We start from the raw sequence: 72,089 nt of genomic DNA on the forward strand, positions 1-72,089 counted from the left end.
TGGTTGTGAGTTACTACTTTCTTAATTTCTTTCACTGGGCAGCAAAAATTAAGATATTGTAAAATAATATCATAAAATTTGGCCCATTTGTATTCAGACCCTTTTTGCTAAAGAACTAGTTGCCATTCCATAGATGCTAGTTTACTTTTAAAAGTATTAATGTTTTTCTCTTTAAGCATTCTTTTGTGTTCTATGGAATGAGTCCTTTCTTGGAAGATTGTGTGTTCACAGTCTATAAATAGACATTTGTGGTCTGAGAAGTGGAAGTCCACATTCCAGCATCTAATACTATCTTTTACCTCTCTACTTAGTATTATGTAGTCTATTCTACTATATGTAGACTGAGTTACTCTTGTATCTGAATTTAATGCATTCATAAGTTATAGGAGTTAAGGGCATCTACTAGCCAGCTGTTATGGTTATTGCAAGATGTTGTCTCTATATTCAAGTCACCAAGTATTGTTACCTCGTTTGGGTCACAGTGTCCCACTATTCTACTAAAAATATCTATCAAACACCCTATCTCTGATTTTGGTTGATGATAAATCCCAATAATTTCCTGTTTCACCATGCCCTTTCTGCAACCATTGATATGGAGTTCAACGCCTGTCACTTCAGTCAAGATCTAGATAGTTTAAGTTACTTACTTTGAGCTGCTCTCTAACAAATACTGCTGCATGTCCACCTTTAAGATGCTGTCTACAGTAGCTATTTCCTAGTAAATAGCCATCTAGTTTGAAGTAAATAATTTCCTCAGATTTCAGGCCATGCTTCGTTAACACAACTACATGAGGTGAACAAACATTTGCAAAAGTTTGCAAAACATAGAGCTTATTTCTAACATATTGTATATTTAAGTGCATGAGCCCTAATGGTACTTTTAGTTTGTCACTTTGAAATTCCTCCTGTTCTGGATTGATTATATTGGGCCAAATCTGGTTGGAGTTGGCCATTTCCACTAGTTTCCCTGTGTGTTGGGATTTAGGGTGACAGCCCATCTGTTTTCACAGCTGTTTTCACAAAGTATTACATCAACAGCTTTGTTTATGTCTGATGCCAGTCCTTTTTTACCAAATAGATTTAAATGTTGACCATGAATTATGAAACTAGTGTTTACTTAGCTGTTGACATCAAGAAGTCTTACATTTTTAAACTTGGAGCAGAAATGTTGTCATTTATGATTTGTTCATCGAATTCCACTATTTACAGATGACCATTCCACCAGATCAAATCTCAGAGGTAAATTTGCTACTATCACATTTGTAGTTGATAGCAACTGCAAGATAACAATCAGATTTTTTATAAATGCACTGGCCTCATTGCAGTGAACACTGTTTGATCCCACTATGAGAAAAAGCAGTCACTTTTAGTGGAACTGCCACATTATTTTTGTATATTGCTGGTTACAGTTCCAAATTTCACTCCAGGCTTAACAATAGCTGACACAATCACATACTCCTTAGCAGAGTTTGATACAAAGTTTGAAACATTGCGTGCATGGCTGTCTTCGAAAATTTTTAATTTGAATCCAGATGTATTTGTTTTTGCATTGCTGAAGAGTTATTCTTTCGAGAGTTTGTATTTGTTTGTGTGGTTTTTAACACTACAGAGCTGTCTTCAACACTGTCAGACACAACCATTTTTTTGTTTAAGTTTTCAATATTTATGGAATGTTCGTGCTCATCTGCTATTCTTACACTATTTTTACATGAATTGTTGTGTTCTGTTTTTTCACCTGCAGCACATTTCTTAGGTTCACGTGATTTAACAGTTATAGTACATTTGTTTTCATTCACTTTTCAATTATTGCTACTTCCCGGGATTTTGCATTTGTGTTCTGAAGCAGCACACTTTGTGAAGCACTTCAGTATCCCTTTGCAACATTTCAATTATTGAATCCTTGTGTCGGATAATGTTGATATACTTCTTTTCACATGTTTCTGTTATGGTACACATGCATCACATGACTACGAGTAGTCCAAAGATATAAATTTTATGTTTATTTTGCAAATGTTTTCGTGAAACCAAACAATATTTGTCCAGGATACCTTTACTGACTTCTTTGTTGCATAACATGCAAATGGTGACATTTTGTTTATATAAGAGTATAGAAGTACAGATTAATGGTTGGAAACTGAATAACAGTACAAGAAAGCTACAGTACTTACATGTCACATAAAATATAAGATTCAAGAGACAAAGTTTTAGTCACAAAAGTTTTGTAATACAGTGCATAGAAGACAAACAACTTTGGGCAGGTCACAATTGTCGAGCTACAGATAGCATCTGACAGATGCCCCCGCTAAACGAAGTGTGGGCAGGTCTTCATGTCTCCAAGAGGGCCATCTAGTACCTGAAAATTAAAGCAGGCAATTTAACATTATAAATATAGACAGGTTGTAACCTCCCCACAAAAAATTTAAAAGACAATATTTGTTAGAAATGGAGCAAAAATATTAATGACAAAGACAATTAAACAAAATTTAGCTATCTGACCCAAGTATAAGTTCCCATAAAATAATGAAACATGATCCCATGACAATGAAACTACAGTGATAATCAAAACTCAATTTAACCGAAATGTCGATCTTTGGCCCTGCGCAAAAATCAGAATTAATTTCTTATCTTAGTAAAACTGCATGTCAAAATTCTGCTCTTATTCTGCGCCACAGCTTGCAGCAGATGCATCGCAATAACTAAATTTTTTTGAAGTTAATTGAATTTTTTTTTGTTTAAAGGAAATGGAAGGAAATCGAATGATTCTTTGTTAAAAATTGCTTTTAAATCAAAATTATTATTGGGGGCGATTTTTACACAACAGTTAATTTACATTACTAGCTAAGCGCGATGCTGATTAACAATATACCTTATCCTGAATCTCGACCATTGCGGTGCCGACGCCCGCCAACTGCTCACACACAACTGAACTCTCTCGCATCTAGACCGCGACAGCTCGCTACTGCGAGTGGAGCGCAACTAGGCTCTCTGGTCAAAGACCCTACCATGCCTCACCATCGCTGCCACACAACATACGTGTTTCATAACCCTCCACTGGGGGGGGGCAAAAATTTGGCAGCGATGGTGAGTCATTTGGACTTGCCATCGTAACAAATTTTTCTTTTAATTAATTAACATTTACAAAATATTTGGATGTAATACATGAATTAAATGTTGTGCGCATGCACTGATTACAAAACATTACAGACAAGACAAAATATAAGTACAATGAGTGTATCAGCAAATCAGAAAAATGTATATACAAATTATTTGACAGATAACAAAGTGCACACGCACTGTAAGATTCTGTAGCATTTTCTGAACAAAATCATGTTGACAAGGGACATCAGTGCACATGCACTGCAGTGGAGAACATATCAGCAAAAGACGAAATGTATATACAATGAGTAACAAATGACATAAAACATATCACGAAATCATAAAAGATATACAGAATAAGCACAAAGCATATTGAAAAATGAGAAAAGTGCACAGGCACTGAAATTCAGTAGAAAACACATAAGTGTACATGTACTGAAAACTTTTGAACATTTTCATAACAAATAAACGCAAGGGTAGAAAAATCATCAAATCACAAAAAGTATATACAATATAGATGACAAGAGTGCACACATACTGCACTTCAGAACAAATCGAAAATGTCTTTAGTATTTTCACAACAAATAAACAATGGCAGAAAATCATGTCGACAAGTGACACAAGTGTACTCGCACTGGAGTTCAACAAATCGAAAAAATGTATAGGCCATGAACATAAATGATGTTAGCTAAAATGATTTTCACTATTAGGATAGGAAAGGAAAAGATTGCATCATGGTTGTAGCACTTTAGTTTGCACATAGCTGCACTGAAAGTCCATATCTTTCCACAGAATCACAACACTAAGCGATACAATCTGCAGTTCCGTTCCCAGAAGTATTTATCAGCGTATCAAGACACTGAAACGTCGTAGTAATATTCCATGCTATCATTTGGCAGTATGCCAGGTACACCAAACAGTGGGACCATAATAACGTCTTCGTCGCTTACGGTGGTGGACAGCATGTCGTGTCAACACCACGCTCGTAAGAGGCACACCAACGTAGAATTAGTGCAAAAACCAAATATAGTGCTCCATGATAATGAGGATGGACAAGACAAATGGATGTTACAATAATTCCAGGTAGTTAGGTCAGAAGGTGAAGGACATTATATCACAGACTAGTTTTGATTACATTAGTAGTTTGCGGTATCCATAGCCTAGTTATTGAACATTTCTGTACCATTTATGTAGTATTACAGAAAAATGTTCATTAATTGTTTTACAGACAACATTGTCATTGCTCATTTCAATACCGTAATCAGTAGCATTCATTTCCTAATTACAAAGCATTATTAATTAATCATTGGTCATTTCAATACAGTAATCGGTAGCATTCTTTTCCAAATTACAAAGCATAATCAATAGCATTCAATTCCTTGTTACAAAGCGTAATTAGTAGCATTAATTTCCTAGTTACAAAGCATTAGTAATTAATCATTAGTCATTTAAATACAGTAATCATCTCAATACAGTAATCACTAGCATTCTTTTCCCAGTTACAAAGCATAATTAGTAGCATTCGTTTCCTTATTACAAAGCATAATCAGTAGCATTACAAAACATAATCAGTATCATTCATTTCCTATTTACAAAACAATGAATAGCATTCATTTTCTAAATACAAAGCATTATTAATCATTGGTCATTTAAATACAGTAATCGGTAGCATTCTTTTCCCAATTACAAAGCATAATCAGTAGCATTCAATTCCTAGTTACAAAGCATAATTAATTAATTAATGTTCATTTCAATACAGTAATCAGTAGCAATCATTTTTCAGGTGACATTATTCATAGCTGATCAGCATTACACAGAATTCTCTTAAACTGCTATCATTATTTGGGACTGGTAATACATTTTTGTTAGCAATGCATTGCGTTGGGATCGATAATTAATTGCTCAGGCATAACAATATTTGCTTTTGACCTATTGCTGCAAATGAGGATAGGTAACGTCATTCGTCATGAGTCAGCTGTAGCAAGGTTATGAAACAAGGCAGTATATGTGATCACATTTAGAAATTATAGACACAAATGGGTAAAAAATAAAAATGCAAGTATTAGAACGGTATAATAAGTAACAGGTTTAGTAAGTATCATGAAAAGCTTCTGCTGGAAAATACAAAATGGATTATTAAGCTGAAAGAAGAAACGTAGACTATGCTGAAAAGTAGTGAACTTCGAATTAACAAGTAGTGAAATGTCTATAAAAAATGTGTTCCATAGCTGTCCTTTCCAAAATCTTCAGTCATCCTACTATGCAATATAACACCTGCTGTCAAAGCAAACTGCAACAAATACTTAAATAACTACATAGCATAAATACATAAACTTCAACATTATCCTCATCTGTAAAGAAAAAACTTCATTATCCATATTAGTATATTCTTCATCATTATTCATCATCAGCATTCATTATCATCTGCAAAAATCACTTCATTATTCATCACACAACTATTCTTTATCTCTAGCATATTATATCACTTAAAACTAAGATGTGTAGTTCTGTCTGACAGCTTGCATCAATCGCCTTGTATTCTGAAAGAAAAAATTAGTTAAGACTGCTATTCTGCGATGTGTATAATATATTCTGGTTAATGCTTGTTAATTCTGATCCATTTACTCGTCCTCATTAGCTTATTGCATCTTCTTTCGTTTATTCCGTAGGTGAAATTCCCACTTCTGTTTAATTCATTTCCTTTACGCATCATTTATTTCTGAAATTGATGAACAAGGATTAATGTCTTGCATTTAAATCATATACCCATTAAATAATGACTGGTTAATGGTGACACAATTAAGCATACAGCATAACATGACAGAAAAACGTAATATGTCAAAAGCATAGACAGTGTTCAAAGGCAAAAAATGTACAGAGAATATCACAATGCAGCAGCAAAAAAAAAAAAAAAAAAAGAAAATGTAAAACAGTCACGATGTTGAGATATCATAGGGCAAAATGTCAAAGTCAAATGGTGTGTGTTATACCTTAACTAGTTCACAGTGCATATAAACAAAACATGAAAACAATCGTACATACATAAGAAAGACAAAATGTGACATTCGTTGTGTTCAGCTTGTATGTAGTGTAGTTAATAGAGGCGATAATTAAAGACTTCAATGGAGAGAGAATTTGATAAAATTAATGCGTCACTACAGAGAATTGCATAATTATTCATAAAATGCGTAAGTTCATCTGGAAAAATATGCACGGTCTAGTGTGTAACGACAAGAAGAGCGACCTGCTAACCTTACCTTGCCGGGCACTTGCCAAGAAAAAATACGATAATCATCAATAAGTAGTCACATAAATATAAGTGCATAAGTGGTCATAAAAATGTGTAAGTTCATCTGGAAAATATGCACGGTCTGATGTGTAACGACAAGAAGAGCGACCTGCTAACCTTACCTTGCCGGGCACTTGCCAAGAAAAAATACGATAATCATCAATAATTAGTGATGTGAATATAATTGCATAAATGGTCATAAAATGTGTAAGTTCATCTGGAAAATATGCACGGTCTGATGTGTAACGACAAGAAGAGCGACCTGCTAACCTTACCTTGCCGGGCACTTGCCAAGAAAAAATGCGATAATCATCAATAATTGTTCACATAAATATCTGGAAAATGTATTACAGTGTGATACATCATAAAGTATGTTCATTCAATAAACGGTTTAACATTGGAGATATGGTGATTGCCTTTCGATTTTCTGGTTCTCAAAGTTTCGACGTGTACAACATTCGGGTGAGGAATGCTGCGAATCCGATATGGACCTGCGTATAGAAGTTCAAATTTACTGCACTTACCTTTTAATTTGCTGGATAAATAGTGTGTACGTACTAATATCTTCTGTCCAACGTGAAAGTCTCGGCGTCTACAAACCTGTTTTTGCTGTCTTCTCCGGCGCTCTGCGGCACGTTTGATGTTGTTCAGCGCAATGTCAATTATTTCGTGGTGTCTTAGTCGACGTGATCTAGGAAAATTTACTAACTCTTTGATTTTGTTTGGTGGTTCAACGTTTTTCAGTATAACAGACGGAGATAGCATAGTAGATTCATTTGGAATGGAATTAATTACATCTTGGAATGAGTGTATGTGTGTGTCCCAATTAACATGTCTTTTGTGGCAGTATATTCTACACAGTTTACCAATTTCTTTCATTAATCGTTCACAAGGGTTCGAAGAAGCGTGGTACTTGGATATATAAATCGGAGAAATGTTTCTAGCTCGTAACATGCGTGTCCATATAGCAGAACGAAATTGTGATCCATTGTCAGAAATTACTCTCTTCACATGCCCTACATGAAATAGAAAATGCTTTACAAATGCTTTCGAAACAGTTTTAGCAGTAGCTTTGCGTAACGGAGTGAAAGTAACAAATTTTGAAGTGAGTTCAACAGCGACAAAGATGTAGCAAAAACCTCTATTAGTTCTCGGAATTGGACCAAAAATGTCTACTGCGGCCATATGTCTTAATTTAACAGGTATAATGGGATATAATGGAGGAATGTGTGAAGTGGTGTCTGACTTAGCTTTCTGGCAAATTTTACATGACGCTAAAACTCGTCGTATACGTTTTTCCATGTTTGTAAAATAACAGTTCTGCCTCAGTATAAGAAAACATTTTCTGGCTCCGTAATGTGCGTAGCTTAAATGACTGTACCAGATTAATTTGTTAACCAGTTCGTCAGGAATGCATAATAACCAATTGTTGCTGTCAGGATGAGAGCGGCGAAACAGAATGTCATTGCGTACAGTGTAGTGGTTCCTAATCGTAACATTATTCTTATCTTGCCAAAGGTGTTTAATTTCTTTCCACACATTGTCTTTATTCTGCTCTCGTGCTATGTCTTGTAATGACGATGAAATAAAATTTTCAAATGCAACTTGTTGAATGTACATGACGCTGAAATTTGCTTTGCAGAGGTTGGTTGCTACGTCTTGCTGATTGTTGCTGAGAGAACGCGAAAGTGCATCTGCTATAACATTTTGTGTGCCGGGAATATGAACAATCGTAAAATTAAATTCCTGCAAATAAAGTTTCCATCTACTTAACCTGTCGTGAGTGAATTTAGCCGAAAGTAAGAATTGGATAGCTCTATGGTCTGTGTAAACGGTGGTGTGTCTTCCATAAAGAAAATGCCGAAATCTCGTAAAAGCCCATACAACACATAATGTTTCTAGTTCAGTAACGGAATAATTTCGTTCAGCAGGTGACAAAATGCGACTTGCAAATGCGATGTTTTTAATTACTGTAGAACCATCTTCTTCAATTTCCTGAAAAATATGTACGCCTAAAGCTGTGTTGGAACTGTCGGTGGCAATGGAAAAATTTCTGGTAAGATCTGGGTGCGATAAAAGTGGAGCATTTAACAAAGCATGTTTCAAGTTCACAAATTCAGAGTGTGCTTGCTTATCCCATGACCAAATAGTGTTTTTACCTGTTAATTGGCATAATCTAGGCGTGTCTAAAGCAGAGTGATGAATAAATTTACGAAAAAAGTTAATTAAGCCCAAAAAACTGCGTAATTGTTTCTTTGTCGTAGGAACAGTAATGTCACGTAGAGCTTGAAGTTTTTCCGGATCAGGCGCAATGCCTTCTGCTGAAATTACGTGTCCAAGAAATTTTATAGAAGTTTTACCAAAATGCGATTTACTGAGGTTAACTGTGAGTCCTTGTGCATGGAAAGTTTGCAATAGTCGTTCTAAAATCAGATTATGTTCAGACCAGTTAGCTTCTGCAATAAGAATGTCGTCGTCTACACCTTTACTCGATACTGCTCCTTTCACTTTTGTTTTGCCTAATGGTAATGTGGGATACGTATTCTCTTTGTTACACTCGTTAAAAGTTTCCTCATTAATGACTGACATAGGTGATCCGGAATCAATTACTGCCGAAAATTTCGATGAACCAATTTTAATTTCGATGACAGGATGTGAAATGGTTTTCTGAACAACTGCTCTTTCCTGCAAAAGAGTGTCTCTGATGTCGTCAAATGTAATTACATTTTCGTGAACAACATTTTGCGTGTCAAAACTAGTGCTTGTGTTATTGGAAGATGCGTCCTGTACAGTATCTAGTCAGATTCTATCTGACGTGTTATTATTATCAGGAGGATGTTGTGGCATTTCTACAATCTGAACAGTTCTATTACTTCTTCCAGACGTGTTACGCTCTGGATGATACCTACTGTCGGGTTCATTCATGAGAATAGGTTCTTGTCGATAATTCTGCTGTTGGTATGACCGACTGTTGTTAGATGTACGCTGAAAATTGTCGCCATTATTTTTACGTCTGTCGTAATAGTCATTCCTATACGGTGCATTGCGATAGGAATTGAAATACTGTGTTTTCTGTACGTAGCTGTTCCTTTGCTGCCGTGCGTTACTATTTGTTGTATCATGAACTACACGTGCACGCGGCGAAACATTAAAGCCTGGTTGACCTTGTGCATTCCATTGTTGGTTAGGTATGTTAACCGGCTGGTTTTGTTGCTGTTGTGAAAAACCTCTGTTGTTACTAAAATATGGCTCCTGTTGCTGAAAATTCTGACGATATTGATAATTGGAATCTTGTCTGTTATTAAAGTTTTGATGGTTGTCGGTCCTAAACCGCCTGTTACCTCTCCTATTGAAATTACGTGTCTGATCATGATTACTGTAAGCCTGCTGACCCTGGTTGTTATACGAAAAATTTTTGTTTACAAAGGAATAGTCAGATTGCTGCACTTCTAAAAGCTGTAACAGATCCCTGAATGCCGAAATATTTTCTTTTTGCTGACCTGTTAGAAGTGACACTCTTAATGATCGTGGTAATTTAGAGATACATAATTGAATGAGTGCAGATTCACTATACGGTTCACTTAAATACTGATTTTGTTGGACCATATGCTCAAAAAATTGCGTCACACTGGGAAAATTTGTGTTTTCATAATTTGGTAAGCTAATTAACTGATCTTTAATTCCGCGCTGTGTCGTTTTCGACCAGTACGCTGACAGAAAAGCATTCTGAAATTCCTCTACTGAATAACATTGTCTCGCGATCGGCCTCATACGAGTTGCCGGTTCGCCTTCCAAAAAGCTGCAAATAAATTCCAGTTTGTGTGTAACAGGCCAAGACGGTGGAAAAGCAAAGCTAAACTGTTGAATCCAATCTAGCGGGTGAATCTGTGTTCTGTCGTTTTTAAACACTTTAAACTTTCTTACTGACAGAAAATGTTTGTAATCGAAATTATCATCTCTGTGTGATGGAACAGGTTCGGGATTGTATGAGAATCTATTGAACTGTGGTTGTTCGGAATCTAAGTCCCGTACTCTCTGTAGATTACCCAAATTATACGCGTTGCGCGAGTCTGACAAATGTTCGCAAAGTGGCGTCTGCTGTGATGTGTTATTAACTGAAATACTTTTCATCTCTGTTACTTCTTGTTGTAAACTTGACAGTTTTCGACGCAATGTATTATTAGATGAATCTATCTCATTAATTGTATGCTGTAAATTTTGAAATTCAGGTGTTTGGTTAAATGAAACCGGTGAAGTATCGTCTGATTTATTGTCATTAATACTTTCGATGACGTCAATACGACTGGCCAGTTCATCACATTTTTCAGTCAGTATTTTTACCTGATCATCGGTTTTAGAATCAGAGGCGTTAATCTGTTTTTGCAACTTACGTGTAGTTTCGTTCAGTTTTTTAACATCAGCTTTCACGACATCAGAATCCTGTGTTAGTTCTAATTGTTCGAGTCTGTCTGTCACTGTTTGAAAATCGGTTGTGTAAGTGTCTGTTTTCGATTTAAGATCCGAAATTTCGTCACGTAATTCTGTGTTCGACTGTTTGATGGAATTAATTTCGTCGGACACTGTGGCAATATTGCTGTCTACATATGTTTTCGCCTTCGCAAACATTTTACGTTTGTCTTCCTGTCTCTGAGCAGTGATTGTTTCCATTACTTGACGTTTTACCTTATTTTGATCCTCAATAAATTTGCGGAAACGCGTATCACTGTTTTGTATGTGAAGACTAAGACGTTCGTTAATCTGAGTGTTCTGTTGTTCGAATTTCGCGTCTATCTTTTCATCCATTGTGCGCGAAAGTTCTGCCGTCATTGCTTTAAACTCGTCGCGTAATTGTGTAGCCTTTTCAGAGCATTGTTTAGCGACTGTGCCAATTTCCGCTCTAAGTGTTTCTGTTGCAGCTGTTTGCATTTCCCTTAATTCCAGAGCAACAGACCTAATTTCTTCGCTACTTTTTCTTGAACAAGCCTCAATTTCCTCGCGTAACTGTTCCTTAGTGTCATGACACTGCGCGGCAACGGCTCTAATTTGTTCACTAAGCTGCCTGGAATTGTTGTCTAATTTTTCATTTAACTGTTTGTTCTGTTTATTAAGTTGTCTGAAATCTTCGCTCTGTTGTCTGAAACTGTCTTTAAATTGTTTGTTATCTTCACTCTGTTGTTTGTTTGATTCAAGAATTTGTAGTAATAATGCCCTAATTGGATCCGACACAAAGTTAGCATTTCTATTCTCTGTGCTGTTTGACGGTGTATTTGCAATTGTCTCGCTTTCCTTAACCATTTGGTTATTCTGAGATTCACAAAAAGGTTTGTCAGTCGGATGTACGCTGTCAGACATTATTTCGGAATTAAATAAATCCGGCGTACTTTGTGTATCCTGCTCATTTTCATTAGAGAAATTTGTCTGTACGTTATTTGAATTTTCCAAACCGGGTGTGTTAAGCTGGGCAGCGCTCATTCCAACAGAACGCCCCGCGTCATCAATTGTCGTCAAATTAACAGAGGACATAACCGAGTTCGTTTGTTCATCATTAAGACAGAAGTCATCATTAGTGGTTGGAACGCATTGATTATCAGTGAACGCAGGATTGTCATCATTACACTGCGTGTCACTAGTACTATTGATGAAGTTATTTAATTCGGTTGTTTCGTTCATAATACCTCGCGATACACTATTCACAGTCTTTCGCGGCATTTTTCACAATAGTCACAATTATTCACAAAAGAAATAAGCACAATGCAAAAGCAACACACAAATACAACAGAGCAACGAATTGCCGATGATCTAAGGAAAGAAAGTCACAAGATTAGTAAAAGCGTTGCGCCAAATTCTAATTATATTTAAGCAATAAGAGCAGATATCTGACTGTTTTTCAAAAGATTCTCAACGAAATACGATCCTGGACTGGGTGTCGCCAAGTGTAACCTCCCCACAAAAAATTTAAAAGACAATATTTGTTAGAAATGGAGCAAAAATATTAATGACAAAGACAATTAAACAAAATTTAGCTATCTGACCCAAGTATAAGTTCCCATAAAATAATGAAACATGATCCCATGACAATGAAACTACAGTGATAATCAAAACTCAATTTAACCGAAATGTCGATCTTTGGCCCTGCGCAAAAATCAGAATTAATTTCTTATCTTAGTAAAACTGCATGTCAAAATTCTGCTCTTATTCTGCGCCACAGCTTGCAGCAGATGCATCGCAATAACTAAATTTTTTTGAAGTTAATTGAATTTTTTTTTGTTTAAAGGAAATGGAAGGAAATCGAATGATTCTTTGTTAAAAATTGCTTTTAAATCAAAATTATTATTGGGGGCGATTTTTACACAACAGTTAATTTACATTACTAGCTAAGCGCGATGCTGATTAACAATATACCTTATCCTGAATCTCGACCATTGCGGTGCCGACGCCCGCCAACTGCTCACACACAACTGAACTCTCTCGCATCTAGACCGCGACAGCTCGCTACTGCGAGTGGAGCGCAACTAGGCTCTCTGGTCAAAGACCCTACCATGCCTCACCATCGCTGCCACACAACATACGTGTTTCAAGGTGAATTTAATGATAAACACTATTTACTATATGAAGTAAAAGGCATTATTTCATCTGTTAGAAGCAAACGGATAAATTTTGTCCACATAAGAGTATAGAAGAACATTTTAATGGTTGGAAACTGACTAAAGGACAGTAAAGCAACAGTACTTACATGTCACATAAAATATAAGAATGAAGGGATAAAGATTTAGTCACAAAGTTTTGTAATGGAATGCATGGATGGAAAACAACTTGGCCTGGTCATAATTGTTGAGCTACAGGTAGCATCAGACAGTGGCCCCAGCTAAAGGAAGTGTGGGCAGGTGAATATGTGAACAAGAGGGCCATCTAGTACCCACAAATAAGAAATGGCTACTTAACATTATAAATATAGGCAGGTGAATACTATGATGAACGCTATTTAGAATATGAAGTAAAAGGCACCATTTTTTCTGTTAGCACCAAGCATGACGACATTTTGTCTACATAAGAGCTTAGAGTGCACTTTAATGGCTGGAAACTCACTAACAGTACAAGAAGGCAACAAAATTTACATGTCACATGAAATAAAAGAATCAAGCGATAAAGATTCAGTCAGAAAAGTTTTGAAATAGAATGCAAGGAAGAAAAACATTTTTGGGCTGGTCACAGTTCTTGAGCTAGAGGTAGCTTCAGACAGAGGCCACCATGAAAGTAAGTGTTGGCTGGTAAACATATAACCGAGATGGCCATCTAGTACACACAAATAAAGGAAGGCTACTTCACGTTATGTACATAGACCAGTGAATTTTATGATGAGCACTATTTAGCATATGAAGTAAAATCATTATTTTATCTGTTAGCAAAACATGGTGACATTTTGTCTACATATGAGCATAGAAGACACGTTTAATGGCTGGGAACTGACTAACAATACAAGAAAGCAACAGTACTTACAGGTCGCATAAAATAAAAGAATCAAGGCATAAAGCTTTAGGCACAAAACTTTTGTAATGCTATGCATGGAAGGAAAACATCACTGCACCGCTAACAATTGTTGAGCTACTGGTAGTATCTGACAGAGGCTCCCATGAAAGAAAGTGTGGGCAGGTGAACATGTCAGGTAGAGGGCCATCTAGTAACTGTATAATAAAAACAGGGTACTTAAAATTATAATTTTTTACAGGTGAATATTATGATGAACTCTATTTAGTATAGGAAGTAAAAGGCAATATTTCATTTGTTAGCAGCATACATGTTAACAATATGTCTACTTCAGAGCACAGAAATACAGTTTAATGGCTGGAAAATGACTAACAGTACATGAAAATAGCAGTACTTATATGTCACATAATGTATAAGTGTCAAAGTATAAAGTTTTAGTCACAAAAGATTTGTAATGGAATGCGTGGAAAGAAAACAACTGTGGGCTGGTCACAATTTATAGCTACAGGTAGCATCTGACAGGGGAACCCTCCTAAACAACGTGTGGGCCAGTGAACATGTCACCAAGAGGGCCATCTAGTACCCGCAGATAAAAAAAAGCTACTTAAAATTATAAAAATAGACAGGTGAATATTATGATGAACACTATTTAGTATATGAAGTAAAAGAATTTATTTTATACAGTAATAACAAACATGGTAACATATTGACATCTTGGGTTATCGGGTGTTCTGCCGGATATCAGCGTCGTACTTGCACGATATTTCAGTCACGTAGCTCATAACCTTCATCAGGTGTGACCTGAGACTGCTCCTCGAGTGGAACTGGTCCAGTATTTATGCCTATGGCCTTCCCCCTCCACCACCGGCTGCAGGCGCAGGGAATGGGCGCAGACCACAGAGAAAGCGCCTGCAGCCGTTGGTGGAGGGGGAAGGCTATAGGCATAAATACTGGACCAGGTCCACTCGAGGAGCAGTCTCAGGTCGCACCTGACGAAGGTTACGATCTACGTGACTGAAATATTGTGCAAGTACGACGCTGATATCCGGCAGAATACCCGACAACCCAAGATGTCATTGGATCGCCGGGAAAGCCTGAAGAGTTACATGGTAACATATTGTCTACATAAGGGTATAGAAGTACAGCTAAAATGTAGGGAACTGTCAAACAGTGATGAAAGCAACAGTACTTTTGTGTCACATAAAAATAAGAATTGAGGGATAAAATTCTTGACACAAAGTTTTATAATGGAATGAATTGGAAAGAAAGCGACTGTTGGTTGGTCACAATTGCTGAGCTATAGATAGTAGCAGACAGAGAACCCTGTGAAAGCAAGTGTGGGCAGGTGAACATGTTACCAAGAAGTGTATGTGAAGTAAAAAGCAGTATTATATACGTTAGTGACAAAAATGGTTACACTTTGTCTTCATAAGGGCATACAAGTACAGATTAAAGGCAGGAATCTAACAAACAGAAGGAAAGAAACAGTACTTATGAGTCACATAAAATATAAGTATCATGGGATAAATCTGTAGACACACAGTTCAATAGTGGAATGCATATAAGGAGAGCAACTGTTGGCTCATCACAATTGCTGAGCTATAGGTATCATCTGACAGAGGACCCCCAGAAAGGAAGTGTGGGTGGGTGTACTTGTCACCAAAAAAGCCATTCAGTAACCACAAATAAAAACAGGCTACTTAATTTTATAAAAGTATACAGGTGAATACTGTGATGAGTACTATGAATTATATGAAGTAAAAGGAATTATTTTATTCATCAGCAGCAAACACGGTAATGTTTTGTCTACATAATGGCATAGAGGTACAGCTTATAGACAGGAAACTGACAAACAGTAAGGAAAGCAACAGGACAATTGTGCCACATAAAATATAAGAATCTAGGAATAAAGCTTTAGAAACTAAGTTTTATAATGGAGTGCATGGAAGGAAAGCAACTATTAGATTGTCCAATTACTGAGATACATATAGCATTGGACTAAGGACCCTGTGAAAGGACATGTGGGCAAATGAACATGTCACTAATAAGGCCATCCAACACACGCAATTTATAACAGTCTACTTAACATTATAAATGTGGCCCGGAGTACATTGTCATGAGCACATTTAGAATGTTATGTAAAAGGAATTTCTTTATCTGTTAGCAGCAAACAATGTGATATTTTGTCCTCATAATGGCATAGAAGTAGAGCTTATAGACCGGAAACTGACAAAAAATATGTAAGCAACAGATAGCATCAGACAGAGGACACTTTGAAAGGAAGGGTAGGCAGGTGAATATGTCACAAAGAAGGCCATCTAGCTCCCACAATTAAAAACCAGCTAGTTAATATTATAAGTGTAGACAGGAGAATATTGTCATGAGCACTATATAGTATATGAAGTAAAAGGCACTATTTTATCTGTTTCAGCAAACATGGTGAGATTTAGTCTACTTAAGAGTGTAGGAGTACAGCTTAATTCTGGTAACTCACAATGTGGAAAGCTAATGTGAATATGTTTCACATAAAATATAAGAAACAAGGGTAAAGCTTTATATACAAAGCTTTATACTTGAATGCATCAAAAGAAAGCATTTGTTGGCTGGTCACAATTTATGACCTAAAGATAGCAGCAGAGAGAAGACACCATCAAAGGAAGTGTGGGCATAGGTACATGCCATCAGGAAGACAATCCAGCACCCACAATTAAAAGTGGGCTGCTTAACATTATAAATGTAGAGAGGAGAATATTGTGATGAACACTATTTTGTATTTGATGTGAAATGCATTATTTCATCCATTAGCATCAGTCATGGCAACATATTGTCTACATAAGCAATTAGAAGCACAGCTTAAAAGCACTAAACTGGCAAACAGTAAGGAAAGCAACAGTCATCCATGTCACATAAATCATAAGTATCAAGAGATTAAGCTTTAGACACAAAATTTTATAGTGAATTGCATGGAAGGACAGCAACTGTTAGCTGGTCACAATTGCTGAGCTAAAAATAGTACAAATAGATAACCCCGTGAAGGGAAGTTTGGGCAGGTGAACATGTCACCAAGAAGGCCTTCCTGCACATGCAATAAAAAACATTCTACTTCACATTATGAATGTAGACAGGAGAATATTGTATTGAACACTATTTAGTATAGGAAGTAAAAGGCATTATTTTATCCATTTGCAGCAAACATGGTGGCAATCTGTTTACATAAGGTCATTTGAAGAACAGCATAAAGGCAGGAAACTAACAAAAGGTAAGGAAAGCAACAGTACTTTTGATTCTCATAAATCGTAAGAATCAAGGGATAAAGCTTTAGACACAAAGTTTCATAAAGGAATGCATGGAAGGAGAGCAACTGTTGGCTGGTCACAATTGCTGAGCTACAGATATCATCAGAATTAGGGTCCTGTGAAAGGAAGTGTGGGCAGGTGATCATGTCACCAAAAAGGCTATTTAGTACCCACAAAAACATTCTGCTTAACATTATATTTGTAGACAGGAGCAGGAGTAGGAGTAGGAGCTGAGAGAGAATGGTTCAACCAATGTCATGGTGACACAAGTTATAGTCTTAGTGCTGATTTGTCAGGGAAACTTTTATTTGAGAAATTTTTTAAAACTTTTCTGACACAATTTGATGACAACATCCCCATAAAGAAATGTAAATTAACTGACAAAGGCCTTACAAACAGGGCTCCAAACAGACTAAATCTACGGTACACTAAACGGTTATCAAATATGAAAAACCAAGTCATGGTGTTGCACAATATATGTAGCAATCAGAAAACAGAACATTCCAGATTAGCCTATATAAAATGCAGAAATGAGTATAAAAAAGCTATTGTGGAAGCTATAAAAGTACATAATTTCAATACCATTGATAATTCCACAAATAAGTGCAAAGCTGCATGGAAATTAATAAATGGTGTTACTATAGATGTAAGAAGCAAAAAATTTAATATAAGTCCCCAAAAATTGAATGATTTCCTTAATAAATCTATTGAATATGTAGGAAATACTATTATCAAATCTGATATCAGTTCATCAGAGCTACTTTCTAAAAATGTTTGCAGAACACCAACAGACACTGGCACGTTTATTTTCTCTGAGGTCTCGCCTAGTCTTGTCCTAAGCATTGTAAAATGGTTGAAATCTTCGGACAGTGTAGATATATATGATATATTCTGTAATATACTAAAGAAAGTAATAGGCTAAATTGTGTACCCCTTAACATTCTGTACAAATAAATGTATATCTGATGGATATATTCCCGAAGAACTTAGAGTGTCTAGGGTAGTTCCATTATATAAAATGGGAGATGTAGATTCACCTTCCAGTTACAGACCAATCTCCACATACCCAGCTTTTTATAAAATACTGGAATGTGTAATTTACCAACAGCTGTCTGTTTATTTTGAAAAATTAGGAATAATTGGTGAATCCCAATACTGTTTTAGGAAAAAGTTGTCTATTGTGGATGCTATAGACTTTGTAGTCAAATACTTACATCAAGTGTTTGAGGATAAGGGCTATGCTCAACTCACATTTTGTGATCCAAGCAAAGCTTTCAACTGTGTAAAGCCTAAGCCACTCCTAGGAAAACTGGAATTCTATGACATTAGACATAACAGCCTTAAATTAATAAAATCATATCTTCAGAATTGTAAGCATGTTGATGGGTAGGGAAAGAAATGTCGGGTAATAAACAAATCAAGGTAGGTGTAACACAGGAATCTGTACTGGGCCCCTTTTGTGTACCTAATACTGATAAATGATCTGCCATCATTTATCAAGTCCACCACTGTGTTGTACGCAGATTATACAACATTTCTTCATGCTAGTGATGATTTCAATAGCCTTAAAACTTGTGCAGCAAAGACAGTTGACCAAGCATCCTATTGGTTCAAGGCAAATGGTTCCTGCTGAATGAAAACAAAACACAGCAGATGGTTTGTAGTTTTAGAGATAAGCTTCTGTCAGATGATCCAAGTTATGTCAAATTTTTCGGGGTATACATAGATGATAAATTATCTTGCGGTCAACATGTACAATGTACAATGTACGTTGTCAAGAGTTATTTACCTCTTAAGGTGACTTATGGATTGTGTTCCTGAAAAATATATTAGAACATCCTTTTTTCATTCTTTCAAATTATAATAACATATGGAATTATTTTGTGGGGGAACTCTAGATGTGTACATGACATGTTAATACTGCAAAAAAAAAGCTATTAGGATAATTACTGGTTCTGCATACACACCACACCTTAAACCATTGTTCTGAGAACAAAAAATCATGACCGTTAAAAACTTGTACATATACTATGTCCTAATTTATAAAAAGAAGAAATTACCAGAAACAAAAACTAGAGAAAATGAACATAGCCACAATACAAGAAAGAATAGGTGCCTCTATATTCCTTACCACAGATTGTCAAAGTCACTCAACAGCTATGGAATCATGGGGTACAAATTATTTAATAATCTTCCTCAATCTGTTCAAAAATTACCTGAACATTTATTCAAACAAACAATTCATGACTGGCTAGTCCTCCACCCATTCTATGATATAAGGGAATTTATCAACAGTAAAAACAACAAACCTGTTGTTTCTTTCCAACTATTAATTGTATTTTAGTATGTATATGACATTGTATATTGCTGTAATGTCCGAATGATAATAAAATTATTATTATTATTATTATTATTATTATGATAAACACTATTTATTATAAGAAGAAAAGGTATTATTTTATCAGTTAGCAGAAAACATGGTGACATTTTGTCTGCATAAGTGCATAGAAGTGCAGCTTAAATTCACGAAACGGACACACAGTAGGGAAAGCAACAGTACTTATGTGTCACATAAAATATAAAAATCAAGGAATAAAGCTTTAAACACAAAGATTTATAATGGAATGCATGGAAAGAAAGCAACTGTTGGCTTTTCCCAATTGCTGAGGTACAAATAGCATCAGACAAAGGACCCCGTGAAAGGAAGTGTGGGCAGGTGAACATGTCACCAAAAAGGCTATATGGTACCAACAAGTAAAACCAGGCTACTACACATTGTAAAAGTAGAGAGGAAAACATATTGATGAACACTACTTAGTATAACAAGTAAAAGCCATTATTTTATCCATTAGCAGCAATCATGGTGACATTTTGTCTAAATAAGGAATAGATGTATAGCTTAAAGACAGAAAAATGAAAAAGAGTAAGGAAAGCAAGAGTAATTTTGTGTAACGTAAAATATAGGAGTCAAGGGATAAATCTTTAGACACAGAGGTTTATAATGGAATTCATGGAAAGAAAGCAACTGTTGGCTGGTAACAGTTGCTGAGCTACAGATAGCATGAGACAGACGTGTATGCAGGTGAACATGACACCAAAAAGCCATCAAATACGCACAAGTAAAAACAGACTACTTAACATTATAAATGTGGACAAGAGAATATTTTGATGAAAACTGTTTAGTATATGAAGTAAAAAGCATTATTTTATCTGTTATTTGCAAACATGGTGACATTTTACTACATAAGGTGATAGAGGTACAGCTTAAAGGCAGTCAACTGATAAACAGTATTGAAAGCAACTGTGCTCACGTGTCACATAAAATATAAGAATCAAGTGATAAGGCTTTAGACACAAAGTTTTATAATGGAATGCATGGAAGGACAGCAACTTATTCCTGCTCACAATTGCTCGGCTAGAGATAGTATCAGACTGGGGATGCTGTGAAAGGAAGTTTTGGCAGGTGAACGTGTCACCAAGATGGCCATTCATGACACACAATTAAAAACAGGCTACTTAACATTATAAATGCAGAAAGCAGAATATTGTGATGATAACTGTATAGTATATTAGATAAAAGGCAATTTTTTGTCAATTAGCAGCAAACATTGAGACATTTTGTCTACATAATGGCATAGAAGTTCAGCTTAAGTCAAGAAACTAACAAACAGTAAGGAAAATAATAGTACTTATGTGTCACATAAAATATAAAAATGAACTCATAAATCTTTAGACACAAAGTTTTATAATGGAATCCGTGGTAGGAAAGCAACTAATTGCAGAACACAATTGCTCGGCTAGAGATAGCATTAGATGGGAACCCTGTGCAAAAATGTGTGGGCTGGTGAACATGTCACCAAAAAGGCCATCCAGCTCCCACAATTATAAAAAGGCTACTTCACATTATAAATGTAGGCAGGAGAATATTGTGATTAACACTATATACTATATGAAGTAAAATGCATTATTTTATTGATTATAAGCAAACATGTTGACATTTTTGCACATAATGGCATAGGAGTTCTGCTTAAAGGCAGGAAACTGAAGAACAGTAATGAAAGCAACAGTACTTATGTGTTATATAAAGTATAAGAATCAATGTATATAGCTTTAGACACAATGTTATATAATGGAATGCGTGGAAGTAAAGCAAATGTAGGCTGGTCACAATGGCTGAGCTATGGTTGGCATCAGACACAGGACATCATGAAAGGAAGTGTGGGCTGGTGAACATGCCACCAAGAATGCCATTAAGCACCTGCAATTAAAAAATTCTACTTAACATTATAAATGTAGACAGGAGAATATTATGATGAACACTAATTGGTATAGGAAGAAAACTGCACTTTTGTCAGTTAGCAGCAAACATGGTGACATTTTGTCTACATAAGTGTTTAGAAGTACAACGTAAAGGCAGGAAACTGACACACAGAAAGGAAAGAAACAGTACTTATGTGTTACATAAAACATAAGAATCAAGTTACAAAGCTTTAGACACACAGTTTTATATTGGAATGTATGGAAGGAATGCAACTGTTGGCTGGTCACAATTGCTGGGCTACAGATGGCATCAGACAGAGGACCCTATGGAAGGAAGTGTGGGCTGGTGAATATGTCACCAAAAAGTCTTTTCAGCACCTGCAATAAAATACAGTTTCCTTCAAATTATAAAAGTAGACAGGACAATATTGTGATGAACACTGTGTAGTATATGAAGTAAAAGGCTTGTTTAAACCATTAGCAGCAAACATAGTGACATTTTGCTACATAATGTGATAGAGGTACACCTTAAAAGCAGGAAACTGACAAAAAGTGAGGAAAGCAACAGTACTTATATGTCACATAAAATATCATTCTCAAGGGATAAAGCTTTAGACACAAAGTTTTATAATGATATGCGTGTAAGGAAACAACCGTAGTCTGGTCAGAATTCTGAGCTACAGATAGCATCAGACCGATGACCCCATGAAATGAAGATCGGGCAGGTGAACATGTCACCAAAGAGGCCATCCAGCACCTGCAATTAGAAATAGGCTAGTTAACATTATATATGTAGACAGGAGAATATTATGATGAACACTATTTGGCATAGCAACAGTACTTATGTGTCACATAAAATATAAGGATCAAGGGATGGAACTTTAGACACAAAGTCTTATAGTGGAATTCATGGAAGGAAAGCAACTGTTGGCTGGACACAATAGCTGAGTTACAGATTGCATCAGACAGATGACTGTGAAAGGAATTGTGGGAAGGTGAACATGACACTGAGAAGGCCATCCAACACCCACAACTAAAAACAGTTTAGTTGACATTATAAACGTAGACAGGATAATATTGTGATGAACACTATTTAGTACAAGAAGTAAAAGACATTATTTTATCCATTAGCAGCAAACATGGTAACATTTTGCTACATAAGGTAAAATGTAACCTTCTATCCTTCCCATTACTATGTGCAGATCTTAGTTTCGACTTTCGTTTTTATGCAAATTATGTGCAGATCTTAATTATGCATTTTACTATGTGAAGATCTTAGAGTCTAAGTTTTATGCCAATTCTTAATCAAATATCATTATGCATTTTCTACTGTGGCAGATTTATCAATATTAATTTTAGTGGTTAAATCATTAATCTTCCATTTCCAACGATTTTAATGTTTTTGTCCATTGTTTTTTCTTTGGAGGTGATGCAGTAACTTTCTCTTCAAGTCCTTTTTGTAGTGTTTGCGAGTGACTATATTGCAGGCAGACTAAGAAGTGAAATGTGTGTGATGAAGTTCGAGATTAGGATTTGCTTTTGTGTATACTGTGCCTCGCTATAACAGTCACCATGTGTAGTTGCGAGAGTATAGACGTTACAGTAGAAACATCTACTCCACCACAACAAATCCACATGTTGACACCAAACCAGGAGCAATCATCAGTAAGCCCACCATTTTTGGGATATGGACCAAGTGAGCAAGCATGTGGTTTACTAACAAACTTAGCAGAACTGTTAAAACAAAATAAGAAGGACCTGCAACAAGGTTTACAAAAGGACATTAAAGACCTGAAAGAGGATATTGATAGCAAATTTGAACACTTAAATCATACTACTGATAACCTGAATGAATCTGTTATAACAATTAAGCAAGATATTAAAGACACTAATGAACGAGTTGCAGGCACTCTGTTAGAAATCAGTCAGCTATGCGAATCTACTGCGGTAGATTTTCAAGCAGTTCATGACGGACTGAAAAATGTAGAATCCCGTGTTCAGAATACAGATGATACCATTTGCAAAGAACTCAATAGACAAAATGTAGAGTTTAAGGTCATGAAACAATACACCAAGCAAGAAGGTGCCTTTGTTGAGAAGAAACTAAAACAGAATGATAATCAGAGGCAGGAACATTTTTCAAATGATAACTATAAAATAAATGTTGTTTCGGACAATGTTCAAACTTTCAAATCTTGTCATAACAATCAGCACTGGAGCACCACGTTAATGGTAGATTTGTACCATCCTGCAACTTATTGCTTAAGTATTTTCCCAGGGGTTTTAAGATACACCCAGTATATTTTATTTGCCAATGTAGGGATAGCTTTCCTGCTGGCATGTCTGACTCGGCTAAGATAAAATTAGCAAAATGGTTTCTTGATGGCGAATCCTTGTCTTGCGCCAATCAACATATTATAGCTGAAATTACATTTAAAGAGTTTGAGCAGTTATTCTTAACAGGCCGGCATTAAAAGTGCATTTTTAAATGGTAGCCATTACAGGCCTGGTAATATATCAGTGAGGGAATTCTGTGAAACACAGCTGTGTCAGCTTGCTCATCTCAACAAACCACTAGATGATTTAATACTTATAGATGCTTTAAGGAGACGTTTGCTCAGAAGTGCTCAATGGGGTCTAGCACGTGGTCCCAATGACTCAATTGACAATTTCTTAAGGCATGTTGATAAATTAGGAAAAGCTTTAGATGAGGAAGACAGATACATAAATTCACATAACACAAACAGTAACCAGAATGGTGGTTCTGATAATCATAACCAGCAGAACTTTCACAACAGACACAGAAGGAACCACCACAATAATTGAAATGGTAATAGGATCAATAACCGCAACTCCCACAACCAGGAAAACCAATAATTCCTTCACTTGAGGCCTGTCAAGTGGAGGAAACTAACAGATTTTATGACCAGGCAACTCTGAATACATGTGCGGAGGTATCAGATAATTGTAAGTATGAGTAACCAGTAAATTTTACTGTTATTGGAAGTAAGTTTGGGAACATGTACCTAAAGGAAATGTATGGTGGAAGGAAAGGTATTGTACCTGAATATGAATTGGAGGAGGGTGTCTTAACAAATTTATTTTCTGATTGTTCTGTTTGTAGTGATAACAAAGACTGTGATTTCTATGGGATTGTTAATCTTACGTGTTATAAACATGCAAATTCTGAAACTTTTGGTCATGAAGGTAGGAGGGCTTGTCTTGACTCTGTTTTGTTGGAAGTGGATGACACTCAAGAAAGGGGTGACAACACAAATGATTCTGTTGAGAATGCAGTGATTGAAACAATAGATTTGAGTGAGTTGGACGGAATGGTGTACTTAGAAATATTCAATAATAACCATACCAGTAATCCAATGCAGGAAAGCCAACTAATCCCCATTGATGTAAGTGACATTGTAGCAAACCAGGACATAAGTAGTCAACATACTGAAACTGACAGTAGAATTAAGGAACACTTCAGAAACTGTAGGGAGATTGCAACAGATAATATGAATGATCCTCAACTTGACGTGAACAGTCAGTTAAATGCTCACACCAGTCCTCTCTTTAATTGTGAATCCAATCAATTACGATACCCATTCATCCTATACAAATGTCCAACAATAGTGCGAACCAGCCATGTAACTTAGACTTGAAGGAGGTTGAGAGTGATTTATTGAGAGAAGATAATGTTACAGAACAACATAATTTTGTGGGTAGCCCATACATAGACTGGACAGATTTATGTCTAATTGACACTGACAGTGCAATTTCAATAATATTTGAGTAATTTAGAGACAGAGTACAGAATAATCCTGACTACATTGAGTTTCCTATGTCTGGAGGTAAAATCAAATGTGCAACTGGTAAGTACAGCAAAGTAATTAATAAACAAGCATTAATTACGTTCCATGTAGGAACAACTGTGTTTGAGCAAGGTTGCCTGATTGTCAGTGATCTCAGTGAGGAGATACTCCTGGGAATGGATTGGATTCTAAAGAATAATATGTCTTTTGACTTTGTTAACTCAAATGTTTGGTACAGAACTGACCTTTGTGAGAGTGAAATTCAAATTTCTGATCATACTAAGCTATATCTAAGAATTGGTGATACTACAACTAACAAAGTGTGTGGCTATGAGATAGAAGTAAAGAAAGGAGTTTTAGATGATCTTACAGGTGTTGATGTTACTGTTAAAGACTTTGATAATTTGGTTAGTGATAAGGTCAATAAGGCTGATAGGCTTACTGAATATGAAAAATATGAACCTGAAAGTGTATTGAGAGAGTTTTGAAGATATTTTCAGTGAAAAGCCAGGTAGAGTTAAGAATTATTCTTGTAAGCTTCAGCTGAAGCAGCGTCAGCCATTCTTCATAAGACCCTATGCAGTACCTATATGTAAGAAAAAATTGTGGAGAGGGAACTCCAAAAGTTACAAGAGTGGGGAACTGTTGAAAGAAATCCTCTAGATGTTGTATCCAAAAAAGATTGTGGAGTCAGGCTTGTACTTGATTCCAGACATCTAAACAAATACTTGGAAAGAGAGGCAGATCACCCATAGTCAACAGAAGAATTATAAATAAATTCCATGGTGCCAGGTATTTTACTTGTTTGGATCTGACATCAGGTTTCCATCAGATCTCTCTCAATCCTAGTTCCAGAAAATACAACGGCTTTTTATTCTCTGGTAAAAGTTACTAGTACTGTGTAGTTCCGTTTGATCTCAACCTGTCAGCTGCAGAATTTATAAGAGCCTTTGATTTAGTGCTAGGTAGTGATACACTATTGAATTTGGTTGTTTATATTGATGACATCCTCGTTGTGAGTAACTCATGGAACTAGCATTTCAAGACAATTAAGGAGGTAGCAATGAAATTCAGAAAAGGAGGTATGACCCTCAAATTGGCTATATGTAGATTTGGGGTTAAATCTTTGAACGTCTTGTCTCACAACATCAGTGAGGAAGGAATTCTGCCCAATACAGATAAAATTAAAGCTATTGCCGATTTTCCCACACCCAGAAATAAAAAGGAATTAAGATTCTACTATGGATTATGTAACTTCTACCATAAAAACATAAGATTACAAGTCCTGAATGAACTGTGTTTACTCCATTTAATGAAAAAGAACACATTATGGGAATGGTCCACAGAATGTCAAGCAGTTTTGGATGAGATCAAAACACAGCTTTGCAATAGTCAGATTCTATGTAGGCCTGATCTTTCCTTACAATTTTGCCTTATGACAGATAGTTGTGATTATGGACTTGGTGCCTATATTTTTCAACAGAAAGAGGTTGATGGTCAGATGGAACAACATGCAATAAGTTTTGCAAGCAGGAGTTTACTTAAAGAGGAAAGGAATTACAAGGTCACTGAGAAACAGTTGCTCACAGTTGTGTGGGGTTTCAAGAAATTTAGGAACTACCTCACTGGACATAAAGTCATTGTATTCTCTGGTCACAAAGCTCGGAGCTATTTACAGGAATGTAAGCTGTACCATAACCGAATCGCTCACTGGGCATTATATCTTCAGCAATTCTGTTACACTATTTCCCATGTCAAAGATGAGCAAAACTGTGTTGCTGATGCCTTATCTAGGTTGCCAGTTGGTAACAATCAGGAGAATGTTGAGATTCAGGAGGACAAGAACTTTAGAATTATGTTTATTAAGGGAGTAAAGTGTGAGAGAGAAATTAGAAAAATTTGTGAACCATTACGGAGAGAGCAAAACCAAGATGAGGAAATTAGTATTGAGCTTACTCGGTAGGAAAGTTAAGGATAAAGTTGGACAGTATTACCAGGTGCACATGGGTATTTTGTTCAGGAGACAGAGACCAGACTCTGATAACTGGAAGCTATGTTGGCCCAAATAACACATAGACTTACTCATTAAGTTTATACATGAGAGTTTATTTTAACAATATATATCCAGGAGGCTAAAGTGTTGGCTAGCTTCTTGTGATAGATGCCAGAAAGTAAAGGTAATAAATCAGTGCCACAAAGGTTTTTTAAATAGCATTATACCCAAAGGTAAATCTGAGTTAGTTGGGGTTGACTTCTTTGGACAATTATCTCATTCCAAAGAAGGGTACAGTTACATTTTTGTTGTGGTTGATTTGTTTAGTAATTTAATTAAGTTGTACCCATTGAAAAAGGCTACCAGTATGAAAATTATACAGTGTTTTGAAAATGATTGTCACTAATGATGGCAAACCTAAAGCTATATTGTCTGACAATGGAAGCCAGATCATCTCACATGTATGCAAACAGTTTATGATAGATCAGAACATCAAACATATTTGCACTTCTGTTTACTCACCATCTTGCAATCCTACTGAATGATACATGTGTGAGATTGGTCGGCTTTGTAGGACTAACTGTTCCAAAGATCATTCAAATTGGTACTCCTATGTAACACAATTTGAGGATATTCTCAGCCATTTGCAACACACAAAAACTGGATTTTCTCCTTATGAGATACATTACAATAAAAAACCAACTAATTTATTGTATGAACTAGTAAAGTTTCCCAAGTGTTCTGAGTTGTCTCCTGTTGAGAGAGAAGACATTGTGAGGAGAAATATGGAGATGTATCACAACAACAAGAAGTTAAGGCATGACAAAAATGTTAAGGTGATTCAGTACAAAGTTGGTGACCTGGTGTTAACAAAATGTTATGAGAATTCAAAAGCTATAAATAAGGAGATCAAAAAGTTTTTTCATATTAATGTAGGTCCTTTTGAGATTAGTGAAATGCCACATCCCTATGCATACAGACTCATCTATTCTAGATCCAGGAAAGTGTTTGGATTGAGAAACATAGTACAGCTTAAACAATATGTATCATAAAGTTAAACTTCAGTACCACATCACTCATATACAGATTGACAGATTTGATTTTTTTGTTGTTGTTAGCATACATTTGAAAGTGGTGAATTTTATCTTTTGAAAACTTTTAGTGATGCATTTGAAAAGTTCCTTTTTAGTACTGAGACAAATTAGATTGAGAATTTGAGAATGTAGATTCATGGAGAAAGCGTTTTACATTTATACATCAGCTTATGACATTTGACAAACATATCAGGAATTTTGACTCGGATGATGCTTTAACACCTTCATAATCCTATTCTTGCTTGAACACGCTGCTTTATAATGAAAAAATGGTTCAAATGGCTCTGAGCACTATGGGACTTATCTTCTATATTACGGGAATTGTTTAACCGTTTAATTGATAGAGGAGTTACTTTCAAATTATCTAAATCTTACTTTGGAAAAGAAGAAGTGAGATTTTTAGGGAAAATAGTGGGCAGTAAAGGTATTAGGCCAGACTCAGCATGTATTGAAGCTATTGCTCGATGTCCAAGTCCTAGAAATTGGAAAAAACTGAAATCGTTCTTAGGAATGGTAGGATTTCTGAGAAGATTTCTTCCAGGGAAGGATATTGTGAATCCTAAATTACTCGATTTATTAAAAGAGAAATCAGTATGGCTCTGGGGAAAAGAGGAAGAGGAAGTCTTTAATAAGACAAAAGGGGCATTAATAGAAGCTAAAATGTTATGCCACCCAGATTTCAATCAGGACTTTTGTATGTGTACAGACGCCTCTGATTATGGTGTGTCTTGCATAATATTCCATGGTGATTTGACTAATGAAAAGGGATTATATCAACCTATTGGATTCACTAGTAGAACTTTAAATAAACATGAAAGAAATTATTTTGTAACCAAGAAGGAAGCTCTCACACTGGTATGGGTTTTTCAAAGGTTTTGTGGATTCTTAATTAGAAGAAAAACAATTGTATATACTGATCATCAGGCTTTAACTTTTTTAAACAATTGCCGGTTACTTCACCAAAGGTTATTACATTGGGTATTATGCTTGCAAGGATTTCAGTACGAAATTAGGTATATAAAAGGATGCTTTCTCGAGACTTCCAGTAGGAATGGAGAATATTAGCATTGCAGAAGAATCAGGAACAAATTACCATGTTTATTTCCTTTTAAATCCGGAGAACAAACATAAGGTTAAATGGTTAATAACTGCTATTAAATGCAATCAAAGAAATGACGATCAGTATAGGCATGTCATACAAAACCTTAGTAATGGGGAAGAAACAGTTAACTCTAGAGGTGTATGGTTATATGTCAATGAGTTGTTGTATTGGAAATCACAGAGGGAACATCAGAGGTGGAAAATTTGCATTCCAGAAACCTTCGTTTACGAATTAGTTACTTATATCCATGAAGGTTATGGGCATTTTGGTATTCATAAATGTGTCAAACATCTGATGAAGTATTATTATTTCAAAAATATGTCCCGTATTGTAAAAAGCATTATTAGAACTTGTGAAATCTGACAAAAAGTTAAAGTTAGTAACAAATCTAAGCATTATACAATATGTGCTGTAGTTCCTCGAGGTCTATGAGATCTACTATCACTGGATTTTTTCAGTCCTCTGCCTCGTAGTTCAGGAGGATTCAGTTATGTGTTTGTTATAATGGAATGTTGGTCCTAACATGTGAAACTATATACTTTGAAATGAGTGAATACAGCAAGCGTTATACACTGCCTCACTCGAAATTACTTTGTTAACTGGGGCATTCCTAAACGACTTATGTCTGACAATGGTAGTGCTTTTATTAGTCAAAATTTCAAAATATGATAAAACAATATGGAATAAGGCACATCTTAGTCTCAAAATATCACCCTCAAAGTAATTTAGAAGAAAGAGTCATGATAGAATTAGGACGGCTATGTAAAACATATTGTGCATCTAGACATACTCGGTGGGCCAAACTGATGCCTGAATTCAAAAAAAATATTAAACGAATTGCCTCATCTAACGACAGGTTAATCACCTATAGAGAGAGCCTCACCTATATAGAGAGCCTTTACTAGCTGCTTTACCTTGGCCACCAGTAAATGAGACCCAACAATGCATTTTAAGCAACAAAATTCGTGAACAGATTGTTAAGAAGGCTGAACGGAGACTTAAAGGTTATAATCAACATGCTATAGAACTCTCATTTCAAGTAGGAGACCTTGAACTCATTCTAAAAGTTCGAAAATTAATAAGGAATGTAGGAAATTTTTCTTTACCTTTGAAGGTCCATATGTTGTCCATAAGGTTGTACATCCCAAAGCGTTACTTCTTATGGAACCTTCATCAGGTGTAATTAAAGGTTTATATAGTGTTGATCAAATTAAACACTTCATTCCTAAAGAAGTTAATAGTTAGTTTATGTTACATATGAACAACTGTTTGTGGTTTATTCATGCAACTTTTTTTTGTGATAGGGACGTATTATTTTAAGGAAATGACAAAAAGTTTACACAAGGGCTCAACAATAATCTACCAGCACTTCAAGAACGGAAAGATAACTGAAAAGGGTTTATATGTAAGAAATGTCATTCAAGAATCTTTTATAGAGAACTTTAAAAGAATTTAAATAATTTTTTGAAGTGTTTTGTAAATGACGTAGGTGACGAAGTCTGCACATGGTAATACACTCCTGGAAATGGAAAAAAGAACACATTGACACCGGTGTCTCAGACCCACCATACTTGCTCCGGACACTGCGAGAGGGCTGTACAAGCAATGATCACACGCACGGCACAGCGGACACACCAGGACCCGCGGTGTTGGCCGTCGAATGGCGCTAGCTGCGCAGCATTTGTGCACCGCCGCCGTCAGTGTCAGCCAGTTTGCCATGGCATACGGAGCTCCATCGCAGTCTTTAACACTGGTAGCATGCCGCGACAGCGTGGACGTGAACCGTATGTGCAGTTGACGGACTTTGAGCGAGGGCGTATAGTGGGCATGCGGGAGGCCGGGTGGACGTACCGCCGAATTGCTCAACACATGGGGCGTGAGGTCTCCACAGTACATCGATGTTGTCGCCAGTGGTCGGCGGAAGGTGCACGTGCCCGTCGACCTGGGACCGGACCCCAGCGATGCACGGATGCACGCCAAGACCGTAGGATCCTACGCAGTGCCGTAGGGGACCGCACCGCCACTTCCCAGCAAATTAGGGACACTGTTGCTCCTGGGGTATCGGCGAGGACCATTCGCAACCGTCTCCATGAAGCTGGGCTACGGTCCCGCACACCGTTAGGCCATCTTCCGCTCATGCCCCAACATCGTGCAGCCCGCCTCCAGTGGTGTCGCAACAGACATGAATGGAGGGACGAATGGAGACGTGTCGTCTTCAGCGATGAGAGTCGCTTCTGCCTTGGTGCCAATGATGGTCGTATGCGTGATTGGCGCCGTGCAGGTGAGCGCCACAATCAGGACTGCATACGACCGAGGCACACAGGGCCAACACCCGGCATCATGGTGTGGGGAGCGATCTCCTACACTGGCCATACACCACTGGTGATCGTCGAGGGGACACTGAATAGTGCACGGTACATCCAAACCGTCATCAAACCCATCGTTCTACCATTCCTGGACCGGCAAGGGAACTTGCTGTTCCAACAGGACAATGCACGTCCGCATGTATCCCGTGCCACCCAACGTGCTCTAGAAGGTGTAAGTCAACTACCCTGGCCAGCAAGATCTCTGGATCTGCCCCCCATTGAGCATGTTTGGGACTGGATGAAGCGTCGTCTCACGCGGTCTGCACATCCAGCACGAACGCTGGTCCAACTGAGGCGCCAGGTGGAAATGGCATGGCAAGCCGTTCCACAGGACTACATCCAGCATCTCTACGATCGTCTCCATGGGAGAATAGCAGCCTGCATTGCTGCGAAAGGTGGATATACACTGTACTAGTGCCGACATTGTGCATGCTCTGTTGCCTGTGTCTATGTGCCTGTGGTTCTGTCAGTGTGATCATGTGATGTATCTGACCCCAGGAATGTGTCAATAAAGTTTCCCCTTCCTGGGACAATGAATTCACGGTGTTCTTATTTCAATTTCCAGGAGTGTATTTCAAACAAAAATCATTGAGTCATACGTGTCATTACACTACAGGCTCTAATTCCATAATTACCTAGTTTACACAAGATAATGCCATGATAAGTTACATCAAAGGCTTTACTTAGATCCAGAACTGTCCCAGATACATGTTGTTTATCATCCACTGCTTTTAATACTTCATTTAAGAAGGCAAAAATTGCTGACTGAGTTGACTTTCCAGCTCTGATTTCAAACAAAAATCATTGAGTCATACGTGTCATTACACTACAGGCTCTAATTCCATAATTACCTAGTTTACACAAGATAATGCCATGATAAGTTACATCAAAGGCTTTACTTAGATCCAGAACTGTCCCAGATACATGTTGTTTATCATCCACTGCTTTTAATACTTCATTTAAGAAGGCAAAAATTGCTGACTGAGTTGACTTTCCAGCTCTGAACCCATATAGGGAATCACTTATCAGCCTCTCTTCATTTAGGAAAACTGTTAATCTTCTAAGGAATATTTTTCCATAATTTTGTTGAAGCCGGACAAAACTGAAACTGGTCTATAATTAGAAATATCACTTTTTCCACCCTTCTTAATGCAAATGTGTTACTTTTGCAGTTTTTAGATTATTTAGAAATACACCACACTCAGAAGATGAATTTACTATGTCTGTTAGTGGTTCCACAATAAAAGTTGCACTAACTTTGATAATAGCATCTGGTATCTCATCAACACCCACTGAATTTTTATTAGGTAATTCTTTTAGGATTCTTGACAGTTCCTGCCTCTCTGAACATCATGTGACCACTAGTATAGAACTTTTAAGTGTTACAGGGTTTAGGTTAACATCTCACTTTTGTAGATCAGAAATGGAGAAAGGAGGAGTTGCCACATTCATCAGGAACTGTTATAAATTTAAGAACATAGACATTCATAAATTTTGCCTAGATCAGCATATAGAAGCATGTGCAACAGAAGTAGAATTTCACAAAAAATCCTTCATAATATTAAGTGTATATCGAGCACCTGCAGGTAACTTTAATCTGTTCGTAAACCACCTTGAAGCTGTACTGGCCCATTCCACAACCAATAACAAAGACATAGTAGTTGCTGGTGATTTCAATGTAGATTTCCTTAAAGACCCTCCCAATAAGAACATATCTGAGTTAGTAACACTATCATTCAACTTATTTCCCACTGTAAAGTTCCCCACTAGGGTAGCCAATTGCTCACAAACATTCATTGATAATATCTTTATAGAAAAGTCCAATGAACAAAATTATATTACAAAACCAATAGTCAATGGCCTCTCAGACCATGACATGCAGTTCCTTCTGTTAAATGGTAGTACTGAACAGGATATAAAATCTTTTAAATCTGAGCTCAAGAGGTTAATCAATAAGCCAAAAATTAATTATTTTAGGACACTCCTCAGAGGCATTCACTGGACTGATGTTTACAGCGCTCATGGCATGAATGAAAAATATAACACTTTTGGTAATAAAGTGCTTACCTTATTCAAACACTGTTTTCCTCCAAAACTTACCAAGGTTAGAGCAAAGTCTACAAAAGAGCCATGGATTGCTCAAGGAGTAGGGGTATCTTGTAAAACAAAAAGAAAACTGTATCTGTCAACCCGTAACAGTTCCAATGTTGATGCTATAGCACATTACAAGAAATACTGCAAACTATTAGAAGACTGTAATATGGACATCAAAGCAAATATATTACAAGGAAAAGATAGTCATATCAGATAACAAAATACAGACTATATGGGATATAGTGAAGGAGGAGACTGGTAGAACCAGACATGAAGAGGGCCAAATAGCATTAAGAGTAAATGATACATTGGTGACAGACATGTATAGTGTTGCAGAACTTTTTAACAAACATTTTATAACTGTTACTGACAAGATGGGGTTGTCAGGTTCTGTAGATGCTGCTATGGAATACCACAGACCAGACATTTCAAGTAACTTCCATAATATGAGTTTGATCCTCACTACACCAGCAGAAATAATCTCCATCATAAAATCATTAAAATCAAAAACATCTAGTGGGTATGATGAAATATCAACAAAGTTAATTAGAGAATGTGATTCTAAGTTAAGTAACATATTAAGCTATCTGTGTAACCAGTCATTTATCAGTGGAATATTTCCTGAATGTTTGAAATATGCTGAAGTTAAGCCACTGTTTAACAAGGGAGATCAAATTTCCATCCAATTTCACTTTTGCCAGCATTCTCAAAAATTTTTGAAAAAGTAATGTACAATTGGCTTTATAACCATCTTATCTCAAATAACATACTGTCAAAGTCACAGTTCAGATTTCTAAAGTGTTTTGATATCGAGACGGCTATCTACACTTACAGTGAAAATGTGCTTAATTCATTAGACAAAAAATTGCAGGCAACTGGTATATTCTGTGATCTGTCAAAGGCATTTGACTGTGTAAATCACAAAATCCTTTTAAGTAAATTACAATATTATAGTGTAACAGGAAATGCTGCGAAATGGTTCAAATCTTATATCTCTGACAGCAAACAAAGTGTGTTATTAGGAAAGAGACATGTATAAAGCTATCAGGCATCATCCAACTGGGAACTAATTACAAGTGGGGTCCCACAAGGTTCCATTTTAAGGCCCTTACTTTTTCTTGTGCATATCAATGACCTTTCATCAGTAAGATTACCAGAAGCCAAGTTCATTATGTTTGCCGATGATCCAAACATTGCAATAAATAGCAAATCAAGTGTAGTCTTAGAATGGTCAGCTAATGAAATATTTGTGGACATTTATCACAGGTTTCTAGCCAATTCTTTGTCACTAAACTTTGAAAAAACACACTACATGCAGTTCAGAAATTGTAAGGGGTGTCCCACGAGTATGTGCCTAACATACGATGACAAGCAGATAGAAGAAGTGGACAGTGGTAAATTCTTAGGATTACAGCTTGATAATAAATTCAACTGGGAGGAGCATGCCACAGAAATGCTGAGGTGTCTTAACAAATCTCCATTTGCAATGCGAATTGTGTCAGACATAGGGGATATAAAAATGAAAAAGCTGGCATGCTATGCATATTTTCATTCCATAATGTCATATGGGATTATTTTTTGGGGCAATTCATCAAGCCAAGCTAAAGTTTTCTGGGAACAAAAACGTGCAGTAAGAGTTATATGCAGTGTTAACTCAATAACATCTTGCAGAAGCCTGTTTAGGGAACTAGGGATATTAACTACTGCTTCCCAATATATTTATTCCTTTTAATGAAATTTGTCATTAAAAATATATCACTTTTTCAAACCAACAGCTCAATTCATGGAATCAATACTAGAAATAAGAATAATCTTCACAAGGATTTAAAGTCACATAGTCTTGTACAAAAAGGTGTCCATTATTCAGGAACATACATCTTCAAAAACTTGCCAGCAGCTATGAAAAGCTTAACAACCAATGAAATTCACTTTAAGAGAAACCTAAAGGAATTATTGGTGGCTAACTCCTTCTACTACGTTGATGAATTTCTCAGTAAAACCAACTGATTTATATGTATATATATATATATATATAAACAATGATGATGTGACTTACCAAACGAAAGCGATGGCGAATGGACAGTTTGTTGCTGGTCATTCCCACATAGAATGCATCACAGTGTAGGCAGGTCAGTTGGTAAATCACGTGGGTGCTTTCACATGTGGCTCTGCCTTCGATCGTGTACAACTTCCGGGTTACAGGACTGGAGTAGGTGGTGGTGGGTGGGTGCATGGGACAGGTTTTACACCGGGGGCGGTTACAAGGATAGGAGCCAGAGGGTAGGGAAGGTGGTTTGGGGATTTCATAGTTATGAACTAACAGGTTACGAAAGTTAGGTGGACAGCGGAAAGACACTCTTGGTGGAGTGGGGAGGATTTCATGAAGGATGGATCTCATTTCAGGGCAGGATTTGAGGAAGTCGTATCCCTGATGGAGAGCCACATTCAGAGTCTGGTCCAGTCCCGGAAAGTATCCTGTCACAAGTGGGGCACTTTTGTGGTTCTTCTGTGGGGGATTCTGGGTTCGAGGGGATGAGGAAGTGGCTCTGGTTATTTGCTTCTGTACCAGGTCGGGTGGGTAGTTGCGAGATGCGAAAGCTGTTGTCAGGTTGTTGGTGTAATGGTTCAGGGATTCTGGACTGGAGCAGATTCATTTGCCACGAAGACCTAGGCTGTAGGGAAGGGACCGTTTGATGTGGAATGCGTGGCAGCTGTCATAATGCAGGTACTGTTGCTTGTTGGTGGGTTTGATGTGGACGGACGTGTGAAGCTGGCCATTGGACAGGTGGAGGTCAACGTCAAGGAAAGTGGCATGGGATTTGGAGTAGGACCAGGTGAATCTGATGGAACCAAAGGAATTGAGGTTGGAGAGGAAATTCTGAAGTTCTTCTTCACTGTGAGTCCAGATCATGAAGATGTCATCAATAAATCTGTACCAAACTTTGGGTCGGCAGGCCTGGGTAACCAAGAAGGCTTAGTCTAAGCGACCCATGAATAGGTTGCCGTATGAGGGGGCCATCCTGGTACCCATGGCTGTTCCCTTTAATTGTTGGTATGTCTGGCCTTCAAAAGTGAAGAAGTTGTGGGTCAAGATGAAGCTGGCTAAGGTGATGAGGAAAGAGGTTTTAGGTAGGGTGGCAAGTGATCGGCGTGAAAGGAAGTGCTCCATCGCAGCGAGGCCCTGGACGTGCGGAATATTTGTGTATAAGGAAGCGGCATCAATGGTTACAAGGATGGTTTCCGGGGGTAACAGATTGGGTAAGGATTCCAGGCGTTCGAGAAAGTGGTTGGTGTCTTTGATGAAGGATGGGAGACTGCATGTAATGGGTTGAAGGTGTTGATCTATGTAGGCAGAGATACGTTCTGTGGGGGCTTGGTAACCAGCTACAATGGGGCGGCCGGGATGATTGGGTTTGTGGATTTTAGGAAGAAGGTAGAAGGTAGGGGTGCGGGGTGTCGGTGAGGTCAGGAGTTTGATGGAGTCAGGTGAAAAGTTTTGCAGGGGGCCTAAGGTTCTGAGGATTCCTTGAAGCTCCGCCTGGACATCGGGAATGGGGTTACCTTGGCAAACTTTGTATGTGGTGTTGTCTGAAAGCTGACGCAGTCCCTCAGCCACATACTCCCGATGATCAAGTACCGCGGTCATGGAACCCTTGTCCGCCGGAAGAATGATGATGGATCGGTCAGCCTTCAGATCACGGATAGCCTGGGCTTCAGCAGTGGTGATGTTGGGAGTAGGATTAGGTTTTTTAAGAAGGATTGAGATGCAAGGCTGGAAGTCAGAAATTCCTGGAAGGTTTGGAGAGGGTGATTTTGAGGAAGAGGAGGTGGGTCCCGCTGCGACGGAGGACGGAAGTGTTCCAGGCAGGGTTCAATTTGGATGGTGTTTTGGGGAGTTGGATCATTAGTAGTAGGATTAGGATCATTTTTCTTCATGGCAAAGTGATATTTCCAGCAGAGAGTATGGGTGTAGGACAATAAATCTTTGACGAGGGCTGTTTGGTTGAATCTGGGAGTGGGGCTGAAGGTGAGGCCTTTGGATAGGACAGAGGTTTCGGATTGGAAGAGAGGTTTGGAGGAAAGGTTAACTACTGAATTGGGGTGTTGTGGTTCCAGGTTGTGTTGATTGGAATTTTGAGGTTTTGGAGGGAGTGGAGCTGGAAGTGGGAGATTGAGTAGATGGGAGAGACTGGGTTGGTGTGCAATGAGAGGCGGTTGAGGTTTGCTTCAAAGGTTGTGAAGGGTGAGTGAGTTGCCTTTCCGGAGGTGGGAAACCAGGAGATTGGATAGTTTTTTGAGGTGGAGGGTGGCATGCTGTTCTAATTTACGGTTGGCCTGTAGGAGGATGCTCTGAACAGCCGGTGTGGATGTGGGAGAGGAAAGATTAAGGACTTTTATTAAGGATAGCAGTTGACGGGTGTGTTCATTGGCTGAGTTGATGTGTAGGTGAAGGATTAGGTGGGTGAGGGCAATGGATTGTTCAGTTTGGAACTGGTATAGGGACTGATGGAAAGAAGGGTTGCAGCCAGAGATAGGAACTTTAAGTGTGAGGCCTTTGGGGGTAATGCCAAATGTCAGACAAGCCTGAGAAAATAGAATATGGTACAGATTTATTGATGATATCTTCATGATCTGGACTCACAGTGAAGAAGAACTTCAGAATTTCCTCTCCAACCTCAATTCCTTTGGTTCCATCAGATTCACCTGGTCCTACTCCAAATCCCATGCCACTTTCCTTGTCGTTGACCTCCACCTGTCCAATGGCCAGCTTCACACGTCCGTCCACATCAAACCCACCAACAAGCAACAGTACCTGCATTATGACAGCTGCCACCCATTCCACATCAAACGGTCCCTTCCCTACAGCCTAGGTCTTCATGGCAAACGAATCTGCTCCAGTCCGGAATCCCTGAACCATTACACCAACAACCTGACAACAGCTTTCGCATCTCACAACTACCCTCCCGACCTGGTACAGAAGTAAATAACCAGAGCCACTTCCTCATCCCCTCGAACCCAGAATCCCCCACAGAAGAACCACAAAAGTGCCCCACTTGTGACAGGATACTTTCCGGGACTGGACCAGACTCTGAATGTGGCTCTCCATCAGGGATACGACTTCCTCAAATACTGCCCTGAAATGAGATCCATCCTTCATGAAATCCTCCCCACTCCACCAAGAGTGTCTTTCCGCCGTCCACCTAACCTTCGTAACCTGTTAGTTCATCCCTATGAAATCCCCAAACCACGTTCCCTACCCTCTGGCTCCTATCCTTGTAACTGCCCCCGGTGTAAAACCTGTCCCATGCACCCTCCCACCACCACCTACTCCAGTCCTGTAACCCGGAAGGTGTACACGATCAAAGGCAGAGCCACATGTGAAAGCACCCACATGATTTACCAACTGACCTGCCTACACTGTGATGCATTCTATGTGGGAATGACCAGCAACAAACTGTCCATTCGCATGAATGGACACAGGCAGACAGTGTTTGTTGGTAATGAGGATCACCCTGTGGCTTGTGAGATGTCTGCTTGTGTCTGTATATGTGTGGATGGATATGTGTGTGTGTGCGAGTGTATACCCGTCCTTTTTTCCCCGTAAGGTAAGTCTTTCCGCTCCCGGGATTGGAATGACTCCTTACCCTCTCCCTTAAAACCCACATCCTTTCGTCTTTCCCTCTCCTTCCCTCTTTCCTGATGAGGCAACAGTTTGTTGCGAAAGCATGAATTTTGTGTGTGTGTTTGTTTGTGTGTCTATCGACCTGCCAGCACTTTCGTTCAGTAAGTCACATTATCTTTGTTTTTAGATATATTTTTCACACGTGGAGGGAAACATTCCACGTGGGATAAATATATCTAAAAACAAAGATGATGTGACTTACCAAACGAAAGCGCTGGCACGTCGATAGACACACAAACAAACACAAACATACACACAAAATTCAAGCTTTCGCAACAAACTGTTGCCTCATCAGGAAAGAATATATATATATATATATATATATATATATATATATATATATATATATATATATATATAACTTCTGCACAATTTCAGTGCTGTAATGTGTTCATTGTAAATATGTGTGTCTGTGTCTGTGTGTGTGTGTGTGTGTGTGTGTGTATGTGTGTGTGTAAGTACAATCTAACTTCTGCACCAGTTCAGTGCAGTAATGTGTTCATTGTAAATAAGTATTTAGTAGTTTTATTACACGTTTATTACCGTATAAATAAATAAAATAACTTTTTTATTTTAAATTTAATGCATTAGTATTTCTTAAATGACTCTTTCATATAGCGTTCATTAAAAAATGACGACCATGCCAATTGGGACCTGTGGAATGGTAAATTAGGTTATTTGTTTGAGTTGTAAATATTCGTCATGTATTGTTGTTTTTCTGGCATGTTCTACATCATGGAGGACCTCCTCACTACGGATCAATTGGAATGAAAGTAAATCTAATGTAATCTAAACCTCAGGTTTTGCTGGATACTGGAATAATGTCTTTGAATGAATCTTTTGATCTGAGTGACTGGTTGGCTGTTTGTCATGGTGTGTATTTATTAACTGCTGTGCTGTATTTGAGAAATAGTTGTTGAAAGCACTAGCAACATGTTTGGAGTCAGTTAGTTTATTTTTATTCATATTCAGCTCTATATTACTGTGATTAACTGGCCTGGTACCCATTTCTTTCCTTATAATTTTCCAGGTTGCTTTAGTTTTATTCTTGGAAACATACAATATTTTGTCATTTTCTGTTTTTTTTTTTTTGCTTTTAAAATAACTTATGTTGGTATTATTTTGTATCTTTTGAAATATCCAATAAAGTCAGGACTGGTATTATGCTTGGAGTACTCATACAGTCTTCTTTTATTTTGGCATGATATCCTTATCCCTTTTGTAATCCACTTTTTTGTTTCTTTAGTATTGTTCTACATAGTTGTTTTCTTGTGAATAGCCATTTCAAAAAACTGTTCAAATCTAGCCATAAACTTATCACATTTCTCATTAGCCTCAGTACAGTCATATACATCTTTCCAACATTCACCCTCTAGGAGAAAATAAAAATATCCCACATATTTTATACTGAAATTATGTACAGTGTGTTGTATTCAACAGGGAATTTGGTGTCCTGAAACATTCATTGCATGAATTTGAGCATAGTGACACTAAAACCCATGTTTACAACTTGTGTGTTATATGCATATTTTGAAGTATTTATCAAGATGAATACTTCAAAATATGCATATAACACACAAGTTGTAAACATGAAGTATTTATCAAGATGACCCCCCATGAACCATGGACCTTGCCGTTGGTGGGGAGGCCTGCGTGCCTCAACGATACAGATAGCCCTACCATAGGTGCAACCACAACAGAGGGGTATCTGTAGACAGGCCAGACAAACGAATGGTTCCTGAAGAGGGGCAGCAGCCTTTTCAGTAGTTGCAGGAGCAACAGTCTGGATGATTGACTGATCTGGCCTTGTAACACTAACCAAAATGGCCTTGCTGTTCTGATACTGCGAACAGCTGAAAGCAAGGGAAAACTACAGACATAATTTTTCCCAAGGGCCTGCAGCTTTACTGTATGATTAAATGAATTGGGTAAAATATTCCAGAGGTAAAATAGTCCGCCATTCGGATCTCCGGGCAGGGAGTACTCAAGAGGGCGTCGTTATCAGGAGAAAGAAAACCAGCATTCTATGGATCGGAGTGTGGAATCTCTGATCCCTTAATCGGGCAGGTAGGTTAGAAAATTTAAAAAGGGAAATGGATAGGTAAGAGTTAGATAGAGTGGGAATTAGTGAAGTTCGGTGGCAGGAGGAACAAGACATTAGTCAGGTGAATACAGGGTTATAAATACAAAATCAAATAGGGGTAATGCAGGAGTAGGTTTAATAATGAATAAAAAGGAGTACAGGTAAGCTACTACAAACAACATAGTGAATGCATTATTGTGACCAAGATAGACAAGAAGCCCACACCTACTACAGTAGTACAAGTTTATATGCCAACCAGCTCTGCAGATGATGATGATGAAATTGATGAAATGTATGATGAGATAAAAGAAATTATTCAGGTAGTGAAGGGAGACAAAAATTTAATAGTCATGGGTGACTGGAATTCGAAAGTAGGAAAAGGGAGAGAAGAAAACAAAGTAGATGGATATGGATTGGGGCTAAGAAATGAAAGGTTTCTGATAGATTATATAATGGTAAGACAGAGATTTAGGAACCAGATTTTAAATTGTAAGACATTTCCATGAGCAGATGTGGACTCTGACCACAGTCTATTGGTCATAAACTGTAGATTAAAACTGAAGAAACTGCAAAAAGGTGGGAATTTAAGGAGATGGGACCTGGATAAACTGAAAGAACCAGAGGTTGTACAGGGTTTCAGGGAGAGCATAAGGGAACAATTGACAAGAATGGGAGAAAGAAATACAGTAGAAGAAGAAGGGGTAGCTTTGAGGGATGAAGTAGTGAAGGCAGCAGAGAGTCAAATAGGTAAAAAGACGAAGGGTCAAATAGGTAAAAAGACGAAGGCTAGTAGAAACCCTTGGATAACAGAAGAAATATTGAATTTAATTGATGAAAGGAGAAAATATAAAAATGCAGTAAATGAAGCAGGCAAAAAGGAATAGAAACGTCTCTAAAATCAGATCGACAGGAAGTGCAAAATGGCTGAGCAGGCATGGCTAGAGGACAAATGTAAGGATGTAGAGGCTTATCTCACCATGGGTAAGATAGATACTGCTTACAGGAAAATTAAAGAGACCTTTGGAGAAAGGAGAACCACTTGCATGAATATCAAGAGCTCAGATGGAAACCCAGTTCTAAGCAAAGACGGGAAAGCAGAAAGGTTGAAGGAGTATATAGATGGTCTATACAAGGGTGACGTACTTGAGGACAATATTATGGTAATGGAAGAGGATGTACATGAAGAAGAAATGGGAGATATGATACTGCGTGAAGAGTTTGACAGAGCACTGAAAGATCTAAGTCGAAACAAGGCCCCCAGAGTAGACAACATTCCATTAGAACTACTGACAGCCTTGGGAGAGCCAGTCCTGACAAAACTCTACCATCTGGTGAGCAAGATGTATGAGACAGGCAAAATACCCTCAGACTTCAAGAAGAATATAATAATTCCAATCCCAAAGAATGCAGGTGTTGACAGATGTGAAAATTACCAAACAATCAGTTTAATAAGTCACAGCTGCAAAATACTAACACAAATTCTTTACAGACGAATGGAAACATTGGTAGAAGCGGACCTCGGGGAAGATCAGTTTGGATTCCACAGAAATGTTGGAACACGTGAGGCAATACTGACCTTACGACTTATCTGAGAAGAAAGGTTAAGGAAAGGCAAACCTACGTTTCTAGCATTTGTAGACTTAGAGAAAGCTTTTGACAATGTTGACTGGAATACTCTCTTTCAAATTCTGAAGGTGGCAGGGGTAAAACACAGGGAGTGAAAGGCTACTTACAATTTGTACAGGAACCAGATGGCAGTTGTAAGAGTCGAGGCACATGAAAGGAAAGCAGTGGTTGGGAAGGGAGTGAGACAGGGTTGTAGCCTCTCCCTGATGCTATTCAATCTGTATATTGAGCAACCAGTAAAGGAAACAAAAGAAAAGTTCCGAGTAGGTATTAAAATCCATGGAGAAGAAATGAAAACTTTGAGGTTCACCGATGACATTGTAATTCTGTCAGAGACAGCAAAGGACTTGGAAGAGCAGTTGAACAGAATGGACAATGTCTTGAAAGGAGGGTATAAGATGAACATCAACAAAAGCAAAACGAGGATAATGGAATGTAGACAAATTAAGTCGGTTCATGCTGAGGGAATTAGATTAGTAAATGAGACACTTAAAGAAGTAAAGGAGTTTTGCTGTTTGGGGAGCAAAGTAAATGATGATGGTCGAAGTAGGGAGGATATAAAATGTAGACTGGCAATGGCAAGGAAAGCGTTTCTGAAGAAGAAAAATTTGTTAACGTTGAGTATAGATTTAAATGTCAGGAAGTCGTTTCTGAAAGTATTTGTATGGAGTGTAGCCATGTATGGAAGTGAAACGTGGACGATAAATAGTTTAGACGAGAAGAGAATAGAAGCTCTTTAAATGTGGTGCTACAGAAGAATGCTGAAGAGTAGATGGGTAGATCACATAACTAATGAGGAGGTATTGAACAGAATTGGGGAGAAGAGGGGCTTCTGACACAACTTGACTAGAAGAAGGGATTGGTTGGTAGAACATGTTCTGAGACATCGAGGGATCACCAATTTAGTATTGGAGGGCAGTGTGGAGGGTAAAAATGGAGAGGGAGGCCAAGAGATGAATACACTAAGCAGATTCAGAAGGATGTAGGCTGCAGTAGGTACTGGGAGATGAAGAAGGTTGCACAGCATAGAGTAGCATGGAGAGCTACATCAAACCAGTCTCAGGACTGAAGACCACAACAACAACAACACATCAAGATGAATGAATGAATACTGATATAAAAATGTAGCTATTCTTAAATGTAGGCCTAACTCGTCTATCTATATGATGTGCTATACTTAGGTGATTGTAATAAATATTATTTTTGTAACAACATGCTGTAAATATAAAAACCTATACTGTATAACAACTGTACATTGCATTATGAAGTTCTGTACCATATATTGCCAAGTGCATCACCCATAAGTAGCTTCGTGTACATATGAATTGCAAATTCATACCGTTTATACAAAAAATGTATAAAAATGCTATGACATTTGCAAAAGTCACCAGTTGGTGACTATATTCAAAAAAAGATAGCAAATAAATAAATGTTTGTTGCTCACAGATAAAATAATGCCTTTTACTTCATTTACTAAATAGTGTTCATCATAATATTAACCTGTCTATATTTATAATGTTAAGTAACCATGTTTTTATTTGTGGGTACTAGATGGCCCTGTTGGTGAGATGTTCACATATCTACCCTTCCTTTCTCAGGGCCCTCTGTCTGATACTAGCAGTAGCTCAACAATTATGACAAGCCCACAGTTGTTTTTCTTCCATACATTCCATTACAAATCTTTTGTGACTGAAGCTTTATCCCTTGATACTTATATTTTAGGTGACATCTAAGTACTGTTGCTTTTTTGTACTTTTAATCGTTTTCCAACCATTAAACTGTATTTCTAATGTTTTATGTGAACAAAATGTCACCTTGTTTGCTGCTAACAGATCAAATAATGCATTTTACTTCAAATACTGAACGGTGTTCCTCTCATTATTCACCTGTCTATATTTTTAATGTTAAGTAGCGTGTTTGTATTTTCATCTAGTGGATGCCCTTCTTGGTGATATGTTCACTTGCCCATGCATCCTTTGATTGTGGCTTCTGTCTGGTGCTACCCATACCTCAACATTTGCGACCAGCCCACCATTGTTTTGCTTCTGTTCACCCAATTTCTGATATTTGCGACTAAAAGATTATCACTTAACTATTGTTTTATATGTGACTTGTAAGTGCTGTTGCTTTCTTGTACTGATAGTCTGTTTCCAGACATTAAACTGTAGTTCTAAGCTCTTATATAGACAAAATGTCACCATGTTTGCTGCTAATAGATAAAATAATGCCTTTCATATCATATACTAAATTGTTGTTGTTGTTGTTCTTGTGGTCTTCAGTCCTGAGACTGGTTTGATGCAGCTCTCCATGCTACTCTATCCTCTGCAAGCTTCTTCATCTCCCAGTACTTACTGAAACCTACGTCCTTCTGAATCTGCTTAGTGTATTCATCTCTTGGTCTCCCTCTATGATTTTTACCCTCCACACTGCCCTCAAATGCTAAATTTGTGATCCCTTGATGCCTCAGAACATGTCCTAGCAACCGGTCCCTTCTTTTTTTCAAGTTGTGCCACAAACTCCTCTTCTCCCCAATTCTATTCAATACCTCCTCATTAGTTATGTGATCTACCCATCTAATCTTCAGCATTCTTCTGTAGCACCACATTTTGAAAGCTTCTATTCTCTTCTTGTCCAAACTATTTATCGTCCATGTTTCACTTCCATACATGGCTACACTCCATACAAATACTTTTAGAAACGACTTCCTGACACTTAAATCTATACTTGATCTTAACATAACAAATTTCTCTTCTTCAGAAACGCTTTTCTTGCCATTGCCAGTCTACATTTTATATCCTCTCTACTTCGACCATCATCAGTTATTTTGCTCACCAAACAGCAAAACTCCTTTAATACTTTAAGTGTCTCATTTCCTAATCTAATTCCTTCAGCATCACCCGACTTAATTTGATATTATGTTAACATAATATTCACCTGTTTTTATTTCTAATGTTAAGTATGCTGTTTGTATTTATGGCTACATGTTGGCCCTGTTGGTGTCATATTCACCTGCCCACTCATCCTTTCTTGGGGGCGTATGTTGATGCTACCTGTACCTCAATATTTGTGCCCAGCCCACAGTTGTTTTCCATCCACACATTACATTTCAAAACTTATGTGACTAAAACTTTATCACTTTATTCTTATTTTACATGTATATGTAAGTACTGTTGCTTTCTTGTACTGTTAGTCAGTTTCCAACAATTTATCTGTACTTGTAAGCTCTTATGTACATCAGGTTTTCTGCTAAGATGTAACAGTCCATTGAAACCCATTTAAAAAAATGTATTTTTCGATCCAAAACACTCCATTGAAACCCATTTCAAACACATACTTTACGATTCAGTTTGAAGTAAACAGGAATCACTGATGTAAATAAAAGGCAGTGATATAGGTAATCCTATATTTACAAAATTGATTCATTGATTAAATTATAATTACTTTGAAGTATATAAGTCCAATAACCATTAGGAACATTTTCCGGTTCACATATCTTTTGAATTTTATAAATATAGTAAAAGTATTGTTAATATTTCATATTTGAGTGTTCTCACACTTCTAAAATGTCAAATGCAACAAATTTGATAACGTATTTGCTCTATAAGTGCCAGTACAACTGCTGAAATATGCCATTTATTTTAAAGCAACAGTTGTAATTGTAATTTTATAAAAAAAATAAAGAAATAAATAAAAAATAAAAAAAACTTATAAAAATACCGAGGATTGTCCAGATTTGTATATAAATGGGCAGCCATGTCAGCATTGGAGGGCAGTGTCTTAATAGATTCTGCTCAAGCAGCATGTAATGGCTTAAGAAAGATGTACGTCAGTGTTGTAAGCACGTCAGTATAATTATGAAGTGACATAGAATAAAGGTTCTGAAACTTAAAGTTTGTATTTACAATCCATGGTGTACAAAACCACATTTGAGTCAACAACATGAGCCTCTGGCAGCAGCAGATATAAAGAAAATGGATGAGTACACCCTACAAAACTATAAGCTTTGTTAATTGTGACATGTTCACCTGCACACACTTCCTTTCGTGGGTCCTCTGTCAGATACTTCCAGTAGCTCAACAATTGTGACCAGTGCAGAGTTGTTTTCCTTCCATGCATAGGATTATAAAAATTTTGTGCCTAATGCCCTATCCCTTACATCCTTTATTTTATGAGATATGCAAGTACTGCTGCTTTCTTGTATTGTTAGTCAGTTTCCAACCATTAAACTGTACTTGTAAACTCTTTTGTAGACAAAATCCCTCCATGTTTGGTGATAACAGAGAAAATAATGCCTTCTACTTCATATACTAACTAGGGCTCATTGTAATATTCACTTATCAATATTAATACTGCTAAGTAGCCTTTCTTTATTTGCCTGTTCTTGATGGCCCTCTTGATGACATGCTCACCTGCCCACAATTCGTTTTGTGGGTCCTCTGTCCGATACTACCTCTAGCTCAACATCTTTGACCATTCCACCATTTTTTCATCCCATGCATTCCGTTACCGAACTTTTGAAACTAAAGCTTTATCCATTGATTCTTATTTTTTATGTAACATGAAAGTTCTGTTGCTTTCTTTCACTGTTAGCTACTTTTCAGACATTAAATTGTACTTCTATGTCCTTACATAGAAATAATGACCTGATATTTGGTGCTAATGGCAAAAATTGTGCTGCTTACATCATATACTAAATAGTGTACTTGATATTATTCACATGCCTATATTTATAATTTTAAGTAGCCTGTATTTATTTGCAGGTACTAGATAGCTCTCACGGTAACATGTTCACCTGCACACACATCCTTTCACAGTTTCTCTTTCAGATACCACCAGTAGCTCAACAATTCTGATCAGTGCACTGTTTTTTTTCTTCCATGCATAGGATTACAAAACTTTTGTACTTAAAGCCCTATTCATCGATTCCTTTATCTAATGCGAAATGTAAGTAATGCTGCTTTCTTGTATTGTTAGTCACATTCCAGCCATTAAACTATACTTGTAAGCTCTATTGTAGACAAAATCGCTCCATGTTTGTTGATAACAGAGAAAAATAATACTGTCTACTTCATATACTAACTAGGGCTCATCGTAATATTCACCTGCCTATATTAATAATGCTAAGTAGCCTTCTTTTATTTGTCTGTTCTTGATGGCCCTGTTGATGACATGCTCACCTGCCCACACCTGGTTTTGTGGGTCTTTTGTTGGATACTACCTGTAGCACAACAATTTTGACTAGACAAAAATTGTTTTTTGACATGCGTTCCATTACAATACTTTTGAACTAAAGCTTTACCCTTGATTCTTATTTTTATGTAACATCAAGGTTCTGTTGCTTTCTTGTACTGTTAACTTCTTCCTCACCATTAAAATGTACTTCTATGCCCTTACATAGACAAAATGTCGTCATGTTTGCTGCCAATGGAAAAAATAGTGATGCTTACTTCATATACTATATAGTGTTCTTCAAAATATTCACATCTATATTTACAATTTTAAGTTGCTTGTTTTTATTTGCAGGTACTAGACGGCCCTCATGGTGACATGTTCACCTGCACACACTTCCATCCACAGGTTCTCTTTCAGATACTACCAGTAGCTCAACTATTCTGACCAGCACAGTGTTTTTATTCTTCCGTGCATAGGATTACAAACTTTTGTGCCTAAAGCCTTATCTCTCAATTCCTTTACTTTATGTGGAATGTAAGTAATGCTGATTTCTTGTATTTTTAGTCACATTCCAGCCATTAAACTGTACTTGTAAGCTCTTTTGTAGACAATATATCATGGGCATCAAATTCTCAAGCTACCTTTAGCTTGACATATGTGAGCATCACATAGTGGTTTGACTTCCATGCATTCCAATTCAAAAATTATGTGACCGAAACTTAATTGCTTGAAACGTATTTTATACATGACATGTAAGTTCTTTTGATTTCTTGTACTGTTGGTCAGTTTTCAGCTTTTGAACTGTACTTCTAAGCTCTTGTGTAGACAAAATGTTACCATATTTTCTGCTGTTAAACGAAATATTTCCTTTTACTTCATGTACTAAGTAACATTCATCATAATATTAATCTGTCTATATTCTGAATATTATGTAGCCTATTTATCTTTGCAAATTCTAGATAGCGCTCTTTTTGTATTGTTCACCTGCCAGCGATTGCTTAAAATGGCACCTCAGTCTGATACTACCTGTAGCTCAACATATGTGAGCAGCCAATTATAGTTTTCCTTCCATGAATTCCAAATCAAAAATTATGTGACTGTAACTTAATAACTTAAAACATATTTCATATGTGATGACAACCTACTGTTGCTCTCTTGTACTGTTAGTCACTTTTCAGCCATTAAACTGTACACCTAGATTACAAGCACTTGCCCGTGAAAGGCAAAGGTCCCGAGTTCGAGTCTCGGTCCAAAACACAGTTTTAATCTGCCAGGAAGTTTCATATCAGCGCACACTCCGCTGCAGAGTGAAAATCTCATTCTGTACATCCAAGTTCTTATGTAAACAAAAAGTTGCCATATTTCCTGCTGTCAATCACCCCATATTACCTGTTACTTCATGTGTTAAAAATATTCGTCATAATATTCATCTGTCTATATTTTGATCGTTAATTAGGCTGTTTGTATTTGCAACTTCTTGATAGCACCTGTGTTGTATTGTACACCTGCCTGCAATAGCTAACACAGGCGTATTAGTCTCGAGCTATCTGTTGCTCGACATATGTGAGCAGCCCTTAGTAGTTTGTCTTCAGTGCATTAAAATTCAAAAATTATTTGACCAAAACTGAATCGCTTGAAATTTATTTTATGCGTGACATGAAAGTATTGTTGATTTCTTGTACTCTTAGTCTGTTTTTACCCTTTAAACTGTACTTATAAACCTTATGTAGACAAAATGTTATCATATTTGCTGCTGTCAGATGAAATATTATCTTTTACTTCATGTACTAAATAATGTTCATCATTATATTCATCTGTCTACATTTTGAATTTTTAGTATCTTGTTATTATGTTTGACTTCTAGTTGGCTCCCTTGATGTATTGATCACCTACCTGCAATTGCTAACATGGGCTCATAAGTTTGATGTTACCTGTAGTTGGACAGATGTGAGCAGCACATATTGGTGTGCTTTCCATGCATTCCAATTCAAAATTTTGTGACTGAAACTTAATTTCTTGAAACTTATTTTATACATGACATTAAAGTGATGTTGGTATCTTGTACTGTTAGTCAGTTTTCAGCCTTTAATCTGTACCTCTAATCCCCTATGTAAACAAAATGTTACTATATTTGCTGAAGTCAAACAATATATTATCTTTTACTTCATGTACTAAGTAATACTCGTATCATATTTATCTGTCTATATTTTTAATACTATGTAATATGCTTGTGTTTGCAACTTCTATATAGCACTCTTGGTGTTTGATTTACCTGCCCGCAATTTCTAGCACAGGCATCTCAGTTTGATGCTACCTGTAGCTCGACATATGTCAGCAGCCCATCTAGGGTTAACCTTTCATGAATCCCAATTCAAAAATAATGTAACTGAAACATAATCACCTGCAACTTAATTTACTTGTGACATGTAAGTACTGTTGCTTTCTTCTACTGGTAGTCAGTTTTCAGCCTTTAATCTGTACCTCTAATCTCTTATGCAAAAAATAAATAAAAAATAAAAAAAATAAAAAATAATTATTTAAAAAAGTTATCATATTTGCTGAACTCAAATAAAATATTGCCTTTTCTTCTTTTAGTAATTAATGTTTGTCATAATATTGATCTGTCTATATTTTGAATGTTAAGAAGCTGTTGGAATTGTAACTTCTAGATACCATTCTTGGTGTATTGTTCAGCTGCTCACGATTCCTTACACAACCATCTCACTCTGATGCTACCTGGAGCTCAACATATGTGAGCAGCCCATAGTGGTTTGCCTTCCATTCATTCCAATTCAAAAATTATGTGACTGAAACTTAATCATCTGAAACTTATTTTATACATGACATGTAAGTACTGTTGCTTTCTTGTACTGTTAGTCAGTTTTCAGCCTTTAAACTTTACTTCTAATCTCTTATGTAGACTAAATGTTACCATATTTGCTGCTGTCAAATAAAATATTGGCTTTTACTTCATCATTATCTGGATTCAACATCAGGATTGGTTCCAGTGAGCCGGGTAGGAACTTTTGTGATCAATATGCGTCCATTTCTAGCATTTGTAGACTTAGATAAAGCTTTTGACAATGTTGACTGGAATACTCTCTTTCAAATTCTGAAGGTGGCAGGGGTAAAATACAGGGAGCAAAAGGCTCTTCACAATTTGTACAGAAACCAGATGGCAGTTATAAGAGTCGAGGGCATGAAAGGGAGGCAGTGGTTGGCAAGGGAGTGAGACAGGGTTGTAGCCTGTCCCCAATGTTATTCAATCTGTATATTGAGCAAGCAGTGAAGGAAACAAAAGAAAACTTTGGAGTAGGTATTAAAGGCCATGGAGAAGAAATAAAAACATTGAGGTTCACCGATGACATTGTAATTCTGTCAGAGACAGCAAAGGACTTGGAAGAGCAGTTGAACGGAATGGACAGTGTCTTGAAAGGAGGATATAAGATGAACATCAACAAAAGCAAAACGAGGATAATGGACTGTAGTCGAATTAAGTCAGATGATGCTGAGAGAATTAGATTAGGAAATGAGACGCTTAAAGTAGTAAAGGCGTTTTGATATTTGGGGAGCAAAATAACTGATGATGGTCGAAGTAGAGAGGATATAAAATGTAGACTGGCAATGGCAAGGATAGCGTTTCTGAAGAAGAGAAATTTCTTTACATCGAGTATGGATTTAAGTGTCAGGAAGTCGTTTCTGAAAGTATTTGTATGGAGTGTAGCCATGTATGGAAGTGAAACATGAATGATAAATAGTTTGGACAAGAAGCTTTCAAAATGTGGTGCTACAGAAGAATGCTGAAGATTAGATGGGTAGATCACATAACTAACGAGGAGGTATTGAATAGAATTGGGGAGAAGAGGAGTTTGTGGCACAACTTGATAAGAAGAAGGGACCGGTTGGTAGGACATGTTCTGAGGCATCAAGGGATCACAAATTTAGCATCGGAGGGCAGCGTGGAGGGTAAAAATTGTAGAGAGAGACCAAGAGATGAATACACTAAGCAGATTCAGAAGGATGTAGGTTGCAGTAAGTACTGGGAGATGAAGAAGCTTGCAGAGGATAGAGTAGCATGGAGAGCTGCATCAAACTAGTCTCAGGACTGAAGACAACAACAAACATGCCTCCATTGGTTTCTGTCCTGATATAGCTTTTCCCTCTTCACTACATCCCATGTTACACTTCTACTTTTGAGGTCTTCCTTAACCTGTTCCATCCATTTCTTTGGAAGCTGTGCAAATGTTCTTCTTCATGGTACCTTCATTTCCACATACCGGCGTGGAATTCAGGTTGTGTGCATTTGCTTCATGTGACCAAATTCAATCTCAAAGCACTCAGCCTCTCCTCTGTAATCAGTGTCACCTGCAGGTCTCACCTTACGTAAATATTCCTGACTCTCTCTCTCTCTCTCTCTCTCTCTCTCTCTCTCTCTCTCTCCTAGTTTATTGTAGAGCTGACTTAAGGAACTTCATTTCACATGCTTGCATTTGACTCACTTCGCTCTTATTTATGACATAGGACTATAAGCTATACATCATGATTGACAGGAAGTAAGTTTTATAAATGGTATGTTCTCTTTGAGGAACTTCCTTGTCCCAGATTAGATTTCACACTTTGTGGAAGAAGTTAGATCCTTTTGTTATCCTGTTTAAGATTTCTACTTTGGAACATCCATAGCATGATAACATGCTACCCAGATAATTGAAGCTTTTCACACATTCAACCTTCTCCCCCTCCAGTATGATGTGACAAGGTGTGGGTGTCCTGCTCATCTTCAATGCCACTGTCTTGTTCCTACTCACAGTTAACTTGAATTTTTTAAATTTTGTGTTCCAATTGTCTAGTCTCCTCTGTACCTCCATTTCCATCTCTCCCCAAACGGCAATGTCATCAGCAAAAACAAAAGCGTTGGGGTCTTCATTTCCTTCTTGCTTGATTTTTTTCATGATTGTGTCGGTAAGTGTAATGAAGAGTAAAGGGGAGAGCAAACTGCCTTGCTCAATACCTCTCTTTGTCTTAAACGATTTTGATCTTCCACCTCCTACTTGTACACTGCTCTCACAACCACCGTACAGCATCTGGACCTTTTTAATTAATGAATCAGGAACATTATGTTTTCTCAAGCATTCCCATATTTTATGCCTTGGTACAGTGTCATATGCTTTTTCCAAATCCACGAATACTACTATCAAGTGCTTCACTTTTTCCCAATGCGTCTCCATTAACTGATGGAGGGAGAAAATGAGATCTATAGTTCCCCCTATTACTTCTGAACCAATGCTGTTGTTCCTCTAATTGGGTTCTAGAATTTCCTGCCATCTTTTTTCTCTGACTTTTCCCACTATCTTAAGTCAATGTGATAACAGTGTGATTCCTCAGTAGTTGGTGCATTTATTTCTACTACCTTTCTTGAACAATGGTATTATAATTCCTTTTTTACATTCATCCAGCACTTTGTTTTCTTTCCATATCACTCCCAGCACCCAGTGTAACCATTGTATTCCACGGATTCCTGTGGCTTTAATCATATCCACTATCAGCTCATCTACTCCAGCCACCTTCCCACTTTTCATCTATTTCATGGAATTCTCAGTTTCTAACCAAGAGATTGGATTCTGCTCCTTTTCTAATTCAACAAATTCAGTGTCACTTTCTTGTGCACCTCCCATTCAGTAGCATTTCAAAATAATTGTTCATATCTTCTCTGATACCTTCCATGTGCCTGATAATATCCCCATCCTTTGTTTCAATCACTTTTATGTCTTCTCTATCAGATCTTTTACTTTTCAATAACCCATATAGCAGTTTTTAGTTCCCTTTGCTATCCTGCTCTAGTTTCTAGGTGAATATTTCCCAACTCTTCTCCTTTTCTTCTTTCACAATTCTCGTTGCTTGGAGTTTCTTTTGTTGGTATTCCTTCACCAGTGTTGTCACTATTTGTCCATCTTTTGGTACCAGCCCCTGGTTCTGATTTTATTTTTTCAAACACCATCTTTTTCTTCGCCATAATACATTTCTTAATTGCATCTTTTACTCTATCATTCCACCAACTGGTTTCTTTGTCTTTCACTTTACCCTTTATTTTGCTGTATATCTCCACAGCACTGTTAACTATTGATTTTTTAAATAGGTTCCACTCTTCCTCTACAATACCACTGTCAGTTTTTGTCAATTTGCACTACTAGATTTTGGAAACTTTTCTTGTTTTCTTCTTCTTTCAACTTCCACTCCTTAATTTTTGGCATTCGTTGTACAGCATTCAAACTTTTCATCTTATACTTAGCTCAGCTACTAGTAACCTGCAGTCACTATCAAAGTGCTCACTTTGTGTGACTTTAATGTCCCTTACTTTTCCTCCAATTAATTTGTCCGTTAATATATAGTCTATAACTGTCTTAGATTTGCCATCTCAGCCATATCTAGTAATCTTAAGGCTATCTTTCTTCTTGAATAATGTATTCTTCATTAAAAGAGGATTCCTTATGTACAGATTTAGAAATTCTTCACACTCAATATTTCGTCTTCCTTATCCGCAAGGGCCAATCACCTCCTCAAATATATTTCTATCCATGTCCATCTGAGCATTCAGATAACCAATTATCATAATGTTATCTTCCCTCACTTATTTTCTCTTACTTCTATTTCTTGTACTACATAATGTACATCTTAATATTCAACTGTACAAATTTTAAATGTTAAGTAGCCTGTTTCTATTTGCAACTTCTAGTTGCACTCTTGGTGTATCATTCACCTTCAAGCAATTGCTAACATGGGCACCTCAAACTGATGATAACTGTAGCCTAAAATAAGTGAGCAGCCCATAGTGGTTAGCCTTCCATGCATTCCATTTCAAGAATTGTTACTGAAACATAATCACTTAAATCTTTTTTATAGGAGACATGTAAGTACTGCTGCCTTCTTGTCCTGTTAGTCAGCTATGGCCTTTAAACTCTACTTCTAATCTCTTATGTAGACAAAATGTTACCATAATTGCTACTGTCAAATAAAATATTACATTTTACTTCATGTAGTAAATAATCTACAACTTAATATTCAACCGTGTATATTTTGAATATTAAGTAACCTGTTTGTAATAGCAACTTCTAGATAGCACTCTTTTTGTATTGTTCACCTACTTGCACTTGCTAACACTGACTATTCTGTTAGATGCAACCTGTGGCTCCACATATGTGAACTCCCCACAGTAGTTTGTCTTCTGTGAATTTTAATTAAAAAATTATTTGAATAAAACTTAATCACTTGAGACTAATTTTATGCATGGCATGTAAGTACTGTTGCTTTCTTGTACTGTTAGTCAGTGTTCAGCATTTAAACTGTACTTGTAATCAAGAACCAAGAACTTTATTCACCATAGATCATTTTACAATGATATCGGCTTCATCATACAGGATGTACTAGTACATACAGAATAATGAAATAAACAAGTGTCATTACATTAAAGAATACATTTCAAGCATGGCAGTGTACCAAATTACACCAGGATAGCTTCTAAAAGTTAATGCAATAAGCTGTACTATGATCTAATATAATATACAATTGTATTGTTTATTTATACACTACGTAATTACACACGATTAACCACAGTACACATTAATATGTTTAACTACAGACAACTTTTAAATGCTAATATCCTCCTCAGGCATCTCAAAGAATTCTTTAATGCCATAGAATGGATGATCTGACAGCTAGCTGTACCACTTAATTAAAAAAAAAATTACATCCATAGACTGAACATGAACTGGCAGTTTACTGAACTTAGTGGGAATTTCCTGTTCTTGCTAATCTGTGGCACGGTATGCCTAAATTACCCTTGGCTCTGGTGTTGTGTTCATGAATTTCCCCTCTGGCAGTAAATTCTGAAATATTATTTTTAATATAGAGTACAGACACATAGATGTTTAAATTTATAATTGTGAGTATTCTGAGTGTGGAAAAAAGGGGACGACAGTGCTCCCTACGACCCGTTTTACATATTATGCGTATGACTTCTTTTTGTAATTTCAGATGTTCTTGATGAAAAAGCTCTTATGTAAACAAAATGTTAGCATTTTTGCTGCTGTCAAATAAAATATTACCTTTTACTTCATGTACTAAACAATGTTCATCAAATTATTCAGCTGTCTATATTTTGAATGTTAAAAAGCATGTTTGTATTTGTGACTTCTACACACCAATCATGGTGTATTGTTCACATGCACATAATTGCTAACATGGGCACCTGAGTCTGATGCTACCTGAATGTCAAGGCATGTCAGCCGCCCATAGTGGTTTGCCTTACATGAATTCAGTTTCAAACATTTTTTGACTAAAGCTTTACTGCTTGATATTTATCTTATACTTGACATGGAGCTACTGTTGCTTATTTGTACTGTATACAGTTTTCCAATTTTAAACTGTACTTCTGAGCTCTTATGCAGAAAATATATTACCACACATGCTGTTGTCAGAGAAAACAATGCATCTGACATCATGTAATAAATAATGTCCATCATAATAATCATCTCAATATATTTTATATGTTATATATCTAAAAACAAAGAAGATGTGACTTACCAAACGAAAGCGCTGGCAGGTTGATAGACACACAAACAAACACAAATATACACACAAAATTCTAGCTTTCGCAACCAATGGTTGCTTCATCAGGAAAGAGGGAAGGAGAGGGAAAGACAAAAGGATGTGGGTTTTAAGGGAGAGGGAAAGGAGTCATTCCAATCCCGGGAGCGGAAAGACTTACCTTAGGGGGAAAAAAGGACAGATATACACTCGCATACACACACATATCCATCTGCACATACACAGACACAAGCAGACATTTGTAAAGGCAAAGAGTTTGGGCAGATGTCAGTCGAGGTGGAAGTACATAGGCAAAGATCTTGTTGAATGACAGGTGAGGTATGAGTGGCAGTAACTTGAAATTAGTGGAGGTTGAGGCCTGGCGGGTAACGAGAAGAGAGGATATACTGAAGAGCAAGTTCCCATCTCCGGAGTTCTGACAGGTTGGTATTAGTGGGAAGTATCCAGCTAACCCGGACGGTGTAACACTGTGCCAAGATGCGCTGGCTGTGCACCAAGGCACGTTTAGCCACAGGATGATCGTCATTACCAACAAACACTGTCTGCCTGTGTCCACTCATGCGAATGGACAGTTTGTTGCTGGTCATTCCCACACAGAACGTTTCACAGTGTAGGCAGGTCAGTTGGTAAATCACGTGGGTGCTTTCACACGTGGCTCTGCCTTTGATCGTGTACACCTTCCGGGTTACAGGACTGGAGTAGGTGGTGGTGGGAGGGTGCATGGGACAGGTTTTACACCGGGGGCAGTTACAAGGGTACGAGCCAGAGGGTAGGGAACGTGGTTTGGGGATTTCATAGGGATGAACTAACAGGTTACGAAGGTTAGGTGGACGGCGGAAAGACACTCTTGGTGGAGTGGGGAGGATTTCATGAAGGATGGATCTCATTTCAGGGCAGTATTTGAGGAAGTCGTATCCCTGATGGAGAGCCACATTCAGAGTCTGGTCCAGTCCCGGAAAGTATCCTGTCACAAGTGGGGCACTTTTGTGGTTCTTCTGTGGGGGATTCTGGGTTTGAGGGGATGAGGAAGTGGCTCTGGTTATTTGCTTCTGTATCAGGTCGGGAGGGTTGTTGCGGGATGCGAAATCTGTTTTCAGGTTGTTGGTGTAATGGTTCAGGGCTTCCGGACTGGAGCAGATTCGTTTGCCATGAAGACCTAGGCTGTAGGGAAGGGACCGTTTGATGTGGAATGGGTGGCAGCTGTCATAATGGAGGTACTGTTGTTTGTTGGTGATCTTGATGGGGACGGACATGTAAAGCTGGCCATTAGACAGGTGGAGGTCAACGTCAAGGAAAGTGGCATGGGATTTGGAGTAGGACCAGGTGAATCTGATGGAACCAAAGGAGTTGAGGTTGGAGTTGAAATTCTGGAGTTGTTCTTCACTGTGGGTCCAGATCATGAAGATGTCATCAATAAATCTGTACCAAACTTTGGGTTGGCAGGCTTGGGTAACCAAGAAGGCTTCCTCTACGCGACCCATAAATAGGTTGGCGTACGAGGGTGCCATCCTGGTACCCATGGCTGTTCCCTTTAGTTGTTGGTATGTCTGGCCTTCGAAAGTGAAGAAGTTGTGGGTCAGGATGAAGCTGGCTAAGGTAATGAGGAAAGAGGTTTTAGGTAGGGTGGCAGGTGATCGGCGTGAAAGGAAGTGCTCCATCGCAGCGAGGTCCTGGACGTGCAGAATGTTTGTGTATAGGGAAGTGGCATCAATGGTTACAAGGATGGTTTCCGGGTAATGTCCATCATAATTATCATCTCAATATATTTTATATTTAATATGACTCCTTACTCTCTCCCTTAAAACCCACATCCTTTCGTCTTTCCCTCTCCTTCCCTCTTTCCTGATGAAGCAACCATTGGTTTTGAAAGCTAGAATTTTGCGTGTATGTTTGTGTTTGTTTGTGTGTCTATCAAACTGCCAGCGGTTTCGTTTGGTAAGTCACATCTTCTTTGTTTTTAGATATATTTTTCCCATGTGGAATGTTTCCCTCTATTATATTCATATCATTAATTTGAACCCAACAATTACGTTTGTTATTGTCACTGTTGCATTTCGAAATCTTTTCTGTCACCTTATTTTCTGTTTCTGTTTTTGCAAGTAGTTTCACTTTGTATTCACCTTCTCCTTTTTACCGTAATCTACCATACAATTTTATCCTGCCTATATATACTCAATAATACGTAACCCACATCCAAACCATAACGAAAAATTTTTTTCTTCCGCTTTTAACACTACCGCTGCTATAAAATCCACCGTTTCCAGTTCACAAACAGTTCCTTTCACCCATTAAACAACCATTTCGGCTAGTTCTAATAACTTTCGCTTTATGTCCATTTCCGTTTTTCCCACATCACTGATCATTTTTAGCCGCTTCCCACAGGTTTTAACGTCATTATTTATCGTCAGACAATTGTTAGCCTCATTTTCATAATCTGCCACCACATAACCACCCCTTTTAATACATTTGCACGCAGTTTTTTCGAAATTTTCCCGAATTTCTCCACCCTTTAACGTGTTTTGGAGGCAACACAACCACCTAACCTTTGTGCACATCGTTGTTTACCAACCCAAGTTCACCACAGGATCAACATAGCTCAGCTTTTACCAACCCTTTTTCGCCTTTTTTCACACCAGATCTCCAGTTGCTTTCCAGTTCACCTTTATCTCTCCCCATATATTTTCATTTTTATTTTCATTTTCATTTCAGCCTCATGTCACACTTTGCACCTTCTAATACCATGTCACCCTCACAACATCCCCACAATGACCCCATTAAGTTTTATTTACATTCCCTCCGCAAACATGCCTTCGCCCTAGCCAGATTACACTCCCATATTTTATTTTCTCAGGCTTGTCTGACATTTGGCATTACCCCCAAAGGCCTCACACTTAAAGTTCCCATCTCTGGCTGTAACCCTTCTTTCCATCAGTCCCTATACCAGTTCCAAACTGAACAATCCATTGCCCTCACCCACCTAATCCTTCACCTACACGTCAACTCAGCCAATGAACACACCCGTCAACTGCTATCGTTAATAAAAGTCCTCAATCTTTCCTCTCCCACATACACACTAGCTGTTCAGAGCATCCTCCTACAGGCCATCCGCAACTTAGAACAGCATGCCACCCTCCACCTCAAAAAGCTATCCAATCTCCTGGTTTCCCACCTCCGGAAAGGCAACTCACTCACCCTTCACAACCTTTCCAGTAAACCTCAACCTCCTCTCATTGCACACAGACCCAGGCACTCCCATCTACTCAATCTCACACTTCCTGCTCCACTCCCCCCAAAACCTCAAAATTCGAATCAACACAATTTGGAACCACATCACCCATATTCAGTAGTTAACCATTCCTCCAAACCTCTCTCCCAATCCGAAACCTCTGTCCTACCCAAAGGCCTCACCTTCAGCCCCACTCCCAGATTCAACCAAACAGCCCTCGTCAAAGATTTATTGTCCTACACTCATACTCTCTGCTGGAAATATCACTTTGCCACGAAGAAAAATGATCCTAATCCTACTCCTAATGATCCAACTCCCCAAGACACTATCCAAATTGAACCCTGCCTGGAACAGTTCCGTCCTCCGTCACAGCAGGACCCACCTCCTATTCCTCAAAATCACACTCTCCAAACCTTCCAGGAATTTCTCACTTCCAGCCTTGCCTCTCAATCCTTCTTAAAAAACCTTAATCCTACTCCCAAAATCACCACTGCTGAATCCAGACCATCCGTGATCTGAAGACTGACCGATCCATCGTCATTCTTCTGGCGGACAAGGATTCCACGACCGTGGTACTTGATCGTCGGGAGTATGTGGCTAAGGGACTGCGTCAGCTTTCAGACAACACTACTTAAAAAGTTTGCCAAGGTAATCCCATTCCGGATGTCCAGGTGGAGCTTCAAGGAATCCTCAGAACCTTAGGCCCCCTACAAAACCTTTCACCTGACTCCATCAACCTCCTGGCCCCACAGACACCCCGCACCCCTACCTTCTACCTTCTTCCTAAAATACACAAACCCAATCATCCCGGCCGCCCCGTTGTAGCTGGTTACCAAGCCCCCACAGAACGTATCTCTGCCTACGTAGATCAACACCTTCAACCCATTACATGCAGTCTCCCATCCTTCATCAAAGGCACGAACCACATTCTCAAACGCCTGGAATCCTTACCCAATCTGTTACCCCAGAAACCATCCTTGTAACTGTTGATGCCACTTCCCTATACACAAATATTCCGCACGTCCAGGGCCTCGCTGCGATAGAGCACTTCCTTTCATGCCGATCACCTGCCACCCTACCTAAAACCTCTTTCCTCATTACCTTAGCCAGCTTCATCCTGACCCACAACTTCTTCACTTTCGAAGGCCAGACATACCAACAACTAAAGGGAACAGCCATGGGTACCAGGATGGCCCCCTCGTACGCCAACCTATTTATGGGTCACTTAGAGGAAGCCTTCTTGGTTACCCAAGCCTGCCAACCCAAAGTTTGGTACAGATTTATTGATGACATCTTCATGATCTGGACCCACAGTGAAGAACAACTCCAGAATTTCCTCTCTAACATCAATTCCTTTGGTTCCATCAGATTCACCTGGTCCTACTCCAAATCCCATGCCACTTTCCTTGACGTTGACCTCCACCTGTCCAATGGCCAGCTTCACATGTCCGTCCACATCAAGATCACCAACAAACAACAGTACCTCCATTATGACAGCTGCCACCCATTCCACATCAAACGGTCCCTTCCCTACAGCCTAAGTCTTCATGGCAAACGAATCTGCTCCAGTCCGGAAGCCCTGAACCATTACACCAACAACCTGAAAACAGATTTCGCATCCCGCAACAACCCTCCCGACCTGATACAGAAGCAAATAGCCAGAGCCACTTCCTCATCCCCTCAAACCCAGAACCTCCCACAGAAGAACCCCAACAGTGCCCCTCTTGTGACAGGATACTTTCCGGGACTGGATCAGACTCTGAATGTGGCTCTCCAGCAGGGATACGACTTCCTCAAATCCTGCCCTGAAATGAGATCCATCTTTCATGAAATCCTCCCCAACCACCAAGAGTGTCTTTCCGCCGTCCACCTAACCTTCGCAACCTCTTAGTTCATCCTTATGAAATCCCCAAAGCACCTTCCATACCCTCTGGCTCGTACCCTTGTAACCGCCCCCGATGTAAAACCTGTCCCATGCACCCTCCCACCACCACCTACTCCAGTCCTGTAACCCGGAAGGTGTACACGATCAAAGGCAGAGCCACGTGTAAAAGCACCCACGTGATTTACCAACTGACCTGCCTGCACTGTGAAGCTTTCTATGTGGGAATGTCCAGCAACAAACTGTCCGTTCGCATGAGTGGACACAGGCAGACAGTGTTTGTTGGTAATGAGGATCACCCTGTGGCTAAACATGCCTTGGTGCACGGCCAGCGCATCTTGGCACAGTGTTACACCGTCCGGGTTATCTGGATACTTCCCACTAATACCAACCTGTCAGAACTCCGCAGATGGGAACTTGCCCTTCAGTATATCCTCTCTTCTCGTTACCCGCCAGGCCTCAACCTCCACTAATTTCAAGTTGCCGCCGCTCATACCTCACCTGTCATTCAACAACATCTTTGCCTATGTACTTCCGCCTCGACTGACATCTCTGCCCAAACTCTTTGCCTTTACAAATGTCTGCTTGTGTCTGTGTATGTGCGGATGGATATGTGTGTGTATGGGAGTGTATACCTGTCCTTTTTTCCCCCTAAGGTAAGTCTTTCTGCTCCCGGGATTGGAATGACTCCTTTCCCTCCTCTTTAGAACCTACATCCTTTCGTCTTTCCCTCTCCTTCCCTCTTTCCTGATGAAGCAACCATTGGTTGTGAAAGCTAGAATTTTGTGTGTATGTTTGTGTTTTTTTGTGTGTCTATCAACCTGCCAGCACTTTCGTTTAGTAAGTCACATCTTCTTTGTTTGTAGATATAATTTTCCCACGTGGAATGTTTCCCTCTATTATATTCATATTTTATATGTAAAGTAGACTGTTTTATTTGCAACTTCTAAATGGCTCTCGGGGTGTTTTGTTCATCCATCTGCAATTGCTAACACGAGGACCTCATTCTGATGCTACCTGCAGCTCGACATAGGTGAGTACTTCAAGTGTTAGCAGAGCATGTTTAGGCATTGAATAAGATAATGAACAGATTGTTCTTAATATTTATATTCTGATAACAACACATTACATGTAGCACACTTCAGAGAGGGAACATCAAGAGCAAAGATAGTGTACTCATCATGCTCAATGTATACAAACAAAAGAACCAAGGAGCCAGATTACCAACGTAACACTACCTCTTAACCTGGTGACAATTTCAATTTATGAACAAGATACATGGGTTGCTCTCTGGCAAGTGGTTTAGTTAACACATCTGCAGAAATTTCCTTTGACTGCAAATTATTGACAGCAATCTCATTTCTCTTACCTCATTGTCTAATAAATTGTCTTTTAGCATAAACTTGTTTTAATCTAGAATGCAAAACAGGATTTTGTGACAGTCTAATAGAAATCTGGTTGTCACAGAAAATGATTACAGGATTTTGGCGATTATTATTTAACAATTCACTTATTTGCCATCCCAAATATAGAGCTCTTTGGTTGTTGATGTTGTTGTGGTCATCAGTCCTGAGACTGGTTTGATGCAGCTCTCCATGCTACTCTATCCTGTGCAAGCCTCTTCATCTCCCAGTACCTACTGCAGCCTACATCCTTCTGAATCTGCTTACTGTTTCCATCTCTTGGTCTCCCTCTACGATTTTTACCCTCCAATCTGCCCTCCAGTACTAAATTGGTGATCCGTTGATGCCTCAGAACATGTCCTACAAACTGATCCCTTCCCCCCTTCCCCTCTTCTCCCAATTCTGTTCAATACCTGCTTGTTAGTTATGAGATCCACCCATCTAATCTTCAGCATTCTTCTGTAGCACCACATTTCGAAAGCTTGTATTCTCTTCTTGTCTAAACCATTTATCATCCATATTTCACTTACATACATGGCCACACTCCATACAAATACTTTTCTCAAACGACTTCCTGACACTTAAATCTATACTCGATGCTAACAAATTCCCATTCCGTTCAAGAGATCTTCAAAGTCCTTTGCTGTCTGTGACAGAATTACAATGTCATCGGCAAACCTCAAAGGTTTTATTTCTTCTCCATGGATTTTAATACCTACTCCAAACTTTTCTTTTGTTTCCTTTACTGCTTGCTTGATATTCAGATTTAATAGCATCGGGGATAGGCTACAATCCTGTCTCACTCCCTTCCCAACCACTGCTTCCCTTTCATTTCCCTCGACTCTTATAACTGCCATCTGCTTTCTGTACAAATTGTAAATAGCCTTTCGCTCGCTGTATTTTACCCCTGCCACCATCAAAATTTGAAAGAGAGTATTCCAGTTAACATTGTCAAAAGCTTTCTCTAATTCCACAAATGCTAGTAACATAGGTTTGGTTTTCCTTAATCTTTCTCCTAAGATAAGTTGTAGTGTCAGTATTGCCTCATGTGTTCCAACATTTCTAAGGAATCCAAACTGATCTTCCCTGAGGTCAGCTTCTACCAGTTTTTCCATTCGTCTGTAAAGAATTCACGTTAGTATTTTGCAGCTGTGACTTATTAAACTTATTGTTCGGTAATTTTCACATCTGTCAACACCTGCTTCCTTTGGGATTGGAATTATTATATTCCTCTTGAAGTCTGAGGGATTTCGCTTGTCTCATATATCTTGCTCACCAGATGGTAGAGTTTTGTCAGGTCTGGCTCTCCCAAGGCTGTCAGTAGTTCTAATGGAATGTTGTCCACTCTCGGGGCCTTGTTTCGGCTTAGGTCTTTCAGTGCTCTGTCAAATTCTTCACGCAATATCATGTCTCCCATTTCATCTTTGTCTACCTCCTCTTCCATTTCCATAATATTGTCCTCAAGAACATCACCCCTGTATAGACCCTCTATATACTCCTTCCACCTTTCTGCTTTCCCTTCTTTGCTTAGAACTGGGTTTCCATCTGAGCTCTTGATATTCATGCAAGTGGTTCTCTTTTCTCCAAAGGTCTCTTTAATTTTCCTGTAGGCCATATCTATCTTACCCCTCATGAGATAAGCCTCTACATGCTTATATTTGCCCTCTAGCCATCACTGCTTAACCACTTTGCACTTCCTGTCGATCTCATTTTTGAGACACTTGTATTCTTTTTGCCTGCTTCACTTACTGCATTTTTGTATTTTCTCCTTTCATAAATTAATTTCAGTATCTCTTCTGTTATCCATTATTTCTACTGGCCCTCATCTTTTTATCTACTTGATTCTCTGCTGCCTTCACTATTTCATTCCTCAAAGCTACCCATTCTTCTTCTATTGTATTTCTTTCCCCCATTCCAGTCAATTGTTCCCTTATGCTCACCCTGATGCTCTGCACAACCTCTGGTTATTTCAGTTTATCCAGGTCCCATCTCCTTAAATTCCCACCTTTTTCCAGTTTCTTCAGCATTAATCTACAGTTCATAACCAATAGATTGTGGTCAGAGTCCACATCTGCCCCTGGAAATGTCTTACAATTTAAAATCTGGTTCCTAAATCTCTGTCTTACCATTATATAATCTATCTGAAACCTTTCTGTACCTCCAAGCTTCTTCCATGTATACAACCTTCTTTCATGATTCTTGAACCAAGTGTTAGCTATGCTTAAGTTATGTTCTGTGCAAAATTCTACCAGGTGGCTTCCTCTTTCATTTCTTAGCCCCAATGCATATTCACCTACTATGTTTCCTTCTGTCCCTTTTCCTCCTCTCGAATTCCAGTCACCCGTCACAATTAAATTTTTGTCTCCCTTCACTACCTGAATAATTTCTTTTATCTCATCATACATTTCATCAATTTCTAGTTGGCATATAAACTTGTACTACTGTAGTAGGTTTGGGATTCCTGTCTATCTTGGTCACAATAATGTGTTCATTATGCTGTTTGTAGTAGATTACCCGCACTCCTTTTTTTTTTATTCATTATTAAACCTACTCCTGCATGACCCCTATTTGATTTTGTAATTATAACCCTGTATTCACCTGACCAAAAGTCTTGTTCCCCATGCCACCGAACTTCACTAATTCCCACTATATCTAACTTTAACCTCTCCATTTCCCTTTTTAAATTTTCTAACCTACCTGCCCGATTAAGGAATCTGACATTCCATGCTCCGATCCGTAGAACGCGAGTTTTCTTTTTCCTGATAACGACATCCTCTTGAGTAGTCCCCACCCGGAAATCCAAATTGGGGACTATTTTATCTCCAGAATATTTTACCCAAGAGGGTGCCATCATCATTTCATCATACAGTCAAGCTGCATGCCCTCGGGAAAAATTACGCTGTAGTTCCCCTTGCTTTCAGCCGTTCGCAGTACCAAAACAGCAAGGCCGTTTTGGTTAGTTTTACAGGGCCAGATCAGTAAGTCATCCAGACTGTTGCCCCTGCAACTACTGAAAAGGCTGCTGCCCCTCTTCAGGAACCACATGTTTGTCTGGCCTCTCAACAGATACCCATCCATTGTGGTTGCACCTACGGTACGGCTATCTGTATCATTGAGGCATGCAAGCCTCCCCACCAACAGCAAGGTCCATGGTTCATGGGGGGGGGGGGGCGGGGGGGGGGGGGGTTCTTTGGTTACAGAATTCAAATCTGAATTTTCAGCTTTGGTAGTTGAGGTTGCTACAGCCTCCAGTTTCTTGCTCTCCCATGAAATTATGTTTTTCCCCAAAAGAAAAACACTTCCATATTGTGACAACCCTGTATTTAAATCATCTACAAAATTTGAATCAACAAAACACAAAACCAGTTATATTCAGATCCTTGAAATCTCCTTTGTCAAAAACAATGCTATAATCTATAGTATCCTTGTGATAACAAAGCACCCTTTTTGCTGCCTTCCAGTGAACACTAGTAAACTTACAATTATACTGCCTTAAAACACTTGCTGCATAAGATATGTCAGGTCTTGTATTAGTCCATGAACCATGGACCTTGCCGTTGGTGGGGAGGCTTGCATGCTTCAACGATACAGATGGCTGTTCCGTAGGTGCAACCATAATGGAGTGGTATCTGTTGAGAGGCCAGACAAACGTGTGGTTCCTGAAGAGGGGCAGCAGCCTTTTCAGTAGTTGCAGTGGCAACAGTCTGGATGATTGACTGATCTGGCCCTGCAACACTAAGCAAAACGGCCTTGCTGTGCTGGTACTGCAAACAGTTGAAAGCAAGGGGAAACTACAGCCGTATTTTTTTCCGAGGGCATGCAGATTTACTGTATGGTTAAATAATGATGGTGTCCTCATGGGTAAAATATTCCGGAGGTAAAATAGTTCCCCATTTGGATCTCCGGGCGGGTACTACTCAGGAGGACGTCGTTATCAGGAGAAAGAAAACTGACATTCTATGGATCAGAGCATGGAATGTCAGATCCCTTAAGCAGGCAGGTAGGTTAGAAAATTTAAAAAGGAAAATGGAGAGGTTAAAGTTAGATATAGTGGGAATTAGTGAAGTTCAGTGGCAGGAGGAACAAGACTTTTAGTCAGGTGAATACAGGGTTATAAATACAAATGAAATAGGCGTAATGCAGGAGTAGGTCTAACAATGAATAAAAAAATAGAAGTGTGGGTAAGCTACTACAAACAACATAGTGAACGCATTATTGTGGCCAAGATAAACACAAAGCCCATGCCTCCTACAGTAGTACAAGTTTATATGCCAACTAGCTCTGCAGATGATGAAGAAATTGATGAAATGTATGATGAGATAAATAAAATTATTCAGGAAGTAAAGGGAGACAAAAATTTAATTTTCATGGGTGACTTGAATTCGAAAGTAGGAAAAGGGAGAGAAGGAAACATAGTAGGTGAATATGGATTGGGGGTAAGAAATGAAAGAGGAAGCCGCCTGGTAGAATTTTGCAAAGAACATAACTTAATCGTAGCTAACACTTGGTTCAAGAATCATGAAAGAAGTTTGTATACATGGAAGAATCCTGGAGGTACGGAAAGGTTTCAGATAGATTGTATAATCGTGAGACAAAGATTTAGGAACCAGATTTTAAATTGTAAGATATTTCCAGGTGCAGAAGTGGACTCTGACCACAATCTATTGGTTATGAACTGTAGATTAAAACTGAAGAAACTGCAAAAAGGTGGGAATTTGAGGACATGAGACCTGGATAAACTGACTAAACCAGAGGTTGTACAGAGTTTCAGGGAGAACATAAGGGGACAATTGACAGGAATGGGGGAAAGAAATAAAGTAGAAGAAGAATAGGTAGCTGTGAGGGAAGAAATAGTGAAGGCAGCAGAGGATCAAGTAGGTAAAAAGATGAGGGCTAGTAGAAATCCTTGGGTAACAGAACAAATATTGAATTTAATTGATGAAAGGAGAAAATATAAAAATGTAGTAAATGAAGCAGGCAAAAAGGAATACAAACGTCTCAAAAATGAGATCGACAGGAAGTGCAAAGTGGTTAAGCAGTGATGGCTAGAGGACAAATGTAAGCATGTAGAGGCTTATCTCATGAGGGGGTAAGGTAGATATTGCCTACAGGAAAATTAAAGAGACCTTTGGAGAAAAGAGAACCACTTGCATGAATGTCAAGAGCTCAGATGGAAACCCAGTTCTAAGCAAAGAAGGGAAAGCAGAAAGGTGGAAGGAGTATATAGAGGGTCTATACAAGGGCGAAATACTTGAGGACAATATTATGGAAATGGAAGAGAATGTAGATGAAAATGAAATGGAGATACGATACTGCGTAAAGAGTTTGACAGAGGACTGAAAGACCTGAGTCGAAACAAGGCCCCGGGAGTAGACAACATTCCATTAGAGCTACTGATGGACTTGGGCGAGCCAGTCCTGACAAAACTCTACCATCTGGTGAGCAAGATGTATGAGACAGGCGACATACCCTCAGACTTCAAGAAGAATATAATAATTCCAATACAAAGAAAGCAGGTGTTGACAGATGTGAAAATTACCGAACTATCAGTTTAATAAGTCACAACTGCAAAATACTAACACAAATCCTTTACAGACAAATGGAAAAACTGGTAGAAGACGGCCTCAGGGAAGATCAGTCTGGATTCCATAGAAATTATGGAACATGTGAGGCAATACTGATCTTACGACTTATCTTAGAAGAAAAATTAAGGAAAGGCAAACCTACATTTCTAGCATTTGTAGACTTAGAGAGAGCTTTTGACAATGTTGACTGAAATACTCTCTTTCAAATTCGAGAGGTGGTAGGGGAAAATACAGGGAGCGAAAGGCTATTTACAATTTGAACAGAAAGCAGATGGCAGTTATAAGAGTGGAGGGGCATGAAAGGGAAGCAGTGGTTGGGAAGGGAGTGAGACAGGGTTGTAGCCTCTCCCCGATGATAGTTAATCTGTATATTGAGCAAGTAGTAAAGGAAACAAAAGATTAATTTGAAGTAGTTATTAAAATTCATGGAGAAGAAATAAAAACTTTGAAGTTCTCCGAAGACATTGTAATTCTGTCAGAAGCAGCAAAGGACTTGGAAGAGCAGTTGAACAGAATGGACAGTGTCTTGAAAGGAGGGTATAAGATGAACATCAACAAAAGCAAAACGAGGATAATGGAATGTAGTCAAATTAAGTCAGGTGATGCTGAGGAAATTAGATTAGGAAATGAGACACTTAGAGCAGTAAAGGAGTTTTGCTATTTGGGGAGCAAAATAACTGATGATGGACGAAGTAGAGAGGATATAAAATGTAGACTGGCAATGGCAATGAAAGCGTTTCTGAAGACGAGAAATTTGTTAACATCGAGTATAGAATTAAGTGTCAGGAATTCGTTTGTGAAAGTATTTGTATGGAGTGTAGCCATGTATGGAAGTGTAACATGGACGATAAATAGTTTGGACAAGAAGAGAATACAAGCTTTCGAAATGTGGTGCTACAGAAGAATGCTGAGGATTAGATGGATAGATCACATAACTCATGAGGAGGTATTGAATAGAATTGGGGAGAAGAGGAGTTTGTGGCACAATTTGACAAGAAGAAGGGACCGATTGGTAGGACATGTTCTGAGGCATCAAGGGATCACAAATTTCGCATTGGATGGCAGCGTGGAGAGTAAAAATCATAGATGGGGACTAAGAGATGAATACACTAAGCAGATTCAGAAGGATGTAGGTTGCAGTAAGTACTGGAGATGAAGAAGCTTGCACAGGATAGAGTAGCATGGAGAGCTGCATCAAACCAGTCTCAGGACTGAAGATCACAACAACAACAACAGCAAACAAACTAAAAGTTCTTCATATGGCACTTGAACTTTATCACCCTGCACATCCCAAAGCCTTAATCCATCTTCCATTGGTGTTCTAACAGGAGCATAATCGACCATATCAAAGCATTTCAGCACATCTGCAATAGAACCCTTCTGTTCAAGTTTTCAACTAACTTCCTCCCAGCTTCTGGTTATACATATATACCCATAGAGGACTTTGCTTCTGTTCGGTCTTTAACTTCAAAATTCTCAGACAATCCCTGATACAGCTTGTTTTTCATCCCACTGTTATTACACAGGACATAAAAATCATCTAAATACAAAGCAATAATTGCAACATTTTTACCTGACTGTTTAATGTACACACAGTCTTCATCGGTTATTGCGGCATAACATAGGTCTAAAAGCATACATTTGGCTTTTCATTCCACTGTCTGGCTGATTGTTTCAAACTGTAAATGGCCTTAGTTAGTTTGTAGACTTTACCTTCACTCCCTTTTAAAACAAACCATCTGGTTGCTTCATGAGAATAGTTTCCTCCAAGTCCGCATGCAGAAAAGCAGTCTTAACATCAAAATGATATAAGATCAAGATTTACAACTAAACTAATGAGAGCTGTAAGAGTACTTCATCTCACAACAGGTGATAAGCTCTCACAATAATCAGTACCAAATTTTTGTGTAAACCTTTTAACAACAAGTCTAGCACAGTGGAATGCTGTACCATCCACATTCCTTTTCAGCTTAAATACCCACTTGTTACCTAAAATACTTTTATTACTCTTTGGTGGATCCACCAAGTTCCCAAACACCATTGTTCTGGAAACACTTAATTTCCTCTTTCGTGGCCTTTATCCAGTCTTCTTTGTCACTCCTCGACACGGCATCATCCAAGTTCACAGGTTCTTCTCCCAAACTAGAAAAATCACTTACCAAATAGTTGACATAATCCGGGTACCCCTTGGGTTTGGGTATATGGGCTGACCTTCTGACTGGTTGGTCCTCTTCTGAAGCATCAGTGTCCATCGTCTGCACCTCAGTCTCTTCTGTGTCTGCCACGGACTGAGCATCTGGGATGTAGTGTGGGTCCTGATCTCTGTCACTTCCAGCACTGCCGACTTCTTCTTCTTCCTCTGCCTCCCCATTCAGTATACTGTTTATTTGACCGGAACATACAGTAATCTTCATTATTAACAGCTGGTGTCCTGGTATTGTCAGTCATGCACTCATTCTCCAGAAAAACAACACTCCTGCCTTTCATTATTTTCTTGGAGTTCTGTGGATCAATTAGTCTGTAACCTTCAGTCATTTCATCATAACTGACAAAAACTAGTTCTTTAGCTTTGGTGTCCCACTTTCTTCTGTTTTGATCTGGTATATGCAGAAGAGCTCAACACCCAAACACCTTTAAATGGTTCAAACGAGATACTTTTCCAGTCCGTAGTTCCTCTGGAGTCTTACCATTTAGAGCTCTGTGTGGAACATGGTTCTTTCTGTAAACAGCTGTATTGCATGCCACTGCCCAATACTGCCTAGGGAGACCAGATTCAAATAGCATGCACTGTGCCATCTAACAAATTGATCTGTTGGTCCTCTCCACAACCCCATTCTGTTCCGGACTATAGAGCACACTAATCTGATGCTTTATTCCATTCTCACTAAACAATATATTAAAATTTGAGTTCACAAATTGCCATTGTCAAATCTAATTGATTTTA

The sequence above is a fragment of the Schistocerca nitens genome, chromosome 11 (genome assembly GCF_023898315.1).
Source record: "Schistocerca nitens isolate TAMUIC-IGC-003100 chromosome 11, iqSchNite1.1, whole genome shotgun sequence".
Taxonomy (NCBI): Eukaryota; Metazoa; Arthropoda; class Insecta; order Orthoptera; family Acrididae; genus Schistocerca; species Schistocerca nitens.